Source organism: Dromiciops gliroides, chromosome 4 (assembly GCF_019393635.1).
Source record: "Dromiciops gliroides isolate mDroGli1 chromosome 4, mDroGli1.pri, whole genome shotgun sequence".
Lineage (NCBI taxonomy): Eukaryota > Metazoa > Chordata > Mammalia > Microbiotheria > Microbiotheriidae > Dromiciops > Dromiciops gliroides.
Genome location: NC_057864.1, coordinates 214,393,961 through 214,464,979, shown reverse-complemented (window position 1 = coordinate 214,464,979; position 71,019 = coordinate 214,393,961). Strand labels below are relative to the sequence as shown.

The 71,019-nt window shown below is 41.5% G+C and overlaps 3 protein-coding genes across 7 annotated transcripts in view; 2 read left to right on the top strand and 1 right to left on the bottom strand.

Annotated features, from left to right (window-relative positions):
• The window catches only part of CCDC137 (coiled-coil domain containing 137), a 10,950-nt gene extending 8,279 nt beyond the window's left edge, over positions 1-2,671 (top strand). The window contains exons 5-6 of the mRNA XM_043999653.1: positions 521-600; positions 952-2,671. Coding sequence (XP_043855588.1) covers positions 521-600; positions 952-1,164 — 293 coding nt within the window. The 3' untranslated portion in view covers positions 1,165-2,671. The remainder of the gene's footprint in view (positions 1-520; positions 601-951) is intronic.
• Positions 2,672-34,591: 31,920 nt separating this feature from the next.
• ARL16 (ADP ribosylation factor like GTPase 16) lies at positions 34,592-41,914 on the bottom strand. Of its 2 annotated transcripts, XM_043999444.1 has the most exons (5): positions 41,800-41,914; positions 41,537-41,595; positions 38,304-38,417; positions 37,013-37,128; positions 34,592-36,884 (listed from the first exon to the last, which is right to left on the bottom strand). In XM_043999444.1, exons 1-5 carry the CDS (start codon positions 41,858-41,860, stop codon positions 36,713-36,715), a joined length of 522 nt encoding a protein of 173 aa, XP_043855379.1. In that variant the 5' UTR covers positions 41,861-41,914; the 3' UTR covers positions 34,592-36,712. The 2 variants fall into 2 exon arrangements, with proteins under 2 accessions (XP_043855379.1, XP_043855380.1); XM_043999445.1 differs by lacking the exons at positions 41,537-41,595; positions 41,800-41,914 and adding an exon at positions 39,713-39,828.
• A 125-nt stretch (positions 41,915-42,039) lies between these two features.
• HGS (hepatocyte growth factor-regulated tyrosine kinase substrate) lies at positions 42,040-69,086 on the top strand. Of its 4 annotated transcripts, none has more exons than XM_043962954.1 (22): positions 42,040-42,286; positions 44,609-44,693; positions 49,848-49,923; positions 50,462-50,554; positions 52,867-52,990; positions 54,003-54,055; positions 54,676-54,744; positions 54,848-54,972; positions 60,819-60,897; positions 61,065-61,163; positions 61,404-61,499; positions 62,527-62,565; positions 62,651-62,794; positions 62,903-62,962; positions 63,642-63,855; positions 64,484-64,656; positions 65,564-65,704; positions 65,795-65,972; positions 66,065-66,198; positions 66,312-66,431; positions 67,513-67,599; positions 68,246-69,086. In XM_043962954.1, the coding sequence occupies exons 1-22, from the start codon at positions 42,250-42,252 to the stop codon at positions 68,360-68,362; spliced, it is 2,343 nt and encodes a 780-aa protein (XP_043818889.1). In that variant the 5' UTR covers positions 42,040-42,249; the 3' UTR covers positions 68,363-69,086. The 4 variants fall into 4 exon arrangements, with proteins under 4 accessions (XP_043818889.1, XP_043818892.1, XP_043818891.1 ...); XM_043962955.1 differs by having other exon boundaries at positions 42,041-42,286; positions 63,645-63,855; XM_043962957.1 differs by lacking the exon at positions 62,903-62,962 and having other exon boundaries at positions 63,645-63,855.
• The last annotated feature ends 1,933 nt before the right edge of the window (positions 69,087-71,019 follow it).

Here is a 71,019-nt window from a genome sequence, read left to right as displayed (position 1 = left end):
GGGGAATGGGCTGGAAGCAATAGCTGCAGTTTAAGGTTTTCTGAGCACTTGTAGATCAGAGAGTAGGTTAGCCAGCATCCAGTGATTTCAGCCATGCCACTTGTGGAAACTTTTAATAGTAAATATAATCACACTTGACATGTATATCATGCTGTGATGTTTGCAGAGCCCTTTATATACATTATCTCATTTGATCTATAGCCCTTTACTTCTTCCTATGGGTGGGGGCTCAGATTGGGTCACATGGTAAGGGTCAGGGGTGAAATTCAAGCTCAGGTTTCACCTGACTCCAAGGGCAGCTATTTGTGTCTGGTTCTCCAACTGTAGTACTAGCTGTGTGTGGTAGAATCTGAACCAGAAATTGAATTCTGTCTCTGGGGTTGTTTTTGTCAGGGAAGGTAGACCAGGTTTGTGGGTGGTTCTTGATTAAAGGGGGTAGGAGAGGTGAAATGTGAGTGGTTTGACTATGTAGCCAGCATCCTATAATAAGTCATTCTCAAACCTCCTCTTCTTGTTGTAGACTCTGTGAAATTTGGTGAAGTTGTCCTTCAGCCCCCAGAATTAACAGCTAAACCAAGGAAGAGTATAAACAGTGACAAGGTAATATGGGGCTCGGGTCAGTGTGTCTGGTCAGATAACTGATGTGTTTATGAGGGTAAATGTGTCAAATTAATGGGCCATAAGCATTTGAAATGACCTTCTCTACCTTTCTAATGAAGGTTGATTTGGTGGGGCTTCTGGGTAACAGCTGGGATATGTGTCTGGGAGCAGAGCGGCCTTGCTCTCCCTGTCCTGGTCTGGGTGGGAGGTAGATCTCAGCCCTGATGGGGCTGGGAGCTGTTCACACAAACCCTGGTACTGATCTTAGTACTAAGAACAGGCCCCAGGGGAGCCCTCTCTCACCCTCTCCTGGGTCCTGACCTTCCGTCCTTATTGCCCTGTTTTCTTCAGCTTGGCAAGAAGTCCCTGTTGCTGACGAGCCTCCTGGCCCCTGGCAGTGACTCCCAGCCCCCAGCTGTCTCGATGGCTCGACAGAGGATTGTGGCAGAGGAGAGAGAGCGTGTTGTACAGGCCTACAGGGAGTTCAAGAAGCTCAAGCAGCAGCAGCTGGAGCAAAGACAGCCCTTTAGTCGATCTGAGGGGAAGCCAGAGAAACCAGCATGAGAAAGAATCCCAGGGATTTGTGGGACTTCCTAGTAGAGACAGAACTTAAGCCTACTTGGCCGCCCCTTTCCTCCTAGAAACGACATCTCAGGCTACAAAATTACTTCTGTATGGAATGAAGTGACTTAATGACGGCACAGTGATAGCACACATAGAATCGGGGTGCCAAACCTGAACCTCTCCTGGGACCAAAAACTCATGAGTGGTCCCTGGCTTCATCCCACAGTTTATGCTATGGCTTTGCCTGCCTGGTACCAAGAGACCTGATAGGCTCTTGGGGCTTTGACCTGCAGACAGAGCGTCATGTGCATTCACCTGCCAAGATGTTTTCTAGAAACTGCAGGGGGCAGCTAGGTGGCACAGTGGATAGAGCACCAGCCCTGGAGTCAGGAGAACCTGAGTTCAAATCCGGCCTCAGAACATTGACACTTACTAGCTGTGTGACCCTGGGCAAGTCACTTAACCCCAATTGCCTCACCAAAAAAAAAGAAAAGAAACTGCAGGGGTCTAACCCTAAAACACTGATTAGACAGGGGGGCATTGATCCTAGACTTTTGTATCACATTGATACTGGACCTGCAGAAGGTAAATTGAATGGCTGCTTGATTTGATTGACTATTTGTAATTTTTATCTGTAACTCTGAACAATGAAACTTGGCAACATTACATTCTGACTTGGTTTTTGTTTTTATCATGGTGCTGGAAATAGTATGTGTGTAGATGACAAGGGCTGAAGGACCACATCCTGTCCATTTGGGACTTGATTGGTACCGGACCACATGTATACTCTGTACAACTCTGGGCAAGTCACTTCACCCTGTTTGCCTCAGTTTCCTCATCTGTCAAATGAGCTGGAGAAGGAAATGGCAAACCACACTAGTGGCTTTGCTAAGAAAACCCCCAAATGGGGTCACAAAAAGTCAGAAACAATCAAACAACACCACGTGTATGGCACGAGCTGTGGCAGCTGGAATCCAGTCACAAGCCCAAAATTCTGGGCTGAGGCTGCTTATTTGTCTTAGGTTATGTATCCTTCCAGAATTCCCACAACATGCTTAATATGCTGCAAATTAGGGGATAACAGGGGCTTAGAGCCTGAAGGGACTCTAGTACACCTTCTATCAGGGCAGCTTTCTCAGTTTACCGATGAGGAAATTGAGACCCAGAGATGATCAGAGATTTCATCGTGGTCATACAAGTGGCAGAACCAAGATTCAACACAAGGGGCCGCTGCCCCCTATGCTTTGTCTCCCTGTCTGTTTCTTGGGACTGTAACCAAAAAGAGACAGAAGTTAATGGCTGTTAATTCTCATCAACACAGTTCCAGAGGATTTTTGATGAAATAGGCTGCCCACCTCCTGAGAGACATGATAGACCCAGAGTGCAGATTGAGAGATACTTTTTTTGCATGTGGCCAATGCTGGAATTTGTTTTCTTTGTCTATGTATTTGTAACCAGGGATTTGGTTTTCTACTCGATGTGTGTTGTGGGGAGGGGAGGGAGGGGAAGGAAGGAAAGGCAAAATTTCATTTGAGAATAAAATAAAATTTAATGCTAAAAATACATAAAAATAATTAATGGTTATTCTGTCTTAGGTAAGGGCCTGATCACCAAAATGGAAAACAGATAGGAGGGACCCCTATTTTTAGATAGATCTTCCATTGTGACTCTTATTCTAAACTTTTGTTTCTATACCTGATTACACTAGAACTACTTAGTCTGCTAGAGTTTCCTTCTAGATTTCCTTTAATTGCTTCCCTGACAGTCAAGGCTAACACAAGGGGGAGAGGGACCTTTCAGAAAGTCTCCCGAAGGTTACATCATTCCCTTGCTCCCCTTTGAATAGGTCCCTAACTCTCACTCCCACCTAAATGTCTTGACACCTGCTTCAAAAATTAATGGTAGACACATGTACAAAAATATTTATAGCTGCTCTTTACGTGGTAGCAAGGAATTGGAAGTTGAGGGGGTGCCCATCAATTGGGGAATGGCTGGACAAGTTGTGGTATATGAATACAATGGAATACTATTGTGCTGTAAGAAATGATGAGCAGGAGGAGTTCAGAGAAACCTGGAGGGTCTTGTGTGAGCTGATGATGAGTGAGATGAGCAGAACCAGAAGAACATTGTACACAGTATCATCAACATTGAGTGTTGACCTACTGTGATGGACTATATTCTTCTCACCAATGCAATGGTACAGAAGAGTTCCAGGGAACTCATGATAGAAGAGGATCTCCAAACCCAAGGAAAAAAAAAAAAAGAACTGTGGAGTATAGATACTGAATGAACCATACTATTTCTTTTGTTTTTGGTGATGTTGTTTTTTTTCTATTTTGAGGTTTTTAATCATTGCTCTGATTTTTTCTCTTATAACAGGACTAATGCAGAAATAGGATTAATGTTATTATGTGTATATATATATGTGTGTATGTGTGTGTATAGATATATATCTATATGTAGATATATGTAGATATATAGATATAACCTATATCAGATTACCTGCTGTCTAGGGGAGGGGGGAAGGAGGGAGAAAAATCTGAAATTGTAAAGCTTGTATAAACAAAAGTTGAGAACTATCTTTACATGTAACGGAAAAAATAAAATACCTTATACATTAAAAAAAAAATTAATGGTAGAGGGGCAGCTAGGTGGCACAGTGGATAAAGTACTGGTCTTGGATTCAGGAGGATCTGAGTTCAAATGTGACCTCAGACACTTGATACTTAACTAGCTGTGTGACCTTGGACAAGTCACTTAACCCCAGTTGCCTCACCAAAAAAAAAAAATTAATGGTAGAGGGGGGCAGCTAGGTGGTGCAGTGGATAAAGCACTAGTCCTGGAGTCAGGAGGACCTAGTTCAAATCCAGCCTCAAACACTTGACACTTACTAGCTGCGTGACCCTGGGCAAGTCATTTAACCCTCATTGACCTGCCCCCCACCAAAAAAAATGAATGGTAGAAGTAGCTCATTCTCAATCTAAAATTGATGCATTCGAGGATTTACCTTAAAAGTGTGTTTTTCAGAAAGCTGGTTGTCAAACATTTACTAGGAAAAAATAAAATAAAAATAAATAAATAAATAAAACATTAAAATTGATGCATTCCCAGCTTCCTTGTCTCAATTTGTAAGACCTCTGTGCTTCTGACACCCAAATTACACATTTGGGTTGATTATTAATGCTTCCTTTTCCCCTTTCTCAGCCAGCCCCAGCACCAAACCCTTCTATTTTCTCCATGTTTCAGATCTTCCCCCAAAAGCCTTCCAACTGAGGCAGATTAGTCAATGCCCAGGAGTCACAGAATTCCCTGTCTCTTGTCTCTTTTCCTGTGGTTATTGCACAGTGATCTCCTTCTGTCTTACTTGATGATGAGTTGTCTACAGATCAGCTGTAAGTTTTTGTTAGTGTTTCCTGTTTTTATTCCCCACTTTACTCTAACAGATGTTCACTTCGGTCAAAAACACTCAAGGATTAGGGCAAAGGAGAGATTCTCAAGTACCTGTAGTGGTTCTAATAAGGAATACATTCAAGAAGCCTTTTTAGTTTGTGTCCCCCAGCACTCTCTCCTAGACAATCTCTCTTCATTTTATGCTAACTTTGTGATCTCGTCAGATCCCATGGATTTGATTTTCATCTCAATACAGATGATTCCCATGTCTATGTATTCAGGCCTACTCTCCTAAACTACAGCCCAGCATCACCAATTGACATCTTGAACTGCAAGTCCCATGGAGGCATTTCAAACTCAACATATCCTGAAACAACTCACTTTTTTTCCCTAAATCTTCTCCTTTCCCAAACTTCCCTATTGCTGCCAAGGGTACCTCTGTCCTCCCAGTCACTCAGGCTTCAGTCAGCTTCAGAGCCATCTTGACTCCTCACTGTTACTCCACATAGTTGGTCCTTTGCTAAATCTTTTTTCCAACTTTCCAACGTATCTCATACACATCTCTTCCCCATTCACCCAGCCACCACCCTAATTCAAGCCTTCATCACTCAAACTATTGCAATAGCTTCCTATTTCATCTCCCTGCCTCAAGTCTTTCCTCACTCCATCTACCACTCATTGCCAAAGTGATTTATCCTAAGGCATAGGTCTGCCCACGTTTACCCTGCTAGTCAATTCCACTGACTATTACCTCCAGAGTCACATGTAAAAATCTTTTGACATTTAAAGCTTTTTGCAATCTGGCCCTCTCCACCTTTCTAGTCTAACTACATTTTACTCTCCTTCATGTACTCTTATGATCCAGCCATATTGGTCTCCTTGCTGTTTCTTGTACATGATAATTCATCTTCCTTCTCCATGTATTTGTACAACTGGTTGTTCCCCATACCTGGAATATTCTCCCACCTCACTTTTACCTCTTAGTTTTGTTAAGGGCTAAAATTCTAGCTAGTCTGTCTAAAATACCTAATGAGTAGTCGCCAATAAATTATAAGCTTTAGGAAGAGTTAGACTTTTAAGCATTTATTAAGGAGAATAAGAATTTGGTAAAGAGAGAGAGAAAGGCCTATATTTATCTATCTATTAAAGGGAGAGCACATTTCTCGCTCCCTTCTCCACCAGTGTCCCCAGGAAAAAAGCAAGACAGAGCCCCAGTCTCTTCCCTCTTCCTCCCACTAGCCAACGTCACTTCCTGACACCAAAGAAAAGACTACTGGTCTTGCCCTCAAAGACCTTCGCTTCATGGGCAGAACTCTTCTACAGTAAGTCTCCAGCAGGTGGCGTCATTCCAATCATTACAGTTTCCCTGGGTTATATCAAGTCTCAGCTCAAATCCTTCTTTTGGGAGGAGATCTTTCCAATTTTTCCTGTCACCACCACCCCCTCCCCACCGCTATCATCTTCCCTCTGAGATTACCTTCAATTCGGAGGGACCTAACCCTTCTCAGGATTCTAGGGATAATTCAGTGGATGGCTACTCTAACACTAGTTCCGGAGCCCCCATTGGTATGCTTCCCAGTAGTAAAAATTACTTGCCTTGGATAGGAATAGGGACTGAACTTGTAATTTAATAGGTATAGGCAACTCCCAAGTAAGAAAACTGTACTAGTTAGGACAACATCTTCAATTTATAGTCCTAGAACAGAGATGTCAACTCCTGAGTGACCTGAACCAGATTAAAGTGTAATTGGGAGGGGGCAGCTAGGTGGCACAGTGGATAGAGCACCGACCCTGGATTCAGGAGGACCTGAGTTCAAATTCAGCCTCAGACACTTAACACTTACTAGCTGTGTGACTCTAGCCAAGTCACTTAACTCTCATTGCCCTGCCATAAAACAAAACAAACAAACAAACAAAAACAGAAAGTGTAATAGGGAAATATTTAACACAATAAATAAAAATACAGTAGGACACAGATAATGTTAATTTGTGGTTTTCTAAGTTAATATGCAACCTGTAGTGATATGTTTCTATTTGATTGAGAAATCAATCATAGAGCATTGAGAAATTAAGTGACTTGCCTAGGGCCACACAGTCTGTCAGAGGTGACTCTCAGCCTGGTTTCCAGACCAGCTCTCTACCTATGGCTTCTTTATATTGACCTATATTTGAATTTTAAAATTTGTAACTATTTATTAAATGAGAGCAATAACAAACATAGCTATTTACATAAACGGGCTATTACCCATATCACCACCAAAGTCAACTGAAACACTTAAAAAATCAGTGCTTGACTCAACTTTTCAGGAAACTAAATATTACTCCAATCAGTGTTCCTCAAGATACTGCGTAAAGTCTTCTCTTAAACCCTCTTCAATGATAAAATTGAAAACTGTTTCCTCAGAAAAGATCTTTTCATTTCTTTCCATGTCTTCTTTGATGATAAGAAAAGTCTTTAGCTTTTCTTGAGCTAATATGATTAAAACTATCTCTCCACAGTCTGGGAAACTAGCTAAGTAGTTCCTAACAGCTTAAACCAAAAAAACCCCCAAAACCTAAAAAATAAAAACAAAAAACCCTACACCCTCTCCCTGGTCCTATTGGGAAAGGCACACATAGTTCAAATTCTTCATAGATTCTCATGGCTTACTAATAAACACATCCTTCCCCCAGCCCCATTGAGTCTTCCTGACTCTATATGGGTAGATCCTTCACAATAATCCATTGCTCAACTGTCCTTCCCAGCTGCCCACACCAACAGTTTTCCCCAATATTCAATTTTTTCTTAAAGCTATAGGAATAATATCTGTAATCCAATTCCAGAGGACTGAGGAGACTTGCTTGCCTCTTAACAGAGAAGCAATAGACCCAAGATGTAGAATAGGACAAATATTTGTGGGCACAGCCAATGTGGGAATTAGCTTTGCTTGACTATGCATATTTGTTACAAGGGCTTTCTTTTTCTTTTTTCCCTAGTGTGGTAGATTGGGAGAACAAGGGGATGGGGGGAGGAAAAAGAGAGGGGGGAGAGAGAGAGAGAGAGAGAGAGAGAGAGAGAGAGAGAATATCATTGAGGGATCCTTTTCTTTTTTAAAGTATTTACTCTAATAGTATTTATTAGATATTTACTCTTACAAATAGAAAAGCAAAGGGAGTCTTTGCCCTCAAGCTTAGATTTTTTTAAAAATGTCTTTTTTATTGCTGTCTTCTGTATTGTACATCATCATAATTTCCCCACGAAATTCTCCCCACAATATTCTCTCCACAAGAAGGAAATGGCAAATCAATCCAAGAAAACCCCAAATGGAGTCCCCAAGAGTTATACATGACTGAACAGATGATTTTATCTTCTTTCTCCTCTCCTTTTCCCAGAGAGCCATGATATATATAACAAAAAGCATTTTTTTAGAGAGGGATACTTTTTTTTTTAATGCAGAGAAAATAACAGAAGGAAATCCAGAAAGAAGGAAAATCACGCTTTTACACTTAAAAAGAGAAGCAAGCTGTACACAATAGAGATCTGCAGTTTCATGTACAAACTCCGTTTTTCATTCTATTATGGATGTGGAAATGCCCATTTTATTCTTAAGTTTAGGATAAAAATAAATTCCTTACTGTTCTCCTATCTCATTCCCCTGTGGGGAATTCTCTCCTGTCAGTCTTGGCTCTGTAGCCACTCATTTCAACAAGGTTCTATGCTCTACACTTTAAATTAATTACTCCATTATCCTTTTAGCCTTTCTAGCCCTACTAATCTCCATGCCAATCAATCAATCAATCAGTCAATCCCAAACAAAGGTTGGATCCCTCTGTAAGCTCATCAAGTTATTCAAAGAACTCCCCTGTTTTACCTTTTATATAAATGTGTGTGCGGATTGCAAGCATGTAATGTACATACTACATATCCATATATGCATGTATGTGTATAGTGATTTTTTCTTGCTTTTTATTTACTTATGTGTATAAGCAAGCAAACAAAAATGTCCCCATACACATGGGTGTATATGCAGTCATACTTTGCTTGTCATATTCCTAAATTTTGTCAGGGGCCTAACTTTTGTGGAAACACATAGAACTAATGCATTCAGGTGTTGTGAGACTCGATTTGGGTTTCTCCCCTGGGCTAGAAGTGGAGTAGTCAAGCCATGCACTAGCAGGGTCAATTAGTATAGAAGTTTTCATCTGCTCCATTTCCAACCTGAGGATAGTTTGCCTCTCCTTAAGCAAACCTGGTTCTCCTACACTCTCCCAGGGACTCATCATATTGATGCCAAATTTAGTATAGTTCTCTTTAGTCCCACTTGTTTGGGACAAAATTGCCTCAGTTTACCCAAATAATTTGAGGAGACCACCAAGTCAAGCAGAGACAGATTTATTATATTCTCGTGAGAATGGGCGACCCCATGCAAGGGATGAGGAGCACCCTAATGGGCTCATGAGTTGGGTTTTTATGGAAGTTTTTTGGGGGGGTCCCCTTGTGCACAGGGTAAGCTCACAATCTAACATCCAATCCTGTCTCACCCAGTATGCATGTTCAGCTCATAATCATGGTATGGATACATGTTCCAAGAGCAAGGGGGAAAAGGTGAAACCACAGGATGGGGAAAGGGTGAAACCACTCCACCCATGTAAAGAGGGGGCAAGGGGGAAGAAGGGAGCCATGGTACCAGGAACTGGTACCGGAGCTAGGGCTTAGGAATGCAAGTATCTGGGTGGGGTCTGCACTAGCAGGAGAAAGCTTCTCCTGCCTGGTCATAGAACAAGAGGGAATATGAGGTGTATTGTAGCAACAGCATAACTAACCCCTAACAAGGACTGGGGGGGGGGGTTGGAATTGTGAGGGAAAATCAATCCTCTTCTCAATGATCCTCAGGAACTCAGCAGCGATGTGACAAAGGCTCTTTTATTTCCTTCTTGTGAGGAGGATCGCAGGCCCCATTTTATCCCCTAGTCCCTAGTGCGAATAGATCCTCCCCCTTTTCATCACTAATTGATCATTCAAGTGTTACAATCTACCAGCAAAGACTAGCTATTAGGAATGCAGTATTCCCAACCCTAATTATTGACCTAATTGAGACGAGCTAGAACCATGTGATTTTGTTTGCCTGAGGGGGAGGAAAGGATATGAGACTTTTGTCCTACAAGCAGGTCGGAAGGGGTATGATTGACTGCTATATCCTCATTGAGAGGAGACAACTACTCATTTTCTCACAGGAATGTAGGCAAGGGGGTTGGTGCCAGGTCAGCAAAGCAAAATACATGATTTCTGTTATTAGCAATGGAATGAAACATGAACAGAATAATCTTTTTTTTTAATTTAGCAACAAACATTTATTTTATTTTTTCCAGTTACATGTAAGGGTAGTTTTCAACATTCGTTTTCATAAGATTTAGAGTTCCAAATTTTTCTCCCTCCCTCCGTCCCTTTCCTCCCCCCTCCACAAGATTGCAACCAGGTTATATATGTACAATCCACAAGTGTTCTTTTCATCAGTTCTTTCTATGGGGGTGAATAGTAAGCTTCTTCATTAGTTCCTTGGGATTGTCTTGGATCATTGCATTGCTGAGAGTAGTTGTCATTCACATCTGCTCATTGAACAATACTGCTATCCCTATGCACCATGTCCTCCCGACTCTGCTCACTTCACTATACATCAATGTTCATTTGTCTTTCCAGGTTTTTCAGGGATCATCCTGTTTATAATTTCCTATAGCACATGACCATTCCACCACAATCAAATAGCACAGCTTTTTCCATCATTCCTGAATTGATGGACATTCCCTTGATTCTCAATTCTTAGCCTCCACCAAGAGTTGCTATAAATATCTTTTATACAATTTTCCCCCTTTTATCTTTTTTATTATTACTATTGTTAACTGTTTCCCTTCCATCCTATTCCCTTCCCCATGATATTTATTCTATTATCCATCTTCTTTCATTCTATCACTCTTCAAAAAGATTTGCTTCTGTCTGTCCCCTCCCCCACTCTGCCCTTCCTTCTTTTGCCCCTCTCTTTTTTTTTTTTTAATTTTATTTATTTATTTTGCGGGGCAATGGGGGTTAAGTGACTTGCCCAGGGTCACACAGCTAGTAAGTGTTAAGTGTCTGAGGCCAGATTTGAACTCAGGTACTCCTGAGTCCAGGGCCGGTGCTTTATCCACTGTGCCACCTAGCCGCCCCCGCCCCTCTCTCTTTATCCCCTTCCCCTCCTATTTTCCTGCAGGGTTAGAGAGATTACTCCACCCAATTGAGTGTGTACATTATTCCTTCCTTGAGCCAATTCTAATGAGATTGAGGTCTTTGAGCCAATGAGTGTTAGGCTCATTTACTGCCCAGATTAAATAGATTACACCACCCAGTTGGGTGTGTGTGTTAGTCCCTCCTTGAGCCAACTCTGATGAGTTTAAGGTCTTTGAGCCTTTTCTGATGAGTGTAAAATTCATTTACTGCCCTGTTCCTCTTCCATCTCTTCCCCCACTCCATAAGCCTTTTCCTGTTTCTCTCATGTAGGATTTTACCTCTGCCCTTCCCCCTCCCCCAGAGCATTCCCCTCACCCCTCAATTTAACCCTATGGATGTCATCATGGGGGAGCTAGGTGACACAGTGGACAAAGCACCACCCCTGGACCCAGGGGGATCCCAGCCAAAACCCAGCCTCAGACACAAGTCACCCACTGTATGACCCCAGGTATGTCCCCCAATTCCAATTTTTTATAGTTCTCCAGGGTCTTGTATTTGAAAGTCAAATATGCCATTCAGTTCAGGTCTTTTCATCACAAGTATCTGAAAGTCTTCTTTTTCATTAAAGTCCCATTTTTTCCTCTGAAAGATTATGCTGAGTTTTGCTGGGTAGGTGATTCTTGGTTGTAATCCCATTTCCTTTGCCCTCTGGAATATCATATTCCATGCCCTCCAGTCCTTTAATGTAGAAGCTGCTAGATCCTGTGCTATCCTGACTGGGGCTCCACAGTACTTGAATTCTTTCTTTTTGGCAGCTTGCAATATTTTCTCCTTGACCTGAGAACTCTGGAATTTGGCTAAAATTTCCAAAAGGAAAACTCCTAGGAATATTATAGCCAAATTCCAGAATAATCTAACAATAACAGGGCCTGGGGGCTGGGTACTTTCCAGACCCCATCCTCAGAATCTGAACTGACTCAAGGCACCTATCCCACACACACTATGAAGCTTACAACTCCCAAACTCAAGTGATCTTCCATGGAGCTTCAGCTTTCCCAGTAGATGGGACAAGCCCATGCCATCACACTCAGCATCAGCTGTGTTATAAAAATATTAATAAATAAAGTGTCTCAGTAACAGTAACATTGTTTGATGAAGAACTATGAATGATTTAGCTATTCTCAGCAATACAATGATCCAAGACAATCCCAAAGAACTAATGATGAAGCGTGCTATCCACCTCCCAAGAAAGAACTGATATTGATTGAACACAGAAGCATGCTGTTTTTCACCTTTATTTTTTCTTTTATCTGAGTCTTCTTATACAAAATGGCTAATATGGAAATGTTTTACATAATTGCACATGTATAACCTATATTTGATTGCTTACTGCTTCAGGGAGGGGAGAGAAGGAGGGAAGAAGAGATAGAATTTGAAATTCAAAAGTTTATTAAAAAAATAAAAGAGGGGGCAGCTAGGTGGCACAGTGGATAGAGCACCAGCCCTGGAGTCAGGAGTACCTGAGTTCAAATCCGGCCTCAGACACTTAACACTTACTAGCTGTGTGACCCTGGGCAAGTCACTTAACCCCAATTGCCTCGATAAAAAAGAAAAGAAAAGAAATAAAGTGCCCCTCGTGTATAATTGATATCACATTATTTGTCTTCTCATTGGGTTCGTTGGGAGGGAGGGAGGGAGGGAGGGAAACAACTTGGAATTCAAAATTTTTTTAAATTTAAAATTTTTAAATTTTTTAAAATATAAAATTTTTAAATTTTAAAAAAATTAAAAATTATATATTTTTTAAAAAAGAATGTTTATATATATATATATATTTGGGGGGGACAGGGCAATGAGGGTTAAGTGACTTGCCCAGGGTCACACAGCTAGTAAGGCTCAAGTGTCTGAGGTCACATTTGAACTCAGGTCCTCCTGAATCCAGGGCCAGTGCTTTATCCACTGTGCCACCTAGCTGCCTCTATATATATTTTTTTTAAAAAAGAAGGAAGTATACTGGTCTGAAGTCCTTGGTCTCAAATGAATCAAAGACCTAATCAGTTTTTCTTGAATAGAAGACTTACTCAATTTTCAGAGAAGGTTGTTAATTCCCTGAAACTAAGATTAGAGAGAATTTGTCCTTTTTCTGGCCAGCAAGCTAAGTCTTCTTATTTAATGCAATTAAGAGAGCTATATCTTTTTTCGCCTTTGATCAGATTAAAAAGGAATCCTTAGAGGGAGTGGTTAAAGAGAAAGAAATTGGTTTGGGGGAGATATTTCTCCAAGGGTACACTAGCATTAACATGACTAATTAAACTGGTCTGTTTTAAATACATTTTTTTAAAAATCCTCTCTAAATTTAAACTACATACCTTCATTTTACTCTGCTGTGGAATTTTGTCCACTTTTCCCCAATCACTATAAAACAGAAATGGAAAATGCTTGAATTAGAAAGAATTCTAGTCATCAGGAGAAATCCAAAGCCTTCATAACCTAGCCTCATCCACTTTTCTAGTTTTCTTTCACCTCTTTCCACTCCATATACTCTTTGATTCAGTGACACTGGCCTCTTTGCTGTTCCTTGAAAAGACAATCCATCTCTTGCCTTATGTTTTTTTTTTCCCCTCTAGCTGTTCCTTTTCTTTTTTTTAAGTGAGGCAATTGGGGTTAAGTGACTTGCCCAGGGTCACACAGCTAGTAAGTGTTAAGTTTCTGAGGCCGGATTTGAACTCAGGTACTCCTGAATCCAGGGCTGGTGCTCTATCCACTGTGCCACCTAGCTGCCCTCCCTCTAGCTGTTCCTTAAGCCTGGTATGCTGCCCTTCTTTATCTCCCACCTCTTTGCTGCCCTGTCTTCCTTCAAGTCCTGTCTGAAATCCTGTCTTCTTCAAGGAGCCTTTCTGGATCCCCCTTAATGCCAATGTCCTCTCTGTTCATCTCTGGTTTATCCTGTATTAACTTGTTTAACAATTTTGGTTTTTAAGTTGTCTCCCCCATTAGATTGTAAACTCCTGGAGAGCAAGGATTGTCTTTTGTCTTTCTTTGTATTCCCATTGCTTAGCACAGTGCAGAGGCTTAATAAAGGCTTATTGACTGACTTACTGACAGTAGGCCCTCTCTGCAAACAGAAACAGTTCATTTCTTTTATTTTCCGTTGTTTTTTTTTTCCAGGGCAATAAGGGTTAAGTGACTTGCCCAGGGTCACACAGCTACAGTTCATTTCTAGTGAGCAACTAGGTGGCACAATGGGTAAAGTTCCAGTCCTGGTAGCAAGATCTGAGTTCAAATCTGGCCTCAGATACTTACGTAGCTGGGTGACCCCAGGCAAGTCACTTAACCCTGTTTGTCTCAGTTTCCTCATCTGTAAAAATGAGCTGGAGAAGGAAATGGCACCCCAGGATCCTTGCCCAGAAAATCCCCAAATGGGGTCACAGAGAGTCTGGCATGACTGAAAATGACTGAACAACACTGCCTATTCCAACCCTATATTGCCTTTAGCAGTCAGTCTGCTAGCAGTTATCTGTCTGTTTAGCAGTCTGTTTGCTTTTTGGGTTCCTTTCCATTTACTTGTTGCAGCAATTAATTTACATTGGTTAAGCTTCTGGATAAGATTATTATCATGTGTCAATGAAATTCCTGTTGCCAATTTCACATTTTTCAATTCCCATTTACAGTTATTTCCATTGTATATATCATTTTCTTCTTATTCTTTCTTATTCTTTTTTAAGTAGCTATATGGCACAGTTCTGGCTGCAGAATCAGGCAAACCTGAATATGAATTCTGCTTCAGAGACTAATAGCTGTGTTACTCTGGGCAAATCACTTAACCTTTCTCAGATTCAGTTTCCTCATTTGTAAAATGGGGATAATAATAGTAGCAACCGGGGGTAGCTAGGTGGCACAAGTGGATAAAGCACCAGCCCTGGATTCAGGAGGACCTGAGTTCAAATCTGGCTGCAGATACTTGCTAGCTATGTGACCCTGGGCAAGTCACTTAACCCTCATTGCTCCACAAAAAACAATTAATTAAAATTTGTTAAAGTCTATGTGACCTTGGGCAAGTCACTTAACTCCCATTGCCCTGCCCCCCAAAATTTTAAAAGTAATAATAATAGTAGCAACCTCCCAGTGTTGTTGTAAGAATCAAATGAGATAATACAGTCTTTTGCCAACTTTAAAGCCTTATGTAAATGTTACCTATTTTACTTTCTGCAGACTCAGTAGACTTATCATTATTATTGTTAATTTTTTACCCTGGAATCTGTCTGGCCCACTTACAACTTATTCTTTGTATAGACCTGGGATTTGCTTGCTGATGTTTTTGTCTTAGCATGCTATTTTGTCTCATTTATATGACATATAAATAGATTTTCTAGTAACAGGCAAGAAAAATATGTGGGAGTTATCTCTGAGTCAGGGTTCCCTATACAGTCAGATCACTGACTCGTCAGAGCTGAGCTCAGGATTACATGCAATCAGAGTTTAAGAGATAAAATATCAGAACTTCAAAAAGCTTACTGCCCCATTAAGAGGTGAGTTCATAATAGCACTTTTGCCCAAGGAATAGCTGTACCACATCAATACTATGGTCTGAACCCTTCTTTTCCCTTCTTCCTCTGTATTTGGCAAGCTCTAAATCAGGAGTACCTGAATTATTTATTTGGGCTGGGCTCCCAGTGCCCCTGAAACTGATGCAGGAGGCAAAAAAGGGTTAATAGAAAAATATAAGACCCAAGCTCTAGTACAGATATTAGCTCTAAAAGGGAGTCAGATCCCAGTTAATGGATAACTTATGTTAGATTCTCTTACCCATAGTGATCAACATCCATAAGGGACCAGAATGGGTCAGGTCAAAATAACAATAAAGGAAAAAGACAACCTATAGAAATTCTAATGAAAAATGATTATATTTTGAAACTAGCCATGGGAATCAGAAAGAGACATGCGCAGAAAAGGCCAAATTTGTCCTCAGATTCACCTTGTGATGTGTAAACCCCCAAAACACACCTCCACTGAAAAAGGTACCCGCCTCGGGGGTTGGTTTAAGACCCCTAGGAACTCCAAATTAGGATGAGCCCTCCCCTGTAACACCCCAAGGTGGAGAATATTATAATGAGGACAGGTCCTCCCTTGTACCTCCCCAAGGTGGAGATTATTATAATGAGACTGATAATCAATTTATCTATACTATAAATACAACTGTCTTTCCTTTCCTTATTTGAGAGATACCTTTCCAATATTCTGGTTCTCTCCCTGTGGTCACCCACAGTATTGCAATAAAACTTGGGAAACTGAGTCACTGAGTCTTGTAATTCTTTTGGGATGACTCACAATCAATTGGACCCCAAATTCCAGCCCACATCAAAACCATAGTGTGGGATGTGATGAACTCATGATAGCTCTGCATCATCTCAGGCAGTCTCCCTTTCAGGTTACCCTAGCTTCACTCTGTTGCCAGAAGCTTCCAAGAAAATGTATATATGGAGAATGAGCAGGGCATCCTTTTCCCACAAGTACTGTGCTGCCCAAGTGCTCTCTCTCCACAGTGGCTCTCTAACCCAGCTGTTTTTGCAATAATGGCCAGACATACCTCTCTGGTAATGCTCCCAAGCAGGTTTTTGGCATAACAATTTTATGACTGTCCTGGTACTTTTATAGTTGTTTTTGTTCCCCACAGGGCGCTGTCAGGGTGAAAATAAAGGGTGGATCTGCCTGAAGATGCAGGTTCTATAAAGGAAAATCAAAAGACAAGTAAATGTGAGTTGTGGTTATTTCTTATGCTGTTTTTTGTTTGTTTTCAAGTGTAGGGTATGGGTTGCCTTTGAGGGTTATGTAGCTCAAATGAATTAAAATTCAATTTAAAAAACATTTTGCAAACCTTTTTACTATATAAGTGTTAGTTATTACTATATCTATGTCCACATGGGTTTGTCTGAATTTGATTCATAGGGAAATTTGGTAAATATCTTGGGAATCTTGCCTACCTCTCTCCAAGGGAGACTATAATTCCTGTTTGGAAGGAAGCAGGAGCACATGACTAGCCTCTCTGCTCTCCTAAGAAAGATGATACTAGACTAGAATTATACCTATACTTATCTGCTTACTTTCTAAATATCATTAGTCTAGAGGAAGTGATTTTTTTCCTTAGGTTCAAACTTCATGCCTGATAAGTATCCCTTAAAGAGGAATAGGTACCCTCAAACATATCTAAAGGCTTGACTTCTTCCCAATAAATGTTAGTTTACACAAAAACCCGTCATGAATAGTGAATAGAAAATAAACCCATTTATCCACACAGATAACAAACAGACATCAGGGACTTTTTACACATTAGAAGATACTAAATGATGAAGTAAATAAACTCTATTACTGAGAGGGAGATAGCTCAGCTCAGCTTGATGAGAGATACTGTCATCTCATCCAAAGGGAAATTCCTCAAAGTCTCTAGAGAGGCAAGCTGAAAATCAGAGACATATTGGGAAACCATCTTTCCCCTACATGTCTGTCTTTCAAAGTCTGTCCTATTTTTCCTAAGTTTTCTCTCCGAAAAGGGTCTGGAACTGCATGTCCTCTCTTGAAGCAGGAAAAAGAAAGTCTCTGTTCTTACAGGCTCTTATACCAGTTTCCCTCATACAAACAAGAAACTATGAGTCATAATTCTCTCCATCAAATGCTCTAGGTCTGAACATAGGGTTACATAAATTTTATAGATGTATAGGGAGACAAAGGCTTTTTGATGACCAATATATAGCAGCAAAATAATCTAGGTTTTCTTATTGACAGATATTTCTAATAAAGACAAGAATGAGGACAGAACACTGACCTTGTCTCCTTAGGTTATCTTTTCTCCTGGCTCAAATTAATTTGCAGCTAAGTCAGATAGGATCTTGGAATCATACAACAGTGACAAACCATAAATGATATGTTGTTATTTGGTTATTTCAGTTATGTCCGACTCTTCATGACCCCATTTAGGATTTTCTTGGCAAACATACTGCAGAGGTTTGGCATTTCCTTCTCCAGCTCATTTTACAGATGAGGAAACTGAGTTAAGTGACTTGCCCAGGGTCACCCAGCTAGTAAGTGTCTGAGGCCAGATTTGAATTCAGGAAGCTGGGTCTTCTTGACTCCAGGCCCAGCCCTTTATCCATTGTACCATCTAGCTGCCCATATAAGTATAGTAGTTATCTGTAACAGAAGACTGGGATCTCCAGCCTACATAAAGATTTGGCAAAGGAAAAGTCCCTCACTGCTAGAGTCTTCCCCTCCGAGGTTTCCTTCCATTTATTCTGTATGTAGTAGCTTCTATATACCTATTTATTTACAGGTTGTTTCTCCTATTAGAATGTAAATTCCCTGAGGGCAGGAACTTTTTGCCTATCTTTGTAATCTTCAGAATTTAACACAGTGTCTGATACACAAGGAAAGACCGAAAACCTAAGCTTAGCCTAGGGGTACTCTTCCAGGAGTCCATAAGAGAAAGCTGAATATTGAGCTACAGTGGATGGTTCCTTCCCAAAGGGCAAAATAGTTTCTCTCGAACCTCTACCCCAAACAGGTTGTTCTATAAATAATATCTGCACTTAAAGATTTGAGACCTATTCAAGAGCGAGGTCTTTGTGTCACTCTCGTAGAATGTGTAGATCTTGTCTCTGAGTGGGCAGAGTTACCAATTCTCTTGGGGGATCTTTCATCCTTGCTGGGTTAAAGGTAAAATATTCTCGCCCAAAAGACTACACCCTTGCTCTCCAAGGACTGATTTCAACAAGAGGTCCTCATTTTCATATTATCTACAAGAATCTCCAGCAAAAGTAAAATGAAAAAAAGCAAAAAGAGAAAGAAAAAAGTTTAGACTGGGGGGCAGCTAGGTGGCACAGTGGACAAAGCACCAGTCCTGTATTCAGGAGGACCTGAGTTCAAATTCAGCCTCAGACACTTGACACTTACTAGCTGTGTAACCCTGGGCCAGTCACTTAACCCTCGTTGCCCCGCAAAAAAGAAAAGAAAAGAAGAGAAAAGAAAAGAAAAGAAGAGAAAAGAAGAGAAAAGAAAAGAAAAGAAAAGAAGAGAAGAGAAGAGAAGAGAAGAGAAGAGAAGAGAAGAGAAGAGAAGAGAAGAGAAGAGAAGAGAAGAGAAAAGAAAAGAAAAGAAAAGAAAAGAAAAGAAAAGAAAAAAGCTTAGGGGGCGGCTAGGTGGCGCAGTGGATAAAGCACCGGCCCTGGATTCAGGAGTACCTGAGTTCAAATCCGGCCTCAGACACTTGACACTTACTAGCTGTGTGACCCTGGGCAAGTCACTTAACCCCCACTGCCCCGCAAAAAAAAAAAAAAAAAAAAAGCTTAGACTGAAGAAAGCTACAGTACAAACCTGAAGAAGGGATTTGGGAAAATAACTGAGATATTATAAAGAAACCTTTAGAACTGAGCCATTTAAAATGTGAATTTAAATTGGGTTTGAAAAGTTAATTGGGGACAATTATTATTCATGGCATAGTTAATTTGTGTTGTGAATAGTAATTGATGGTGTCATACCTTTGTAGCTATGAGAACAGAAATAATAATTACTCCATACTTGTTTTGGAATTCAACCCTTACCAGATGCCAAAATTGAGAGATATGTGTATAGAATGTTTTACATATAGATGATTTATATATTAATTCAATTGGATTAATGTTGTTGGATTGGTCATGTTTCATTTTACATTTATATTTCATTCATAAGATTGTTTCATATTGGTAATCTAATTTTCCTACATTATGCTATTGGAAAATATTATAAAGAAGTGCTATTAATGTTTGGGAATGATACCTAGGATTTGATCATATATAACATTAGGTTAGATCCTCTTTAATCTGACTGTAATGATTGGTTTGTGAATAAGAGCTATCATGTAGTAGAAAGAAACCTGTCTGGAAGGCATCATAGAGAGATTCCATTTCATACTTGTCAAATTGGCAAAGAAGAAGAAGAAGAAAGTAACATGTTGGAGAGGTTGTGGAAAAGCAGGCACATTCATACATTGTTGGTAGAACTGTGAGTTGGGCCAAGAATTCTAGAAAACAATTTGGAACTGTGCCCCCAAAGTCTATATATACCTTTTTTTTTTAAGTGAGGCAATTGGGGTTAAGTGACTTGCCCAGGGTCACACAGCTAGTAAGTGTTAAGTGTCTGAGGCCAGATTTGAACTCAGGTACTCCTGACTCCAGGGCCGGTGCTGTATCCACTGCACCACCTAGCTGCCCCTATATATATATATATATATATATATATATATATATATATACCCTTGATTCAGTGATACTCCTTCCAGGTCCCATACCCTGAAGAGATCAAAGAAAGGAATAGGACTCATATATGCGAAACTATTTATGGAAGCTCTTTTTGTGGTGGCAAAGAATTGGAAACTTAAAAGGTACCATCTAATGGGGAATGCCTGAACAAATTATAGCATATGCATATAATGGAATAGTATCGCACATCAAGAAATGATGAAAAGAGGGGAAAGGAAGGGGGAATGAAATAAATATATGGTGTCTGCTCTATGCCAGTCACTATGCTAAACACTTTTTACAAATATCTCATTTGATCTCATTTTTGATGAAAGGGATGGTTTCAGATAAGTCTGTGAATATGTGTACAAATTAATAAAGAATAAAGTGAACAGAACCAAGAGAGCAATTTATGCCGTTAACAAGGTAAAGAAAAGCACCTTTGAAAGACTTAATTTTGATCAATGTAATGAGCAACCATGATTCCAGAGGGCTAAAGATGAAGAATTGCTACTGTCTCCTGGCAGATAGGTGAGGGATTCAAGGTGCAGAAAGAGATACCCATTTTGGACATAACCAACGTCAAAATTTGTTTTATTTGACTATGCATATTTGTTACAAAGATTTTCCTTTCCTTTGCTTTTTCTTTGAGCAGCAGGGGGAATTAAGGTTCCCCAAAAGAGAAATAAAGAATTACTTATCTTACTTTTTCCTCAGTTTTTATTAGTCTCGAAGACCTTGTTCTTCTACAAGACTAGCTCATTTTTGACCTGCTGTGGTTATTCTTTTACTATTGGATTTGAAATTGTACTTTAGGCAACACAGTGATGACTTTCAGGAACGATGTAATTGATTTCAGGCCAATGCCAGATAAGGGAATGTTTTTCTTTGTAGAAATCAAATGGATATGGGGTGAGAGTGAGGGAAGGGTGCAAAGGGCATACATACTGTACCTAGTGTTGTGCATCAATTCCACAAAAACATGGCAGTAGATTAAAGGGGTCAGTTAATTCTAGAGCAACAAGGTTAAAAATATGTAACCCCCAAATGAGGTTATGGCAGGTTACACGATTTTATGGTAGGGTTAATATCATTATCGATTTTTCTGCAAAATGTTGTTAGGTGGGACAACATTATCCAGGGCATACCCTGAATATGGGTAATCCTCAAATTGTTTCCCTTATTTTTGTTGTGTCCCCCCGCCCCTTCTTTTCAAATATGTTTCTTGTCAAGGACGTTTTCTAGACTAGAGCGTTCTGGTTTCCTACCAATGATACTAATAGCTAGGACTTATATAGTATGGTGCCTTAGGGTTTGCAAATGCCTTCTTAAATATTGTATCATTTTATCCTCACAACAACTCTGCGGGATGGGGGCTATTATCCCCATTTTACAGATGAGGAAAACTGAGGCAGGGCTTAAGTAACTTGCCTAGTGTTCCACAGCTAGTAAGTGTTTGAGGATGGGTTTGAATCTAGGTCTTCTTGACTCCAGGCTCAGCAGTCCATTCACTGTGTCACCTAGCTTCATCATTAGCATTTTCATCTTCCTCTTCCCTGTTTCAATGACCCCTCTACCCCCTTAGATTAATAATGCCCTACTCCCATACCTAGTAAGCTCCCTGAAACTAGGTCTGTGTCTTATCTATCCTTGTATTTCTAGCACCTAGATGTGAACATTGTGGGCGTTTAATAAATGTTTGTCAAATTCAGTTGGATTAGTCTCTTCTATCTACCTCTTCTTATTTCCAGAGTTAACACTGTCATCTACGTTTTCATCTAATGACAGGGTGATTGCAATAGCCTTCCATCTAGGTTCCCCATCAACAGTCTATTCCTTTTTGCACACAGCTGCCAAAACCATCTTACTCAAATGTTTTCCTTATGTGATGCATCTCCTCAAGAATTTAGTGACCTGGGGCAGCTAGGTGGCGCAGTGGATAAAGCACCGGCCCTGGATTCAGGAGGACCTGAGTTCAAATTTGGCCTCAGACACTTGACACTTACTAGCTGTATGACCCTGGGCAAGTCACTTAACCCAATTGCCTCACCAAAAAAAAAGAAGAAAGAATTTAGTGACCTTAAAGACCCTACTAGAGAGTGTGTACATTTATGTATAATGTAAACTCAACTCAGATCAGCATTAAAGACCCTCCAACAACTACCCCCCTCTATGATTCTTTACCCTTCTTCTCATCACTCCTAAATTAATCCACTACTTTTTTAGGGAGGGGGGAGGGACAATGAGGGTTAAGTGACTTGCCCAGTGTCACACAGCTAGTAAGTGTTAAGTGTCTGAGGCTGGATTTGAACTCAGGTACTCCTGACTCCAGGGCCAGTGCTCTATCCACTGCGCCATCTAGCTGCCCTCAAGAGTTAATTAGATTTGTTTCAACAAATAATTGTTGAGTATTTGGGGTCTTAGCACATCAGACTGCCAGTATTTGTGTATTTCTTATACAGAAGATATTTGGTCAAAAGTATGATTTGGAAGAATAGAGGAAATTATCTTTAAAAGGAAATGAAATTACTTTTCTCAATAATACAATGATCCAAGATATTCCCAAAGGACTATTGATGAAATATACTATCCACCTCCAAAGAAAGAAATCATATTGATGGAACAGACTGAAGCATACTATTTTTCACTATCTTTCATTTTTTTTCTTTTAATCAAGTTTTTTTGTACAAAATGACAAATATATACTTTACATAATCATACATGTATAACCCATATCTGATTGCTTGCCACCTCAGGGAGGGAGATGGGGAGGGAGGGAAGGAGGGATAAAAATTGGAACCCAAAACTATAAATAAAAATGTTTATTACATTCAAAAAATACTATATAAATGCTAAAAAAAAAAAAGGAAGTGAAAGTACTCCTACCATAGCAATCGTGAATCCTTTGAAGTATTAAGATTTATTATAAAATATCTAATAAGAAACCTGGAGCTACTGAACAAGATTTCTATATATTTGAGGAAAATTACGGTAAGGTGGTGTTAAGGGCTAAAATTCTAGCTAAACTGTCTAAAATATCTAATGAGTGGTCGCCAATAAATTATAAGCTTTAGCAAGAGTTAGACTTTTAAGCATTTATTAAGGAGAATAAGAATTTGGCAAAGAGAGAGAAAGGCCTAGATTCCTATCTATTAAAGGGAGAGCACATTTCTACCTCCGCTCTCCACCAGAGTCCCAAGGAAAGAGAGCGAGAGTGAGCGCCCGTCTCTTCCTTCCTCCTCCCACTAGTCCGCGTCACTTCCTGATGCCAAAGAAAAGACTCCTGGTCTTGCCCTCAAAGACCTTCGCTTCATGGGCAGAACTCTTCTACAGTAAGTATCCAGCAGGTGGCGTTATTCCAATCGTTACAGTGGCAAAGAATTGGAAATCAAGGGGATGCCCATTAATTGGGAAATGGCTGAATGAGTTGTGTTATATGATTGTGATGGAGCACTTTTGTGCTATAAGAAGTAATGAGGTGAATGGTTTCAGAAAAACCTGTGAAGACTTAAATGAACTGATGCAAAGTAAAGTGAGCAGAACAAGGAGAACACTGTATACAATAACAGCAATATTGTAAGGAAGTTCAACTGTGAAAGACTTAGCTACTCTGATCAAGACAAGGATCGAAGACAATTTCAAAGGACCCATGATGGAAATGCTATCCACCTCCAGAAAGAGAACTGGTGAACTGAATGCTGAATGAAGCACACTTTTTTAAACTTTATTTTTCTTAGGGTATTTTATATGTTTCCTTTTGTAACATGGCTAATATGGAAATATATTTTGCATGACTTCACATACATAATTGACATCATATTGCTTATCTTCTCAAGGGGGTAGGGAAGGGATGAAGAAAGAGATAATTTGGAGCTCAAAATTTTTAAGATGAATTAAATTTTTTTACATGTGATTGGGAAACGTTTTAATAATTTTCTATTTTTCCCAATTGCATGTAAGAAGAATTTTTTAACATTCATTCTTTATAAAATTTTGAGATCCAAATTCTCTTTCCTCTCTCTCCTCTCCCCTTTCTGAGATGCCAAATAATTTGATATGGGTTAAACATGTGCAATCTTAGGGGGCAGCTAGGTGGCACAGTGGATAAAGCACCAGCCCTGGATTCAGGAGGACCTGAGTTCAAATCTGGATTCAGACACTTGATACTTAATAGCTGTGTGACCCTGGGCAAGTCACTTAACCCTCATTGCCCTGCAAAAAAATAAAAATAAAAAATAAAAAGGTATCATATAATTTACATACTGTTTCTACTTTTGGACTGATTTCTTCCCTTCTTTTTTGAGGTTTTTCCCTTGTGCTCTGATTCTTCTTTCACAAGATGACTAATGTAGAAATATGTTTAATGTGATTGTACATATATAACCTAAAAGAAAACCATGTGTAATCTTATGCAACATATTTCCATATTAGTCATGTTGTGAAAGAAAACACAGACAATCCACACACACACCAAAAAAATGAAGAAAGTGAAAAATAGTATGCTTTGATTTATATTCAGATTCTGTTAGTTCTTCTTCTTTTTTTTTTTTTAAGTGAGGCAATTGGGGTTAAGTGATTTGCCCAGGGTCACACAGCTAGTAAGTGTCTGAGGCCAGATTTGAACTCAGGTCATCCTGACTCCAGGGCCGGTGCTCTATCCATGAGCCACCTAGCTGCACCTCTCTTAGTTCTTTTTCTGGAGATGAATAGCATTTTTCATTATGAGTCCCTTGGAATTTTTTTTTTATCCTGGATCAGTATTGCTGAAATAGCTAAGTCATTTACAATTGATCATCATACAATATTGCTGTTACTATGTATACTGTTCTGGTTCTACTTACTTTACTCTGCATGAGTTCATGTAAGTCTTTCCAGGTTTTTCTGAAATCATACTGCTTGTCATTTCTTATAGCACAATAATATTCCATTACAGTCATATACCGCAACTTTTTTAACCATTCCCCAGTTGATGGGCATCCTCTCAACTTCCAATTCTTTGCTACCACAAAAAAAGCTGCTATAAGTGTTTTTGTACAAACAGGTCCTTACCCCACCCCTTTAAAAAAAATCTCTTTGGGATACAGAACTAGTAGTGATATTGCTGGGTCAAAGAGTATGCCCTTTGGGTATAATTCTAAATTGCTCTCCAGAATGGTTGGACCAATTCGCAACTCTACCAATTGTGTATTAGTGTCTCATTAGGAAATATTTAATGGAATAAAACATATTGGGGGCAGCTAGGTGGCACAGTGGATAAAGCACCAGCCTTGGATACAGGAGAACCTGAGTTCAAATCCAGCCTCAGACACTTGACACTTACTAGCTGTGTGACCCTGGGCAAGTCACTTAACCCCCATTGCTCTGCCCCCCCCCCAGGAAAAAAAAATCTTAAAATATTGTAATGATGATCAACTGTGAAAAATAACTACTCTGATCAATACCATGATCCAAGACAATTCCAAAGGAACTCATGATGGAAAATGTTACCTACTCCAGAGAGAGAACTAATGAACTCAGTGCAGAGTGAAGCTTATTTTATTCACTTTGTGTATTTTCTTGCCTTTTTTTGCAGCATAGCTAATCTAGAAATATGTTTTGAATGACTTCACATTATTAATGGATATCATTTTGATTGCCTTTTTTTTTTTTTGGCAGGGCAATGAGGGTTAAGTGACTTGCCCAGGGTCACACAGCTAGTAAATATCAAGTGTCTGAGGCCAGATTTGAACTCAGGTCCTCCTGAATCCAGGGCTGGTGCCTTATCCACTGCGCCACCTAGCTGCCCTTGATTGCCTTTTTGATGGGTAGTGGAGAGGGCAGAAGGGAAACAGAATTTGGAACTCAAAATTTAAAAATGAATGTTAAAAAAAAGTGAATACTTGGGGAAAATGTTTTAATTAATTTTTTGGGGGGGTGAGGAAATTGGGATTAAGTGACTTGCCCAGGGTCACACAGCTAGTGTTAAGTGTCTGAGGCCAGATTTGAACTCAGGTCCTCCTGACTCCAGGGCTGGTACTCTATCCATTGTGTCACCTACCTGCCCCTAATTTTTTTTTTAAAGAAGAAAACAAGACTAAAAGGAATCTACAAATACTGCAATGACTTCATACCGTAGGCCAGAGCTGACCAGGCCAGTCTGGTAACTCAAGTTAATATTGGAATGAAATAAGGAGCAGCTAGGTGGCGCAATCAATAGAGCACCGGCAAGTCACTTAACCCCAATTGCCTCACTAAAAAAATAAAAAAATAAATAATAAATAAAAATATTGGAATGAAATGAAACACATCTAGAAGATTTGTTAATAAAAGGTGATTTGCTTATCCATAGCATGGAAAGGATATTCATCAAAAACACTGTCTTGATTCAGTTGAGTACAGCTCCCCTGCTTCTGAGTTGCTCATAGTGGTCTGTGGGTCAAGTATCAGGGCCTAGCTGGAGCTCCTTGTGACTTTTTGTACTCAGGCAATTAGGAAGCTGCATCAGCAACTTGAGCCTTAGTTACCAGAGCCAATTAAATCTTAAAGACAGTTTTACTGCCTAATTAAGGTTAGTGTTTCTACTACATTTGTGACTAGTGGCATCCTAGGTAAGGCTATGAAGTAATCAGTGCTTAGTGTTGCAGAAGCTTGTGGGTTTTTCAGGCTGTAGGTATAATTACTGCTGCAATATCCCCTTAAATGCATGAGTCTGGAAACCAGAACAGGTACCCAATAATAGGTCCAGTGGAGTATGTTTCTGTGACTTCCTGCCACACTAGAAATTCAGTAAAACCTATAAGTGGGACCACTTAACTATCATTGTTATGGTAAATCTCTTTTGTATACTCTCTCTCAGTACCCTCATACTTACAAATCCCAGCAGGATGATTCACCAATCGGTGGACACTACAATTCGACTATAAAATTATGAGTCTACTTTTCCTTAAACAAACCAGATGTGCTTGAAAAGTCATTTCTGAAAGCTAAACACTTATTCCAATGATGTTGTCATTTATCAAAATGTTTATTGGAGCTCCTTTTTTAGAATTGCTTTCAGAACTTTTAATTTAAGAGCTACTCAAAAAAAAAAAATGCCGTACCATTACTTGTCTTAACCAGCTTGGTCACTTACCTTATTTACCAGATTTGGCTACAAATGACTTTTGGCTTCTTCAAAAAATCAAATCCATTCTTATGTATGTAAATATGTGTGTATGTACACACACGCACACTTATACTGCTACCATCGAAGTTACTACATATGTTGCTGCCTCTGAGGGTAGTTTCAAAGGAATAATTCCTAAAATGGTTTAAATGATGGAAATTTTAATTTTTTTGGTAAGGCAATTGGGGTTAAGTAACTTGCTCAGGGTCACACAGCTAGTATCAAGTGTCTGAGGGTATATTTGAACTCAGGCCTTCCTGACTCCAGGGCCAGTGCTCTCTATCCACTGCTCCACCCAGTTGCTCCAAATGATGGCAATATCAATGGAATATGTATATTATATAATATATAATGGAATATCTCAAGATGACTTTGTTTTCTAAAAATAATTTTACAAGCATTTATTATCTCTCCCTCCCTCTGAATCTCAATTGAACAATTAAAAAAAATATGCATGGCCTAGCAAAACAAATTCCCATATCAGCTCTGTTCCAAAATACATGTCTAATTATATAAGTCCATTACCTCTCTCTCTGTCAGGAAGTGTACGACACATTTCACCATTTTTGCCCTCTGAACTCATGGGTCATCATTACATTGTTCAGAATTCTAAAGTCTTTCAAAGTTATTTTTCTTCACAATTTTGTCGTATAATTGCTCTAGTTCTTCACATTTTCGTTTCTCCTCTGAGATCTTTGCAATTTCCCCTGCAATTGTTCATTTAGTCATTTCTTATGACACAATACTATTCCATTATGTTCATAGATCACCATTTGTTTAGCCATTCTCCAATAGGCGGGCACCCCTTTGGTTTCCAATTCAGGGCTACCGTGAAGAGTGGAACAGCTGGGTATGTATGCACAATTTAGTAACTTTGGGGGCATAGTTCCAAATTACTTTCCAGAATGGCTAGAACAATCCACAGCTCTATCAATAGTACACAAGTGTGCCTATTTTCCTGAAGCCCCTCCACCAGTTGTCTTTTTCCTCTTGTCATATTTGCAAATTTGATGGGTGTGAGGTGGGACCTCAAAGTTGCTTTAATCTTCATTTCTCTAATTATTAATGATTTATAGTATTTTGTTGGATAGCTTGGATTTCCTTCTTTGAAAATTGCATCTTTTGACTATTGATCTATTGGGGAATGGCTCTTTTAATGCAAGGTGATTTCTTTGAAGGGGATACGCTCATTTAAAAATTCTACATCCCAGAACATTCTGGGTTGTTTTTTATAAAGTAGTCATATGACTTTACGGCCATATTTAGTGTGCTCCTGACTTGATTAAGTAATGCCCCCAAATTTGGTTTTGCCATATTCTTACATATGCTTATACTCTTCGTATTTCAGTGACTCTGAACTCCTATTGATCATCATTCAAACCCCATTCCTCCCCCTCCAACCTCTGACTCATCATTCCCCTTCCCTCTCAATCCTACCCCCGAATTTCATCCTAATTCCTTCTACTGTGCCCTCTGGAATGCCTATTCCATAGGCAATAAATTTCCCTTCATCTTAAATCTATTCCTCTTCTAATCCTTCCACCTACTAGCTCTTACTGAAATCTGTCTTCTTCCTAATGACACAACCTCTGTGGCCACTCTTTCCAGTACTGGCTACACTATCACTCATTCTCCTCAGCTGACTGATCAAGGCAGGGGAATTGGAATACTCCTTGCCCTCCATTGCCACTTCCAAGTTCTGCTCTTTTCCTCTATCACTCAGTAACCTCTCTTCCTTTGAGGTTCATGCTATTCATATCTACCTATCAAAATCCTGGTAGCTATTGTCTATACATCCCCAGGTCACTTCCTTCCTCAATGAGTTTGATACTAGGTCCCCTCATACTAGGGGACTTCAATATATATACTGATTCTCCCTCAAATACCGTAACCATTTAGTCCCTCAACCTCCTCATCTTTCATGAACTCTTCCTCCTCTAGTCTTTCTTAGCCACACACAAAGATGGTCACATCCTTGATCTTGTCATCACCCATAAATGTACTACCTCTACTTTCTTTTTTCTTTCATTTATTTGTTTTTAGCATTATTTAAAAAAAAAAATTTGAATTCCAAATTCTCTTTCTTCCCCCACCTCTTCCTCATCCATTGAGAAGGCAATATGATATCAATTATACATATGAAGTTATGCAAAATATATTTTTATATTAGCCCTATTGCAAAAATAAAAAGAAATATAAAAAAGGGGGCAGCTAGGTGGCGCAGTGGATAAAGCACCGGCCCTGGATTCAGGAGTTCCTGAGTTCAAATCCGGTCTCAGACACTTGATACTTACTGGCTGTGTGACCCTGGGCAAGTCACTTAACCCCCATTGCCCCCCCCCACAAAAAAAATATATTAAAAAAATGAAAAAAATATGCTTCAATCTGCACTTAAAGTTCATCAGGTCTCTCTCTGGAGGTGGATAGCTTCTTTCATCATGGGTCCTTTGGAATTATCTTGGATCCCTGTCTTGACTAAAATAGCTAAGTTTTTCACAATCAATTATTGTTATAATATTGCCAGGTTCTACTCACTTTACTTTGTATCAGTTCATATAAGTTTTCCCAGTTTTTTCCTAAACCATCTCCCTCATAAATTCCTTTTTTTTTTTTTTTGTGAGGCAATTGGGGTTAAGTGACTTGCCCAGGGTCACACAGCTAGTAAATGTTAAGTGTCTGAGGCCAGATTTGAACTCAGGTACTCCTGAATCCAGGGCCAGTGCTTTATCCACTTCGCCAGCTAGCTGCCCCTCCCTCATAACTTCTTATAGCACAATAGTAATCCATTATAGTCATATATCACAACTTGTTTGACCATTCCTCAATTGATGGATATCCCTTCAATTTCCAATTCTTTGCCACCACAAAAAGAACTGCTATAAATATTTTTATACATGTAGGTTCTTTTTTCTTTTCTTTGATCTCTTTGAGATACAGATCTAGTAGTGGTATTGCTGGGTCAGAGGCAATGCAATTTGTTTGTTTGAGGCAGTTCAGATTAAGTGGGTCACACAGCTAATAAGTGTCAAGTGTCTGAGGCTGGATTTGAACTTAGGTCCTCCTGACTCCAGGGCCTTTGTTCTATGAACTGCATCATTTTACTGTCCTATATGCACAATTTTTTTTTTTTTTAGTGAGGCAATTGGGGTTAAGTGACTTGCCCAGGGTCACACAGCTAGTGTTAAGTGTCTGAGGCCGGATTTGAACTCAGGTACTCCTGACTCCAGGACCAGTGCTCTATCCCTAGTAGACATTTTAAAACAATTACAGAACTCATTATATATCCTCATTAACTCTCCCCCCACATCCCCAACTTCTTTATTACTGTCAAAGGCAACACCATCCTCCCAGTCCCTTAGGCTCACTACATAAGCATCATTCTTGACTCCTATCTCTCACTTTCCATATTCAGTCTGTTGCTATCCTATTGATTTAACTTTTGCAACATCTCCCAAATATGTCCCTTTCTTTCCTCTGTCACTGACACCACCAGCTTCACCACCTCACACCTGGACTATTGTAATAGCCTGCTGGTGGATCTGCCTGCCTCAGTTCTCACTCCACTCCTATGCATTCTCCATTCAGCCATTCCTAAAATACAGGTCTGATCATGTCACCCCCTACTCAGTAAACTCTGATGGTTTCCTATCATGTGCAAGATCAGATACAAAATGCTATGTTTGGTGTTCAAAGTCCTTCATTACCTACCCTCTTCCTACCTTTCTAGTTCCTTTACTTCCCAGCAATTACTCTGATTCAGTGACACTGGCCTCCCTGCTGTTCAGGAAAAGAGATAGTCCATCTCTTGGCTCCAGACATTTTCTTTGCCTGTTTCCCATGCCTGAACTCTCTCCTCTGCTCCAATTATCGACTTCCCTTTCTTCCTTTAAATACCAACTAATATCCTCTATTCCAGGTAACTAGGTGGTGCAGTGGATACAGTGCCAAGCCTGGAGTCAGGAAAACTCATCTTTGTGAGTTCAAATCTGGTCTCAGATACTTACTTTTTTTTTTTTAATCTGTGAAGTACAGCTTGCTTTTATTTTGAAATATATCATATATTCAACATGTAACTTTCAAAACTGTACAACTTGTCTCTGCTTCTGGCATTCTGTGCATTTTTTTTTTTAGTGTATATCTTAAGGTGGATTTTATTTTATTTATTCATTTATTTTATTTTTTGTTTGTTTTTTGTTTTTTGGTGAGGCAGTTGGAGTTAAGTGACTTGCCCAGGGTCACACAATGTATATATACACACGTAATAACATTAAACATATTTCTGCATTAGTCATGTTATAAGAGAAAAATCAGAGCAATGACAAAAAACCTCAAAATAGAAAAACATCAGCACCAAAAACAAAAGAAATAGTATGGTTCATTCAGCATCTATACTCCACAGTTCTTTTTTTTTTTCCTGGATTTGGAGATCCTCTTCTATCATGAGTTCCCTGGAACTCTTCTGTACCATTGCATTGGTGAGAAGAATATAGTCCATCACAGTAGATCAACACTCAATGTTGATAATACTGTGTACAATGTTCTTCTGGTTCTGCTCATCTCACTCATCATCAGCCCACGCAAGACCCTCCAGGTTTCTCTGAACTCCTCCTGCTCACTCAGATACTTACTTAACTGTGTGACCCTGGCAAGTCACTTAACTCTGTTTACCTTAGTTCCTCATCTGGAAATAGCAAACCACTCCAGTATCTTTGCCAAAAAAAAACCCAAATGGGATCATGAAGAGTTGGACATGACAAACAGCTAAACAATAAAATCCCACCTTCTACAGGAAGATTAATTCATTCTAGTGACTTCCTTCTATTAATTATTTCTTATTTATCCTATACATAGTTTGCATCTTATTTCCCTCATTAGATAAGTAATCTCCTTGAGGGCAAGGACTATCTTTTGCCTCTTTTTGTACCCCTAGTCCTTAGCACAGAGCCTAATAAATATTATTAATTGATTGAATCAAATTTTTTTTTCTCGTCCTCTTCCTGCCTTAGATTTATTTACACTATCAAAAATCCTCTGACAAGGAACACGTTTTATTACATGATTTACATTAAACCTAACGTGTACTGTATGCCCAGGAATTATTAAATCACACAATTAAATTATTCAATGACCCTGAGGTTTAGGAACAGTTTCGAAATTACTACACAAAGTAGGACAGTCAAATTTCTATGCTTTTTGTTTTCAGGGCTGGTTGATCACTGCTGCTTCTTTCTCCACCTCACTTGACAACATACAAAAACATTTCTTCAAATTCCCTGGTGGGCCATCCATTCCTGACTTAGGGTTTAGAAGGTGTTGTGAATCAGAGCTTCTTACCAGGAAGGGACTCTTGCAGATTTAAGCCCTTGGAATATAGTTAGCACTACAGGACAAGAGAGATAATTATTTAATTTCTTGGGGTAAGAGTACTTTGTAAAAATATTCATGGACTGTCTTAGGTTGTCTGTGAGACAATAATGGTCAGGAATTGAGAATCATAAGAATCCAGAATTGCTGATCTGACCTTATGAAATTAAAAACCTTTAGTATCTTAGACCTTGGCCCTCTCTGACCCTATCAAACACTTCCATAGGCTTTGATACAGAATAATTATAATGAAATACCAAAAAATGATCAAATCAGGCCAGACCATGAAATAGAAGCAGGGGTAGTGTGAGAACTATGCTTGCTGAAGATTGGTTGAGCTCTCAGATTGGCTAACTTTTCATTTACTTTGATGCTTAGCTTGGAGGGAAGGGCCATATATCTGATGTTTCTCTAGTATTTCCTCTGCTCTCTGACACTATATTCTATTTTTTTAATCATAAAAGTGTTTTATTATTTTCCAGTTACATGGAACATTTGTTTTCATAGGATTTTTAGTTCCAAATTTTTCTCTCCCTTCCCCAAGACAGAAAGCAATCTGATATAGGTTATATATGTACAACCACATTAAATATATTTCTGCATTAATCATATGATGAAAAAAGAATCAGAACACAAAGGAAAAACCTCAAAAAAGAAAAAAACAGCTAAAAAGTAGAAACGGTATGGTTCAATCTTCATTCAGAATCCACAGTTCTTTTTTCTGGATGTGGAGAACATTTTCTATCATGAGCTCTTTGAAATTGATTTGAATCATTGCACTGCTGAGAAGAGCCAAGTCTATAACAGTTGATCAGCATACAATATTGTTGTTACTGTGTACAATGTTCTCCTGGTTTTGCTCATCTCACTCAGCATCAGTTCATGTAAGTCCTTCCAGGTTTCTCTGAAATCTTCCTGATCATCGTTAGTATTCCATTACATTCATATATCACAACTTGTTTAGCCATTCCCCAGTTGATGGACATTCTTTCAATTTCCAATTCTTTGCCACTAGAAAGAGAGCTGCTATAAATATTTTTGTACATGTGGGTCCTTTTCCCTTTTCTATGATCTCTTTGGGATACAGACCTAGTAGTGGTATTACTGGGTCAAAGGGAATGAACAGTCGCATGGCCCTTTGGGCATAGTTCCAAATTGGCCACTATATTCTAGAACTGGAAACTTCTTGAAAAGTACTTTGCTGCTTTTGCTATCCATGAGAGTTTCTTGTTGTTTTCTAGCATCCCACTTGGGGTTTTCCTGGCAGAGATACTGCAGTGGTTTGGCTTTTCCTTCTTCAGCTCATTTTACAGATGAGGAACTGAAGCAAACAGGGTTAAGTGACTTGCCCAGGGTCACACAGCTAGTAAGTATCTGAGGCCAGACTTGAACTCAGGAAGTCTTCCTGACTCCAGGCCTGGCACTCTATCCATGTGCCTCCTAGCTGCCCTTTGGGAGTTTCTACAAAGCCCCTGTTATCAAGCCTGAGAACTAGTACTTCCATGTTGACAAGTAAGGGATGTGATTGATTCTTTTATTTTGGGGGGGGGGTGAGGCAATTGGGCTTAAATGACTTGCCCAGGGTCACACAGCTAGTAAGTGTTGTGTCTGAGGCTGGATTTGAACTCAGGTCTTCCTGAATCCAGGGCCAGTGCTCTATCCACTGTGCCACCTAGCTGCCCCTGCCACCTAGCTGCCCCAATTGATTCTTTTTTTTTTAAGTGAGGCAGTTGGGGTTAAGTGATTTGCCCAGGGTCACACAGCTAGTAAGTGTTAAGTGTCTGAGGCCGGATTTGAACTCAGGTCCTCCTGACTCCAGGGCTGGTGCTCTATCCACTGCGCCACCTAGCTACCCCGATTGATTCTTTTATGAAGACAAACTAGGTCATCTTTTGCCTTACTTCTTACTTAATTACTGCATGGGCATTGCCTCAGACAAACTGAAACCTAGGAAAGCCTTTAATTTAATGGGGTTTTTTTGTTTGTTGTTTTTTTATTTTTTATTTTTGAGGCAATTGGGGTAAAGTGATTTGCCCAGGGTCACACAGCTAGTTAAGTGTTAAGTGTCTGAGGCCGAATTTGAACTCAGGTCCTCCTGAATCCAGAGCCGTTGCTCTATCCACTCTGCCACCTAGCTGCCCCGGAAAGCCTTTAGTTTAAAAAAGTCAAGGTCTCCCACTACATCCCACAGCATACCCAGTCTGACGACTCTGGAGGAGAGTGAGGCTGATGACTTTGCCCAGCTCTGCCTCATTTAAATCCAATTCACTTGCAAGTCAAGACATCACCCTCCTGAAGTCATTGGTCCTCTTTGAGAATGATTAACAACAAACAAGGAACATGAATTATGATGAGCATTGCTTGTTCATATGAGTGACACCCAATAGTGTCATACCATGAGCCTTCCAATTTGGACCCTTCCTGATAGGGTGTGCAGCAAGACTTAATCATTCCAACTGGATGACTGTGCAATCTAAGTATAACAATGTAAGGAATGCCTGGAAATATCCCCTAGTGTCATTTATCATCTGCCATTTTGATAAAGATTATCTCCAGTGGAATGGAATGGACACATGGAAATGATGCAGAGGCAATGTCCTTAAGTAAATTCCGTCAGAGCAAACTGGGGCAGGAACAGATCTAAGGAATGCCTTGAATCCTTTCACTGCCTGAAGAGTCTGACTCTTCCAACAGATGGTGGGGGAAACTCAGAGAAAGTTTGTTACCAGACTCAGGTTCATAAAATTTGACATACAAAAAGGATTCTGCTTCTAAACTAAGAAGTCTCCAGGAAGGCTCAAGTCACAAGAAAAGACCTGAGGGATAGGTAACCTTGAAAGTAACTTACTTAGCTCAGTGTTTGGCACATAGTAGGTGCTTCAATGTTTATTAATGTATTTTTATTGATAGCTAACTTTAAGATGAGAAGACTAGGTGGAAAGGAAGGATGAGGAAGTGGCAGGAATGTTATAGTGCTTCAAAAATTTTCAAGTGCTGTTATGTGGGAGAGGATATAGCTATCTTATAGAGCTCCAGAGAGCAGTCTGGGGAAATTCTAATGAGGAAGAAAGTTCAAATGAGGCAGATGCTGGTTCCACTTAAGTACTAGTATTTAACAGAACCATCCAACAACTGAATAAATGGACTGCCTCATGAGATCAGAAATTCTCTAACACTGAACTACGGGGATTTTAAAATATAGGGAATATAGAATTTTTATGAGTTTTTTCAATTTTAAGAATCAGATTTTAATATTTCCAAAAAAGAGGAAATTTGTATATGTGTCACACTGTAGGAGAAAGAGTAGTGGAGGTGGAATCAGTAGATTCAAATACTGACAACTGCTAGCTATGAAACCTGGACAAATCATTTAAATTTTCTGAACCTCAGTTTGCCTTATATATATATATATATATATATATATACATATAAATATATATATATAATACAGGGCTATCATTCAATTTTTAAAAACAGTTTTAAGCATCTTATGTTCGCTAACCACTTGTTGGATTGGGTATATTATAACAAAAATAATCCCATGTACCCAGATGTGTAAAGCACTATGAATATGAATTATTAAAAGTATTACTATGTGGTGATTCTCAATTGATCACGAAGTGCTAAATAAATACACCTGCTTCATTTTAAAATCTAGGCTTTATTCCCATGAAAACATGTATAGCACCTGCTAGATGGAAGACCCAGCACATATGCCTCTGGCATTTGGATAGAAAAGCAGAGCGCAAATAGTTGTTGATAAGCCACATCTGGGTGGCTCTACACTGCTTGGGCTTCTGGGAGGTGGCTGGGGCAGCACAGAGTGGAAGCTATCAGGGCCAGAGAGAGGCCAGCAAATTGCACTGGGAAATCAAAGGCTGAGATGTTGTGTAATCTTCCAAAGATGAAGCATTAGGCATACTCAGCGACTTTTCTAAGGGGGAAGCCAGCTGCCCAGGCAGCCTCTCAGTGCCAGGGTCAGCCTCTTTAGTTTGCAGCTCGGCTACCAGAGATTTTCGGACCCTTGTAAACAGCCTCCATTTGCCTTGCTAACTCAGCCAGTTGAGCTTAGGCCACCCTACTCATCTTCTAGTGGCTCAGCCTGGGCCTTTCTGTCCTGACAACAAAGCACTACAGTAGTACATGCCTTCTCCATCCTTCAGCCTCACAATGAAATGTCACCTATATTTCTTCACTCTTCAATCAGCTGTTGGCCTTGTGGGTGTCTTGGAGCCAACGCAGGACACCTGCCAGACCAGTGCCATCCCGGGCACTGATTTCTGCCGTAGTGATGCACTGCTTGGCACAAGCAATGATGTCTGGGAGTCTGATTAGGGACTTCATCTCCTCCAAGGTCATGTAACAGGGCATATCACTGTAGCCAAAACAAACAAAACCAAATACATGAGAGTAATGCATCTGGTCCACAGTGACAACCCTTACCCCACACCTTCTCAAACAGTAACCTGCCCCAACCTTCGCTCTTCACCCAGACATCCTTACATCTTATTGAAGAGGATCAGGACAGATGCATCAGCTAGTTGTTCTGCAGAAAGGAGGCCCAAGAGCTGAACACAGGATAAGGAAAGCTGGGTGGGGTCAGAAGCATCAATCATGAACTAGGGAAGACAAAGAATACCCAATTATGGGGGACCATGAGGCCTCCGCCAATTATGGAGAACCAGAGGAGGGCTTGGAACAATTCTAGGCAAAAAGCTATAGTTCAAAAAAAAGGTCAAAGGTCCCCAGGGGCTTCTTTGCAGACCTCTTTAGGTTCCAAGGAAAAGCTCCTTGGGTTTACTTCAGAGATGGTACTTCTTCAGGCTGGCTTCACTCTGTGATGTGAACACTAAACGTACACATGTATAGATAGTTGAATAAAGCAGTGTTAAAGGTTTGATGATGCTTTCCATCAGGAGTTTTAAACCTTTTTTTGTGTCATGGAACCCTGTCAGGCTGGTAGGCCTATGGAGCCTTCTGAGAATAATGAAAACATATAAAATACACAGGATTACAAAGTTAAGAAATTGTACTGAAATAGAAAATGTTTAAATGAAAACCAAGCTCACAGACTCCAGGTCAATAGAGCCAAAATATTCTACTCTGGTCACAATAAGCCTTTTTTTTTCCTTTTTTAAACAAAAAATTTAGACCTATGATTTCAACTATATGAGGCAATTTTAAGTGTACATAAACTCCTTTTACTATAAAGATGTGCAAGCTCACCTAGAACTTATTGTCTTACAGAGTCACCTGGGTACTGAGAGGCAAGGTCTGAGAATTCCTGGGGATTCCCAAGAACCTTTTAGGGGTTCCTTGAGATAAAAAATACAAAGACATTCTAATTTCTAATATGGTAAACATTGATAAATATAATCCACATAAACAAAAATTCTTTTGCCGTGGGAGGGGTGGTTGTAGAAGGTAATCCTCAATGATTTTTAATAGTATAAAAGGACCCTGAGACCAGAAAGTTTGAGAAGAGCTGTGTTAGAGGCAGGACCACCTAAGTCTTCCTTTCCTCTATGATACACAGCCTCTCACTCTCTTGGCATATTTGTATACAGACACACACAGACACAGACATAGACATATACACACATGGATAGACTGACCTCTAAATCCTTTTGAGGCACTAAAAAAATCACATTTTCCAGGCAAAGAAAAATTTAGCATAGACTTTATATCCTAAACTAGTTACCAAAGAATCTAAATTCCATTCCGTATAGGACTGAGGATGGAACCAGAATGAGGACACATATCCCTAAAGGAAGTCTAGCAGACTGTGACCCACCAGGACAGAGTGGCAATCTCCATAGTAACTGGACCAGATGGGGCCCATGCATCCTCCCAGCTCCCGAATGGTCAGCTTTTTCTGGGCTATGATGTCAGTGAGATCAGTGCCCACCTGTGGAAAACAAACAAACAAACAAATCCATGATGTAAAGCAAACGATTTGATTTTCAATTGTTTGATTCCTTGTCACATTATGTCCTCTGAGGGCTTCCATCTCCTTTGCTGGCTCATCAGTCTTATCGTGCCCCCTAAATGGGGGTGTACCCAAGTCTGTTCCACGTCCCCTACTTTTCTCTCTGTATACTTTCTCTCACAGTGACTTCATCAGCTTCCATGGGTCTAACTGTCATCTCCATTAAGACAGATGGTATAGTGGATAGAGTGCTGAACCTAGAGCCGGGAGGACCAGAGTTCAAATCTGGCTTCAAGACACTTGATCAAATGAGACAATTTTTGTCAAGTGCCCGACAAATAGTGCTATGTAAATGTTAGTTATTATTATTATTACCACTACGACTACTCCTAGATCCACGCATCCGGTCCTATTTTCTTCCCTGAGCTGGAGAGCTTACCAGCTGCCCATTTGACAGTTCAAACTAGATGTCCCAGAGACACCTCAAACTCAGGATGTCCAAATCAGAACTCATTTTCTCCCCTGCAAACCCAGCCCTACAACTTCTTTTTTTTTTTTTTTTGCAGGGCAATGAGGGTTAATTGACTTGCCCAGGGTCACACAGCTAGTAAGTGTCAAGTGTCTGAGGCTGGATTTGAACTCAGGTCCTCCTGAATCCAAGGCCAATGCTTTATCCACTGAGCCACCTAGCTGCCCCCCCTTAAGGGAAATATGGCACCATCACACTTTCAGCCTTTCAGGCTCATAAACTTGGTGTTACCCTCAACTCTTCACTTGCCCTCACACCCCATTTCCAATTAATCACCAAACCTTACCCCACCGTTTTTTATTTTCACAGCATTTCTCACATCTAACTGCTTTTCTTTACTCACACATAGTATCACCTCTTGCCTAGATTTTTGCAATAGCCCCTTAATTGGTGTTCTTTCTCCAAGCCCCCTCCCCATTTCACTCCATCCTCTGCACTGCTAACGAAGTGATTTTCCTTAAGTACTAGATCTGACCTTGTCGTTCTCCTACTCAATGGACTATAATGGCTCCCTATTGTTTTTGGATAAAATATAAAGTCCTCTTCGTGCCTTTTTAAAACAATTATTTTATTTTTTCAATGAACAAAAATCAATAATCTTTTCTATCTACTCCCCTTACTGAAAAAAAATAATATAAACAAAACCTTTGTAATAAAACTTTGACTTCTGCATAATCAAGCAAAACAAATTCCTACATTGGTCATATTCATAAAATATCTCATTCTAAACCTTGAATCCATTTACCTGTCAGGAGGTAGGTAGATTGTTTCATCATCTTTCCTCCAGAATCAAGGTTGGTCATTGTGCTGATCAGTTTACTTTTTTTTTGCGTGGGGCAATGGGGGTTAAGTGACTTGGGGGGGGTGGGGAAGCTAGGTGGCGCAGTGGATAAAGCACCGGCCCTGGAGTCAGGAGTACCTGAGTTCAAATCCGGCCTCAGACACTTGACACTTACTAGCTGTGTGACCCTGGGCAAGTCACTTTTTTTTTTTAAGTGAGGCAATTGGGGTTAAGTGACTGCTTACACTGCTTCCTCACCTCCACCTCATGGAATCCTTCAATACTCAGCTCAAATACCATCTTCTCAAACTACCTGGTATTGACATACTTTATTTGTGTTTATTCTTTTTTTTTTTTTTTTTTTTTTTTTTTTTAGTGAGGCAATTGGGGTTAAGTGACTTGCCCAGGGTCACACAGCTAGTAAGTGTTAAGTGTCTGAGGCCAGATTTGAACTCAGGTACTCCTGAATTCAGGGCCGGTGCTCTATCCACTGCGCCACCTAGCTGCCCCTTATATTTATTCTGCATATGCCTATACATATAAATGTATGTATAGGTACAAGTACATGTATGTGTATATAAGGACAGCTAGGTGGTGCAATGGATAGAGCACTGGACCTGAAGTTGGGAAAACTTCAAATTTGACCTCAGACACTTACAAGCTGTGTGACCCTGGGCAAGTCTCTTAACCCCAATTGCTTTAAACATCCAGGGTCATCTCCAGTAATCCTGATAATATATCTTGCCACTGGATCCAGATGCCTCTAGAGGAGAGAGTGAGGCTGGTGAATTTGCACAGCCTTTCTTCACTTAAATCCAATTCACTGCAAGTCATGACATCTGTCATGGTCCTCTACCAGAACAAAGGACAAACAACAATGTATAAGTATATACAATACACACTCATAAACATATATGCATGCATATACATATAGTACAAGTTGTTTATGTATACAATTTCATAAGTGCATGCATACACTTTATATACACATGTACATGTATACATAATACACAATCCACATGCATGTATAAGTATGGGTATACATGTGTTCATAAACATGTGCATGCACGTGTATAGATATATATGTATAACACATCCTCATAAACATGTTGTACACATACACATATCCATAAACATATGTGTATACACCTAGGTACAGGTGGTTGTTGCTTATCTTTCCTTCTGGGGATGTGACTTGCAATGAATCAGATTTAAGTGAGACAGGGCTGTGCAGTCACCAGCCTCACTCTCTCTTCCAGTTATGTGTATGTATATATAATATACATCCATAAATGTGTATGCCCATACACATGTATGTATGTGTATCTGTGGGGTTTGATATCTATATCTATATATCCTTATTATGTTTCCTGCTAGGTGAGCTTCTTGTTAATAGGTATTGTTTCACTCCTTGTGGTTTTATGACCATTGTCGAGCAAAGGGATTGGTAAATAGTAGCTGCTTAATAAATGCTTACTGACTAGCAAATGATAACTCCATAATAAATACTTGTTAATTGATGATTTATAATAATAACATCGGGCATTTAGAAGTGTGCAAAGTACCTCACAACCATCTTGGGAAGTAGCTGCTGTTATCGTTCCCATTTTACAAATGAGGAAACTGAGGCAGACAGGTTTGGTGTTTTTTTAAGTCATTTTCCCGTGGGTCACAAAGCTCATCAGTGCCTGAGGTCACATTTTACTTTAGGTCTGTTTTCCACTGTTTTAGGTCTCTTTCCACCTCGCCACCCAAGTAAGGTCCCTTCCAGACGGGCTGACCACCTACCGTGGGCTGGGTGGGGGGTGGGTCACCAAGGTCACTTTTCCCCTCCCGGGAGCTCAGCTGTGCGGGTCGGACTAAGGAAGAATAAGAGGGGGCGGTGCTGGGAGCGGGGAGCAGCGGCGAAGCCCTAAGGCCCCCGGGGCCCAGTTTATTATCCCGGCCCCGAGGCCCCACGAATGCCCCTGGGGAGTCCGGGGCATCGCCCGCGCCCTGGGATCATCTTTTGCTCCTTCCCTCCCTCCGTCCCTGCCGCTCGATAAGGATATTCTGCAGCCGTTTCACCAGCAGAGACTTGCCGACTCCAGTGGCACCCAAAAGGAGACACATCTTTAGAGCCGACGCTTCGGCTCACCCGGGTCGCCGTAGTGACCAAATCTCCGGCCCCGCCCCAACACGCTCATTGGACGGACGTCTCTCCCTTCCGACTGCTAATTGGTCCCCACCACCGACCATCGCGGCAGAGTGACCAATCGGAGGGTTTTTCGTTTCGCTTAGGTAGAACGTCTCCGTTCGCTCCTCGATCCCCGGAAGCTCCTGTTCCTGAGATTCCAGCGCCTTCTCCGCTGTCCAGTCGCCGTCGGTCTGTCTGTCGGTCGCTCTCTCCGTGACGTGCGCGCTCCTGTGGAAACAGCCGAAGGCGGAAGCGGAAGCCGGGGGGCGCGCCTGCTCCGAGCTGGGAGAGCGTCTGTGGCTGCGGGGTTGGGTCTGAGGTCGCCATGGGGAGAGGTAGCGGCACCTTCGAGCGTCTCCTAGGTAACGTGCCCCCAGACGGACAGCTTCCCCCCACCCCCGTCACCTACAGCGCCGATCTGGGGTCGGCCGGGCCTGTCTCGTACGGTCTAGGGGGCCTTGCTGTCCCGGCTCGTCTTCCTGGCTGTTCTTCGACCCCGGGGCGCTGAGTCAATCAGGCCCCTGGGGGGAGATGGAGACACCAGAGGGTGGGGTCACGCATTGGTGGGGAGGGGGTCTCCCCTCCTCGCCTTCAGTGTTGTTCTTTATCATTCCTCACCCCACTCCCCCACCCCACACTCCTATCCGCTGCCTACCTCTACCCTCCGCCTTTCTTCCCACTGTCCCATGGGCTGGTCCCTGAGATGTTTAGGGGTGGGATGGGGGGCGCCGCCATCAGGTCTGCCAGGCAGTGTTAGGAATTGGCATGGAAGGATCGACGACCCCTCGTTTTCTGTTGGGATTTTAGCCCCTTCCCTAATTTTCCTCTGGAATTTGGTAAGGCTTGTACGTGTCCTTTAGTTTTACATGGGGAGCTTTAAAGCATCAGTTATTCTTAGGAGTCTTGTAAGAATTAATTGCCAGAAACTTGGGGAAATGTGGATAGAATTAAGTGCCCTTCTTAGGAAGTAGTAGTATTGATGCTTTAGAGATTCTGCATCCTCACTCTTCCGTAGCTTACACACGTCCCTCAGGAAAAACAGCCCCCTTCCTTAAAGAACTAGCATCTGACAGGTTGGACCGGTCAGAAGCCCTTCGTCACAAGGGTCGGTGACTAAGTCAGATATGAAGAATATCATTCCTCAGGAAAGTATAGTTTGCACTAGAGGTCTAGCTAGATTCTGGTGAAATTCTTAGTTCTGGTTCCCTCAAGCCGTGGAACCAGTTTTGTTGCTGGGATCTGCCAGGGCTCTCTAGTGCCGCCATCTTCGGAAAACAAAATAACCTTTTTAGTCTGAGCCCTTCCTAACCTTTGCATAACAGATTGGGAGTGCACGCCCAGGAAACCTTCCTGACTTCTCACCTAAATGGAGAAGGGAAGAGATATTTCCTCCCTTTGAATAAGAGGAATTCAGCTCTTGCATTTGCTTTATAACTTTGGAGCACACAGTCTTGAAGTTTTCAGGGGCAAGAATGGTCGGGTTGTATGGGTATATTTGTGTGTGTGGATGTATTTTCTTAGAAAATAGCTCATATGTGATACAGTAGAAAACAATGGATTTGGAGAATTAGAGGACCTGGGTTCAAATCCCAGTTCTGATAGTACTTGTGTGACCTTGGACAAGTTATTTAACTTCTCTGGCCTCACTTTTCCTCATCTGTAAAAATGAAGCGGTGGGACTTTATAATCTCTGAGCGTAAAATAACAGTTCAAAAAAATGTGTTCTTTTGACTATAGAAAACAATGCGATATATCCTACTTAGACAGAATTGGGGGTCTTTTTTGGGTAGAGTTCATTGCTTCTAACCAACAGCCACATGACTTTTATTTTACATACCATTTATGGGGATATTATACATCTTTTTTAGTACTCACATATATAAGGAGCTAGCAAGTTAAGTGAATGATTTAAAGTGATTCTCCTCTTAGCTGCTTCATCAACATTTTCAGTCTTTCAAAACATACCTTATGTTTTAACTACCTGATCAATATTGAAAATGAAAAAGGTTTACTATATCACTTTGTGTATCCCCAGAGAAAATGATACTCTCAAAAGCAACAAGCTATTATTGTTTCTCCTCGAACTAATTTTTTTGGAGGGCGGGGATGAGGATTAAGTGATTTGCCCAGGGTCACACAGCTAGTGTCAAGTGTCTGAGACTGGATTTGACAGGTCCTCCTGAATTCAGGGTCGGTGCTTCATCCACTGGGCCACCTAGCTGCCTGAACCAATATTTTAAATAGAATAGAAATATTAGCTTATGAATCACATAATGTGAGATTAATGTCTATGCCATTCACACAGGCTGCTTTAGATTAAACAACCAGAAATTTGTCATATCATTTCTTATGGTCTTAAATCTACTTATATTCTAATTGAATAAATTAGACATCAGAATAAGTGGATAGCCCAAAGGGTTAAGATTACTAAATTTATTTCTTTGTTCTTTGTACATTTTTTTCTCTGTGAAATGGGGATAATACTTTCTCCATTTTTTAAGAACTACTTAATCTTACTGTAGTAGGATTCAGACCTGTGTTGAAATTGTTAAAAGTTATTAAAATAAGTCAGTGAATTTTCTGATCTTGTAACTAGTTTTTGCTGAGATAAATGATTCGGTACTTGCTTAAGTCCCAGTAAATTAGTGTGAATACATTAAGTGGGTGCATTTTTTTCCTTGCAGACAAAGCTACCAGTCAGCTCCTGCTAGAGACAGATTGGGAGTCTATTCTTCAGATCTGTGATATGATCCGTCAGGGAGATACTCAGTAAGTGAGCAATGTTTACTTTTATTATGGTTATTTCTTTTCTAAATTCCATCATTTTTAGGGTGCTGCTTTTTAACATGATGTGTGTCAGCCTAGCCTGGCACAGGTTGCTTTTCCCAGTCTAAGGTTCTGTAATCTTCTGACTAAATTGAATTGACCTGTAGTCTAGGACCCTGTATCCAGATCTCTATCTATGAAGCGCTGCCTAATATATTTAAGTGATGTGAATCAGGGGCTTTGGTCATAAAAGACATAAAATTTTGATTACATAAAATTAAAGAGATTTTGCCCGTAATCAAAAAATCAAGAGTTTTTGTGGGCTATTAGAATAAAAAGAGAAAATAAGATTAAAAAGAAAGGGAAAAAATGCTTGTATGAAATATCACTGATAAGCCAGATATCTAATCACTAGTCAGTTGACACAAGACCAAGAGCCATTCCCCAATTAAGTAGTCAGAATATATGAAAGAATGAAACAACATTTTATTAAGTGCTTACTTTGTGCCAAGAACTATGATAAGGGTTGAGGATATAATTTTTTTTTAATAGAGACAAAGGGGGGGGAATTTTAAAATAGAGACAAAGTCCCTGCCCTCAAGGTGCTTACATTCTTGTAGAGGATGACAACTGTTGTTTTGAGGAAGTAGAAAGTTGGAAGTAGGGCAGATGGTGAAATAGTTTGGTGGGAGTTAGCTGCATGGGCTATGAAACTTAAGTATGCCCTGTTACATAGGGCCAGCCTGTAGAGAAGACGACTTAATTTCCAATGAGTGGGCTAACTTCCCCAGGTGTTGGTCTATATATTCTGAATGACCTAGTCCAGGTCTTAGGTCCAGAGTTGGGATGTTGGTCCAGGTAGGGGAGTGGCAGGCAGATGGTGAGATGGCTTAGGTAGTTGGCTGGATGGGATATAAAATTAAAAAACAATTTTCAAAAGAAAAATGTCAAGCTCTCAACTATGATGAAAATGTACTCCAAATCATTATAGAGAAATGCAAATTAAAGTGCTTCTGAGGTTTTGTGTCACACCTGATAAATTGACAGAGATGAAAAGGGAAACGGTCCATGTTGGAGGACTGTGGGAAGAACTGTAATGAATTAATGCAGCCATTCTGTAAAACAATTTGGAATGTATCAAGGATATCATTGATGCAGAAATTCTATTACTGGACATATACCCCAAGAAGGTCAAAGACTAAAAGGTCCAATATGTTCCAAAATACTTAGAGCAACACTTTTTTTATGACAGCACAGAACCACATATAAGGTGAGTGCCTGTCCACTGGACAATAGTGGAACAAATTATGGTATTTGAATATAATGAAATATTATGCAATAAAAATGACAAACATTTATTTAGTGTGTACTGTGCTAGGTGCTGGGTATACAAGGCAAAAGTGAAACAACCCCCGTCCTGAAGGAGCTCGCATTGTAGGGGAGGGCAGCATGTACGTAAAGAAGTATAAACAGAAATGTCGAAGGTAGTTTTGGAAAGGAATGGCACTAGCAGTTGGGGAATTGAGAAAGGTTCCTTCTAGAGGTAGCCCTTGATCTGAGTCTTAAAAAAGATAAGGGATTTCTGCCAAGTGAATCTGAGGAGAGAGTACATTCCAGGCATGGTGAATGGCCAGTGCATCATCACAGGGGTGGGAGGCGGAAGGTCATGTGGAAAACAGCAAGAAGTCTAGTTTGGCTAAACTGGTTAATGAAGTTGGTAAGGTAGGTCAGGCCAGCTTGTGAAAGGCTTTAAAAGCCAAACTGAAGAGTTAATATTTTATCCTAAAGGTGATAGGGAGCCACTGGAATTTTTGAGGAGGGTAGAGACAGGATAAGACCTATACTTACACAAGATCACTTTGGCAGGGCAGCTAGGTAGTGCAGTGGATAAAGCACCAGCCCTGGATTCAGAAGGACCTGAGTTAAAATCTGGCCTCAGACACTTGACACTTACTAGCTGTGTGACCCTGGGCAAGTCACTTAACCCTCATTGCCCAGCCAAAAAAAAAAAAAATCACTTTGGTAGCTCTGTGGGGAATGTTTTGGAGTAGGGAAGAGACTTGGGTTTGCGAGACTAATTAGGGGGCTTTTGCACATACTGCAAGTAAGAGGTGATGAGAGCCTGAATTTAGGTGGTGACTATGAGTAATGAGCAAGGCACAGTTTCAAGAGGTGTTACAAAGGTAGAAATAGCAAGATTTTTGATAGGTGATTAGGGTGAGGGAAAGTGAGGAGTTGAGATTTCAAACATGAAAGCCTGGAAGGAGGTCACTGCCCTTAAAAGAAATAAGGAAGTTCAGAAGAGGAATGGCTTTTTGTCAGATATGCTAAGTTGGAGATGCGTATAGACATCCCATTTAGGATGTCCAAAAAGCAGTTGATGATATGGGACTTGCACTCAGGAGAGTGACTGGAACTAGATGTATAAATTTGGGAGTCATTTTCATCGAGATGATAATTAAACCCTTGAGAGCTGATGAAGTCACCAAATAAAAGTGCAGAGAAAAAAGAAGATGGCCTAGTGCAGTATACCTACACTTAGAAGAATGAAACAGATGAATCATCCAGAAACACTAAAGGAAACCCAGGGAAGAAAGAGTATTCAGGAGCAGAAGATGGTCCCTAGTGTCAGATGAAACAGACAAGTCAACACTATTAGATTGTACACTTAAGAGGTCACTGGTAAATTTGGAGAGAATAGTTTCATTTCAGTGATGAGGGCAGAAACCAGGTGGGTAATGGGTTGAGGTGTGACAAAGAGCACAAGTGGAGGCAGTGAATGTAGATGACTTTTTTTTGTGTGTGTGTAGGGGGGCAATGGGGGTTAAGTGACTTGCCCAGGGCCAGTGCTTTATCCACTGCGCCACCTAGCCACCCCCTAGATGACGTTTTTAAGATGAGGAATTCAGAGCAGAATAGGGAGACTTACGAATTGGAGCAGAGTGAAATGAGCAGAACTATGTTTAACTACAACAAGATCTCCGCAGCAGCTCTTCCAAACTTCTTCATCCTTCCTCACACCATCGATGACTCCTTATCCCCCTACTGTCTCAGCTGAGAACTTTGCCTCACATTTTACAGAAAAAATCGGGAACATTTTCCATGAACTCCCTCTTCTCTCTTTCTCATCTATCACTCAGATACCTTCTGCCACTATTCCTTTACTCCTGTCTCATATGATAGAGTGGCCCTACTCCTTGCCAGGGCTAATCCCTCTACCTATACAAGTGATACCATTCCATCTTCTCCAAAAAATTACCTCCTCTGTCATGTCCCTTCTTTCACTTATTTTCAATGTCTCTCTCTCTCTCCTGGTTCATTTCCTACTGCTTACAAATGTGCCCATGTCTCCCCCATACTCACTTGACCTTTTCATCCCCACTGTATCCTGCCCTTTGTAGCTTAACTCCTCAAAAAAATTATCTATAATAGGTGCCTCCTCTTTCCCCAGTTGCCTTTCAGGCATATGGAACTGGATATCCAGTAGCTCAGCATGTCCAAAACTCAACTCATCTTTTCCTCTAAACTCTCTCTCTCTCTCTCTCTCTCCCTCCTTCCCCATGATGGCAGAGGACAACAGTGTCCTTCCAGGCCATCATGCTTGAAGCCTAGAAGTTATCCTGGATTCCTCACTAACACACGCTTGCATGCATACACGGACACATGCATGCACTCATAGAAGCTTCTCAATTTCCCACTCCTCTACTCTGATTCTGTTGCCACTTTAGTGTAGGTCCTTATCACCTCTTGCCTGGTTTATTACAATAGCCTGCTAATGGATCTGCTTGCCTCAACTCTCTCTCCTTTCTGGTCCATCTTCCATTCAGCTACCAAAGTGATTTTCCTAGAGCACAGGTCTGATCATGTCATGGTCATACTCAGTAAGCTCCAGGATCAAAGATAAAATGCTCTGATTGGCATACAAAGCTCTTCATAACCTAGCCCCTTCCTACTTTTCCCTTATATCCTGCCATGTAGCCTTCGATTTAATGACACTGGTCTCCTGGCTGTTCCATGAACAAGACATTTTGTCAGCGCTAGATATTTTCTCCGTCTATGCCTGGAATGTTTTCCTGAATTCTGCCTACTGACAACCCTAGCTTCCTTAAAATCCCATCTTTTTTATTTATTTATTTATTTTTCGGGGCAAATGAGGATTAAGTGACTTGCCCAGCATCACACCGCTAGTAAGTGTCAAGTGTCTGAGGCCGGGTTTGAACTCAGGTCCTCCTGAATCCAGGGCCAGTGGTTTATCCACTGCGCCACCTAGCTGCCCCCAAATCACATCTTCTATAGGAATACTTTCCCACCCCCTCTTAATTCCAGTGCCTTTTCTGTTAATTATTTCCTATTTATACTATAGGTAGCTCACTTTGTATATATTTGTTTATATGTTGTCTCTCCATTATAGCATAAACTCCTTGAGGGCAGGAACTGTCTTCTGCCTCTTTGTATCCCCAGTGCTTAACATAAATGTTTATTGACTGACTAACTACAGTAACTTAAAAGAAAATATCACTAAAAGGAATCTGGGTTCCTTCTAATTTTAATAACCACTTTTGGTCCCAAAAATGGATAGTGAAACATTCATAAGGGACTATAGGGACAGGATATTACATACATTTTCAGATACAATGCCTGTTTTAGTTATTTTTGCTTAACTATTTTTCTTTGTTTCAAAGGAAAGTCCAGTTCTAAAGTTGGGCAAGGAGTTGTCAGTTATATCCAGAAATGAAAGATATCAATACAATTTTAAAAATTTAATAGTATACTTTTTTCCAATTACATGCAAAGACAATTTTTAACATTCATTTTTTGAAAAATTTTGAATTCTAAAATTTTTTTCCTTCATCCTTCTTCCTCCTCTCCAAGAGGACAAGCAATATGATATAGGTTCTGCATGTGCAATCATGCAGTACAGTTTATTTTAAAATAATTGCATGCTTTGCTGTGCTGGTACAATTAAAATCTTGGGTCAGTTACAACTAATTCTTCTGATTTTTATCAATACTGGTAAAAACTGTAGTTGCTGAATTCTTTGCCACTCATAAGAAACATGTGGATAAATGTGCCTAGATTTGTGTTGCAGTTTCTTTAGTTGCTAAGGATGTGTTTTTCTCATTCCTGTCCTACTCACTTAATGCTCTTTCCTTTCAGAGCAAAATATGCAGTAAGTTCCATCAAGAAAAAAGTCAATGACAAGAATCCGCACGTGGCTCTCTATGCCCTAGAGGTAATTAGAAAAGAGTATATTCCCAGTGAGGTCTGACCTAGGCTTTTGCTACATACATCAAGGTTTCTCCCTATTTTTTAGAAGGCACAGAGATGAGGAAAGCTTTTCATCTGCTTCCTTGTCTCTGGGAGGCACCCAGCAGAGAGCAGTTTTCTCTGAGCACTGAGAGGAGCAGACCAGAACTCCTGAGTTCCAATTTTTAGCAATGCCACTTACTTTGTGACCTGCAGGGAGGGGGAATTATTTTCCTGCCTTGTTTTCTGCAGATGTAACTTGTAAATAACAGACCTACTTCTAGTAATAAATACCTATGAGTTGATTCATGTGGGTTTTCTTGTTAGTACTGTAGGGAATCAGTGGGAACCCTTGTAGACATTGTATGGCTGCCTAATCCAAAGGAATAAAATTACTATTTTGGCCTCTCGCAGACCTAAGGAGAAAGGGAGTTTACCTTCCAAGCCACTGGGTCTGCAGGGGAGGAATTTTTGTCTTAATAAAATAGTTCCTTCCCATCTTTGGGGTTTCTTTCCCATGACAGGTTATGGAATCTGTTGTCAAGAACTGTGGTCAGACAGTCCATGATGAGGTAGCCAACAAACAGACGATGGAAGAGCTAAAAGAGTTGCTCAAGGTAAGAAATCTTTGTAAAATGGATGTCCGGTTGGAGAGACCTGAAGGGTGTTCCCTTTTTTTAAGGTCTTTATGGCTGTTTCTAGCAGGCCAACCTGATAGATGTTCTCTGTAGTACATGCTCTCCTTCTGGTAATACTTACTGTCTGGGTTGAAGGAGAGAGAGAGAGGACTAGACGTTGTGTGAGTAGCAGGTCCATACTGTGCACACATAGTGACCTAGGTAATCTGTTTGCTATTTGCAGTATGTCTCACTTTTCTCCGCTGATTAGAAACCTCCAACGTAGAGCTGGGCCCCAGAAGTGTTTTAAGCATGCTAATGTAAACTGGTGGCTGCTGAACTCTTGCTTCAAAGTTTAATGAACATTTAGTGAGTGCCTCTTGTTTACACTTGGGTCACAAAGACAAAAATAGCAGTTTCAGGGAGCTTATGGTCCCTGGGGGAGAAATGACATGTACACAAAAGAATCCATTCAAAGTAATTCCAGGAGGGAGAGGCTACTAGTAGCTGGATATGAGAAAAGGCCATATGGATGGAGGAGGTGTAGTGGTTCTTAAGCTCTCCTTTGGAAGAAGCCAAGTTTGGTTTTTTGGTGGTTTTTTTTTTTTTGTCAGTGTTAGTGAAGAAGAAGTGTATTGCAGGGCTGGGGACCATCTGTGCAGAACCACAGAGATGGGAGATGGCATGCACACAGAACAGCTGGTAGGGCAGTTTGACTAGTACAGAGTCATATAAAATAAGACAGGAAAAGTAGAAGAGTTCTTAGGCTGGTTCTTAACAAACTTTTAAACTATTTCGATCTTTGTATTTCAGTGTAGTCAGTTTCTTTTGTAATCCTCTATATTTTATGCATTTAAGAACATTCTGATAAGGGGTCCATGACACAAAAAAGGATAAGAGCCCTTGTCCTAGCGGTGATGGGAAGACACTGAAGACTTTTCATTAGAATTACATAGTCATATATGTATTTTAGGACTATCAGTTTAGTAGCTATGTAGAGGATGGATAGGAAAGTGGAGAGACTTGAAGCAGGGAGACAAGTTAGAAGCCTGTTGCCCAGACCTGAGCATTTATAATTACAGGCTTCGAATGATAATGTTTTGGGCATTTTTACTGTTACCAGGTTCTGATTTGGCTTTAGGAACTGAAGGAGTTACTGACTTGACTCTTCCAGCTAAGTGTCTGTGTATTCCATTTGCATCATGAGTTGTCACTAAAAGCTGGTATGTTACATAGTAAGTTTGTGTGTGGAGGGTTTTCTTAACTGACATAAGATTTTTTTTTTTTCGGGGCAATGAGGGTTGAGTGACTTGCCCAGGGTCACACAGCTAGTAAGTGTCAAGTGTCTGAGGCCAGATTTGAACTCAGGTCTTCCTGAATCCAGGGCTGGTGCTTTATCCACTGTGCCATCTAGCCGCCCCCTGACATAAGATTTTGAGAGAGACTGAAGCCCAGGTTAAGGTTTCTTGTAGTCGCTCCCTGAAACCATTTCCTCTGCTTCTTCAGTGCTCTAGAATCTAGAGCTAGAGGCATCTCCTTAATAGATATGATATATAGACTGAAGAGTTGGCTGTGTTGTGACCTGGTTGAAATTGGAGCTCTCAGCACTTGGCAATTGCTCTGTTTCCCGAGGGAGTTTCCAGAACAGCTGGTCATGTGGTATGCATTGATGATGCCAAGATCAGCTGATGATGGCAGAACTTCTGTCTAAGACTGACTGTGACTAGAGGGAAGTAGAAGAAAGCACTCTCCAGCTTCCTAAGCACCCCATGATGTGGAAGTCTGTTGTTCCTCTCTCCTTGTAGCTGGCAGCTCAACCTTGGAGGGTCAGAGTTTCACTGATGGAAAATTTGGTTGGGTTGGAGAATTGTGTGTTAGAAGACTGAAGTGGTGAAAAACTGTGGTGATGCTGATGAATTGAGAGAAATCTTAGTGGCTGGGCAGGGTCCCATAGGAAATTTCATGATTGACTTTAATGACTATGAGTGCTGAGATCCAAAGAATTGAAGCAATTTGGGAATTGTCCTACTGTTTGAGTAGGATTTGGTTACTTGCCTCCTTTTTATATATTCATAAGACAAGCCCTCAGGAAAGTGCCTAAAACAGCTGGACATTTCCTGTGGTAACTATCTATCCCACAATTTCTTAGACATGTAGGAAATCTCTCTTCCCCTTTCCTCATTTGTAAAGTCCCATTCCTTTGGAGTGGTGGATTTCTCATCTGCTTTGCTTTCCTACCCTGAAACTTCTTCCCCTGGCATGCTACATCTCCAGTTGGTTTTACTGATCTCTGCCTCCTCTTTTCTCTGCAGAGGCAAGTGGAAGTAAATGTCCGTAACAAAATTCTCTACCTGATCCAGGCTTGGGCTCATGCATTCCGAAATGAACCCAAGTATAAGGTAGTGCAGGACACCTACCAGATCATGAAGGTGGAAGGTAAATTATAGCAGGAGATGTGTGAAAATTTAGATTAGAGGATTTAAATTTGGGAGGATTCAGAGAGATTGGGGTACAATCTAGGTGAAGGCCACTGGAAGGAGAAGGAAGTTTGGGAATTAATATGATATATTTGTGGGGAGGGGTGCACAGTAAAAGTAAAGGAGGATCTATGTTAGGGAGTAGTGGGAAATCAGATAGGGAGAGCCAGTTTATGAAAGGCCTTGAATTTAGGTGGAGTTCAAATATGATAATGGTAATTGAGGATCTGTTATAAGTCTGAGTCACTGGCAGTTCTGATATGACACTTGTGTTAGAAAAAATAGTCTGGTAAGTGATTTGCAAGATGAATTAAAGGAGTAAGACCCTGGAAGAAGGAAGAAAAGTTTATTATAAGGGGAAGGAAGGGTAGAAGCATTTTACAATGCTAAGTGCTTTTACAAATATCTCATTTGATCCTCACATCAACCTGGTGAAGTAGGTACTATTATTTCCCCCCATCATACAGTTGAAGAAACTAGACAAACAGAGGTGTTTGGGGGTTTTTTTTGTTTGTTTTTTAAAGTAAGTTGCCCTGGGTCACATAGGAGTAGTAAGTATATGAGGCTAGATTTGAACTCAGGTCTTCCTGACTCCAAGCCCAGTGCTCTATTTATAGCACCAATCATTAAAAAAATAGGCAACTTCAAAAGCCTAATTAGTGCCCATAGATGACTCTTTGGGCATCTATATCTTATATGTCTTCTGGAATGTGATAGTAGGTGATCCTGGTCTAATTAAGAAAAACTTATGCTTTGTATGCTAAGAGCAGGAACAGAAGGAAGAACCACTAGCACCCTCTCATTATGATCATGCTGGAGGCCAAGATTGGGAAATGACTTGCTAGAGGTCACATATAATATAGTAGGTCAGATGGCAAATCTAGGACTTTTAATTCTAGCCTTTGCCTCATAAATGATTGTTGGGGTATTTTTTTTTTTGATGTGCACAATGTAAATTCTCATTTCTACAGGTCACGTTTTCCCAGAATTCAAGGAGAGTGATGCCATGTTTGCTGCAGAAAGGGTGAGTTCTCAGATCTAGGACTTGGGCTGTATTGAGAAGGAGAGAAGTGATGACACTTGAAGACTGGTAGTGGTGGTATTTCTTAACAGTTGTGTGTGTGTGGTATTTCCTTTGAAGATTTAAATTTCTAATCATGCAGAAATCATTGCTGTGGCTAACTCATAGGTAGAATGTGTAGCTGTTTGGTTGATAGGATATCATCCAGAATCATGGATCTTTGGAAATTGTGGCTAGTGGTAGTGTGGTCTGGACCCTAAATTAAAATTTACTCAGAGCCCTACAGTGTCTTGAATTTCCAATCCCTGCAAAAAGAAGTGATCTCTTGGATTTGGGATCCTTTTTTCCCCCCTCTGAAACATAATCTTTTAGGCCTCAGTGACTCTACCTTTTTCCTAGGCTGCTGGTTTGAGTTGACAGGAGTCAACTTTGCTCATTTAACTGCCTCTTCTTCCTACATCTTGAATTTTCCATGCATTCTTTCTTACCTTTACTGGGATTTGAGAGTTTTCACCCAGTACTGTTATTTCAGCACTGGGTGCTGAATTTGGCAGAGCAGGAAGAGGGATGGGGCCGTCTACCTTTGTCACCCATGGAATATCTGGTTCTGTCTTCTTTCCCAGGCTCCAGATTGGGTTGATGCTGAAGAATGTCACAGATGCAGAGTGCAATTTGGGGTGATGACACGTAAAGTAAGTATGTTCTCAGCTGAGGGAGATAGCCAATTTGTGTTTTTGTGTTGGGGAAGATGGGGAGTAAAACATGTCTGATATCCTCCTCACCTCTTATTTGCAGCATCACTGTCGGGCATGTGGACAAATCTTTTGTGGGAAATGTTCCTCTAAGTGTTCTACCATTCCCAAATTTGGCATTGAGAAAGAAGTACGTGTGTGTGAACCCTGCTATGAACTGCTGAACAAGTGAGTCTCCCATGTTCCCATGTGTTGTCTTTTTATGGATGCCTTCCGTCGGTAAATTGTAATAGCTCTGCCTTTGAGAGTTGGTGTTTGCCTGGAACTTGGCTTTCCTACATGACTAAATCATAGAATATTAGCATTGGAATACACCTTAGGCATTATCTAGTTATAATCCAATCTACTTATTTTTTTTATAAGGTGAGGAAACTAAGAACAGAGAGATTGCTACTTGCCCAAGGAAGATGTTTTCATTCTGGCTCCTAGGAACTCCCCATAATTCAAGAAGAGATTGGCTGTTTTTACTGTAGTTGTGAAACATGAGGTGTATGGTGGGGAAGACTCTCTGGAGCAGAATTCCAATTCTTAAGTCACTGTTTACCAGACATTGGCTTGATTTTATCCCTCTAGATCTGTTTGGCTGGATGTAGCTTAGACTTGCAGACTGTCTTTGTGTAGCATACCTAGAGGGCTTCTGTCCTCCTTCAGCAATGTTACAGTCTCAGAAAGAGCCCTGGGGTGCAAATCAGAAGACTTAGATGAAGGAAGTGTGGTAGAGTAGAAATAGCACTAGACTGCAAATTAGGAGACCTGAAATTTTGTTCCAATTCTGCCCCTAACCGGTGATGCTGATGAATTGAGGGAAATCTTAGTGGCTGTGCAGGGTTCCATGGGGAATTTAATGATCAACTCTGATGATTACGAGTGCTGTTAGTATGTCCTGAGACACATTACCTCTGCCTGTTTCCTCATCAACAATCTATATATCAACTACCCAAATGCAAATTGAGAGGGTTGAACTTCATCTCTAAGGTCTGGATCTTATGATCCTTCACCCCAAATTGTTTTTTAATTCTCTAACAGGTGTTTTAAAAAATTATTACTCTGTCCCTCCTAATGCTACCAACATCCCCACCCCCACCTGAGCAAACTTTTTTAAAAAGAAAAAAAATAAATCCTTCAATACGCATCTGTCTAATTTGGCAAAACAAATTCCCACATTGGTCACAAAGATGTATTGTTTCTTCCTTTAAAAATTTTTTTTTAACAATAGTATTTTTGGGGGATCCAGTTACATGTAAAGATAGTTTTCAACATTCATTTTTATAAAATTTTGAGTTCCAAATTTTTCTCCCTCTCTCCCTACACTCCCATAGACAGCAAGCAATCTGATACAGGTCATACATGTATAATCATGTTAAATAAATTTCCACATTAGTCATGTTGTGAGAGAAGAATCAGAACAAAAAGGGATAATCATGAGAAAAAAGTGAAAATAGTATGCTTTGACCTGCATTCAGACTCCATAGTTCTTTCTCTAGATGTGGATAGCATTTTTCCATCATGAGTCTTTTGGAATTGTCTTGGATCATTGTATCACTGAGAAGAGCTAAGTCTATCATAGTTGATCATAGAACAATGTTGCTGTTACTGTACAGTGTTCTCCTGATTCCGTTTACTTCACTCAGCATCAGTTCATGCAGATCTTTCCAGGTTTTTCTGAAATCTGCCTGCTCGTTGTTTCTTTTTATTATTATTAAGAAAAAATGTTAACAGCATTTTATTTTATTTTTTCCAATTACATGTAAAGATAGTTTTCAACAATCATTTTTGTAAGATTTTGAGTTCTACATTTTTCTCCCTCTTTTCCTTTCCTTCCCCCTCTCGAAGCCAGCAAGCAATCTGATATAGATAGGTTATACATTACAATCATGTTAAACATTTCCACATTAGTCATGTTGTGAGAGAAGAATCAAAACGAAAGGGAAAAACCACAAGAAAAAAAACAACAAAAAAGTGAAAACAGTATGCTTCAATCTGCATTCAGACTCTTCCATAGTTCTTTTCCTGGATGTGGAGAACATTTTCCATCATGAGTCTTTTGGAATTATTTTGGATCTTTGCATGGCTGAGAAGAGCTATGTCCTTCTTGGTTCATCATTGCACAGTGTTGCTGTTATTGTGTACAATGTTCTCCTGGTTCTGGTCACTTCACTCAGCATCAGTTCATGTAAATATTTCCAGGTTTTTCTTTTTTCTTTTTTTCTTTTTTTGTGGGGCATTGAGGGTTAAGTGACTTGCGTAGGGTCACACAGCTAGTAAGTGTCAAGTGTCTGAGGCTGGATTTGAACTCAGGTTGTCCTGAATCCAGGGCCAGTGCATTATCCACTGTTCCACCTAGCTGCTCCTTTCCAGGTTTTTCTGCTCATCGTTTCTTAAAGCACAATAGTATTCCATTACATTCACATACCACAAATTGTTCAGCCATTCCCCAATTGATGGGCATCCCTTCAATTTCCCAATCTTTTCCTTCACAAAAAGAGCTACTATAAATATTTTTGTACATCTGGGTCTTTTTCCATTTTTAAGATTTCTTTGTGATATAGACCTAGTAGTAGTATTGCTGGATCAAAGAGTATGCACAGTTTTTTAACCTTTGGGGCATAATTCCAAATTGTTCTCCAAAATGGTTGGATCAGTTCACAACTCCACCAACAGTGCATTAGTGTTCCAGTTTTCCTGCATCTTCTCCAACATTTATCATTTTCTTTTTCTGTCATATTGGCCAATTTGCTAGGTGTGAGTTGGTATCTCAGAGTTTTTTTATTTGCATTTCTCTAATCAATAGTGATTTCAAGCACAAAAATGCATTTCTTATTCTGTATATTAGTCCATCATTTCTGACATTAGGTGAGAGGCATTCTTTATCAATTTGACTGGAATTATGATTGATCATTAGGCGATGAACTTTTTTTTTTTCTTTTCTTTTTTTGGTGAGGCAGTTGGGGTTAAGTGACTTGCCCAGGGTCACACAGCTAGTAAGTGTCAAGTGTCTGAGGCCAGATTTGAACTCAGGTCCTCCTGAATCCAGGGCCAGTGCTCTACCTACTGTGCCCCTCGAGGAACATTCTTAAGTCTTTGAAAATTGTCTGTTTTGGGGCATTGACTGCACTCCTCAGTTCATCAGTTCTCTATGGAAGTGGATAGCATTTTTATTTTTATCATGGGTCCTTTGGAATTGTCTTGGATCATTGTCTTGATCAGAGTAGCTAAGTCTTTCACAGTTGTTCATTTTTGCAATATTGCTGTCACCATATACAAGTTCTTCTGCTTCTGTTCATTTCACTCTGCATCAGTTCACCTAAATCTTCCCAGGTTTTACTGAAACTCCACCCCCCTCGTCATTTCTTATAGCACAATAGCACATCATCGCAATCATATACCACAGCTTGTTCAGCCATTCCCCAGTTTGATGGACATCCCCTCGATTTCCAAGTCTTTGAATGACTCTTAATTTAATTCATTTCCTAATATATCCTGAAAATGAGACCTTTTTCAAAGAGATTTGCTTGTAGAGATTTTTCTCCAGTTAACTATTTCCCTTCCAGTCTTAGCTTTGTTGGATTTGTTCTAATTGTATAAATTATTCTTCTAATAAAGTTCACTCTGCATCAGTTCATAAAGATCTCCCCAGTTCTTTCTGAGAATGTTCATTTCATCATTTCTTTTTTTTAAATAAAAGTATTTTATTATTTTCCAGTTACATGTAGAAATAGTTTTTTTGTTTTGTTTTTTGTTGGAAATAGTTTTCAACATTTGTTTATATAAGATTTCCAATTTCAAATTTTTCTCCCTCCCCCCTCCCCTAGACAGCAGGCAATCTGATATAGGTTATATGTACATAATAACATTAAACATATTTCTGCATTTGTCATGTTATACGAGGAGAATCAGAGCACAAAGGAAAAACCTCAGATCAGAAAACCAACAGCACCAAAACCAAAAGAAATAGTATGGTCCAATCAGCATCCATATTCCACAGTTCCTTTTTTTTTTTCCCCTGGATTTGGAGAGTCTTTTCCATCATGAGTCCTTTGGAACTTTCTTGTTCTGTAGGATTGGTGAGAAGAATCTAGTCTATCACAGTTGATCAACACATAATGTTGATGATACTGTATATAATGTTCTTCTGGTTCTGCTCATCTCACTCATCATCAGTTCATGCAAATCCTTCCAGGTTTCTCTGAACTCCACCTGCTCATTATTTCTTACAGCACAATAGAATTCCATTACATTCCTATACCATGACTTATTCAGACAATTGATGGACATCCCCTCATTTTCCAATTCCTTGCCACCACAAAAAGAGCAGCTGTAAATATTTTTGTACATGTGGGTCCTTTTCCCTTTTTTACATTTCATCATTTCTGATGGCACAATAATCATTCCCTTCACATACCAGAGTTTATTTAGGAACAAGAGTAAAATGCTATACATGTGTAAGCTACACAATATAAGATAGTGGTATTGTTCTAGTTATTCCTTCATATACAACTTGTTCCTCCCAATAGGACAGCCTCTTTAGTTTCAATTTTTTTGCTGACCACAGGAGGTACTGTAGATGTTTTTCTTAAGATGCTTGCTTTCTTTCTTTGATTTCTTTGAAGATATAGGCCTAGTGGTATAGTTGGGTCGAAGAACAGGTCAGCAGACAGCTAGGTAGCACAGTGGATAACTCACTGGCCCTGCATTCAGGAGGACCTGAGTTCAAATTCAGCCTCAGACACTTACTAGCTGTGTAACCCTGGGCAAGTCACTTAATCCTTATTGCCCCCCCCACCACCAAAAAAAGAGGTCAACACTTTGTGGTAATTTTGTGGGCATAGTTCAGAATTGCTTTCCAGAATGGCTGGATCAATTAATTCACACCTCCACTAGCAGCAGCATCATATAGTTGTGTTTTCATGGCCCGCCAGCGTTTGTCCTTGGAAACACAAAGGTGCTTAAATTTGCATTTCTCTAATTTTTTCATATAATTATTGATAGCCTTCATTTCTTTCTTAGCAAATTGCCTATTCATATTGACCATTTTTCTTTTGGGGAGTAGTTCTTAATCTGATAAAGTTGAATCAGGTCCTTATATATCTTGGAAATGAGATCCTTATCAAACATTTCTTTTGAAAAGATTTTTCATAGTTATCTCTTTAGCTTCTAATTTTTTCTATTTTTCAATTTTATATAATCAACATTTGCCATTTAACTTGTGTTATACTCACTATTACTTGTTTATTCATGAACTATTCCCTGACCAATGGATCTGAAAGGTTATTTCCTCCTCCTTCCTCTAATTTAAGTCACGTATCCATTTGGAGCTTATCTTCATTTCTGCCAGGCTGTCATCCTGTTTTAACAGCAGTTTTTGTCAAGTAATGAGTCCTTTCCTCAGTAATTTAGATCTCAGGTTTATTGAACACTAGGCTACTGTGTTTATTTGCTTTGTTATTTTATGTATCTTAGCTCTTTAACTGACTTTGTCTTTTTTACTTTTTTTTTTAAACCAGAACCAAATTGTTTTAATGATTACTGTTTCATAGTTTGAAATCTGGTACTGTTACCCCAAATTGTTAAAAGCAATGAAAATAAAGGTACTTTTAAAAGTTTACTGCCACATAGTGGCAGCAAATCTCTTATTCTTTTTGAGTTTTAGATTTGAGAATACTTGTTCTCTGTGCCTTATAGGGTTGTTGTCAACAAATAAGATAAAAATGCATATAAAAGCATGTGAACAGAGATAAACTGCTATACAAGTGTAAGGTATGCAATACAAAGAAGTGCTATTTTTCTAATTATTTCTCTATGATTATCAAATAACAAGACCAATTGTGTCTTGTGGAGTCTGTTTCACTCCTTTCTAATCTTATGTAATATAACTGGAAAGCCCCTAGGAAATACATTGTTGGGGATTTGGTTTTAGGGGTGACCCCATGTTAAAAGTTAGGGAATTGCTATTTTGAAGAGTGTCATCTATGATTTTTAGTCCTCAATAACATTTCATGTTATTTTCTACTTAGGAAGGCTGAAGGTAAAGCTAGCTCCACCACAGAGCTTCCTCCAGAGTACCTGACCAGCCCTCTGTCCCAACAGTCTCAGGTACAAGGGTTCCCTAGTAGTAGCCTCTCCCCATAACCTGAACTTGGGAAGCAACAGAGTTCCCTCTTCCCTTCTCCCCTGTCCCTCCCTCCACGTTCCCAGGGGTCTTGTATGGTTTGTGTTCCCTGGACATTATTAGCCTCTTACCTAGTTCTCTGTGTGCTTAGTTGCCTCCCAAGAGGGATGAGACAGCTCTGCAAGAGGAAGAAGAGCTGCAGCTGGCCATCGCCCTGTCCCAGTCAGAGGCAGAGGAAAAGGAGAGGATGGTGAGTGGGCCGGCAGGGGGCCCCCTAGATTCAGGACCCTGCTTTGACATAGGAAAGAGGAGGCATTGTTAATCCAGCCCCGACTTTATAAAGTCCTCAGGTTTTCATTTGATACGTCAGCGTGAAGTTAAGGGGCCAAGGTTTCTCTTGATCAGAAGTGTTAGGTCGAAAGAAGGTACTGACCACTTGTGTTATGTTTCCTATTTACTTTGAAAAACCATGCTTTCCATTTTATTTCAGAGGCAAAAGACAACATATACCATGTATCCAAAGGCAGAGCCCACACCTGTAACTTCATCTGCACCCCCTGCTAGCACCTTGTATTCTTCTCCTGTGGTAAGGTCCCCTTTGCATAATTCTACTACAACCAGACCCCCTGGAAACTTTTTCTTCAGGGTCAGGAGGGTAGTATATCTTATTTACATTTTCAAGATGAAGTTGCTGTCTTCCTTAAAGAACGGTCTCCAAAAGGACAATCATTTTAGTACTTGACAAAATGAACTCAGTCATTTTAAAGCCTCCAGGGTGTCCAGGCTCTCATCCTTACTGAACCTGATGGCTCTTTTTTGTCATTCATAGGAGATTTAGTGCACCATGATATGAAGGATATTGTGCTAGGATTCATGGGTAGATGCAAAGATGAATAAGCCATGGTTCCTACGCTTGTTTTCCACAGTTTAGTAGAAGACATAAGAAGTCCACACAAAAAATACAAGTCAGGTAAAATACCATAAGATAGGGTAGGAACGAAAAGGAAGAAAACATCGCTTCTAACTGGGGCAAGTGAGGAACAGAGTCCAAGAAATATTCATGAAGAATATATTTTAGCTGGATCTTGAAGGATATGTGGATTCTGGCAAGAGGGTCAAGAGGGTATTCTAGGAACAGGAATGTCATGAACATATGCAGGTGGCGGGATGGGAAAGTGTAGTGTCTGTTTAGGGGATGAAAAGTAGTTCCATTGACTGTAAAATAGAGTGCTTGAAGGAACCTAGTTGGAGAAGAGACTGAGATGGAGAAAAGTTGGGAGCTGTGAACTTTGAATACTGAATAATGGGGGGTTGGGCTTTACTCAGTGTCAGCCCTTGGAGGTTTTTGAGCAAAGGAGTGAGGTCAGAGCTGTGCGCTAGCTAAATAATCTGTAATTCACTGTTTGAATCTGTCACCTTGTAAGAATGCTCCCCAGGGATCTGTGGGGGTAAATAAGGGAGCAGGAGGAGTAGTGTATGCTAAGCCCTGGGCTTGCCCTCTGTGTCCCCTCTGTTCTCAGTCTTCTTCCACTGTGGGTGTTTAATTAGGACGGGGTGCTCGTTTTCTTTGTAGGGAGTGACTCTGTCTCAAAATATCCTCATTTTATCCCCAGAACTCATCCGCACCCTTGGCTGAGGATATTGACCCTGAGGTAGGGGCACAACTACTTGTTCTGTACTTTCTCCTCTCCTTTTCTCTGGCCCACAGAAGTGACTTTTTCCTCCTGTTCCTTGCAGCTGGCTCGGTACCTCAATCGGAACTACTGGGAGAAAAAGCAAGAGGAAGTTCAAAAGAGTCCCACGCCGTCAGCCCCTGCTCCTCTGACTGACTCTGCTCCCCAGCCTGCAGAGGGACATACTACCCCAGTAAACATGCTAGAGGTAGCAGAGTGGCCCCTACAACTTGTCCATGTGTCCTGCCCTTGGGGGGAGGCTCTGGGGAAAAGATTTAAGGTGACAGGCCCCTACTGAACCTCTGGTCTCTTCCAGACTCACCTCCTGGAAACAGACTCTCAGCCCATAACTCCCTCCGGTGGCCCCTTTAGTGAGGTAAGCTGTTGCTTGGCCCAGTCCATAGGCTTAATAATGTTGTTCATCTCAGCAAGCAATCCTCAAGGGGCTGGTCAGTCCAGTCTCAGGCACCCTGGAAAATGGCCCCAAAGCTAACAAGCAAGAGGGAAGTGTCACATTTGAGGGGAATGCCTCCTGATCAGGACTGAGTTATTCCAGCTCTAAGAGATGGAATCACCTAGTGACTTTACATTTCTAAGAAACCTTAACCCTGAGGACCTGAGGGTGGTGGGTCTGGTATGAAAGGTGAGCTGATGGTTAGAGTGGATGGATCTGGAATGTCACTTGTGGACTTGAGGCCCTAGCATTAGCTTGAGCCTACCCTGGGATGAGGCCCAGTGTCCAGATTGTGTCTGGAGCCATCCCAAGGGAAGTGGAATATCAGTCTCAGGATAGTTATCCCCTGGCATTCTGGGTTTGTTAGACAACAGAACAAGAACTAGGGCCTTGTAGAGGTAAAAGAGGCCTTCTCCCTCCCACAGTGGGGAGAAGAAAAGATCTATCACAAAACCTTAAGAGGAATGAACTTCTCTTTAGTATTCCAGTGCTCTGAAGGCCTATTAGGTAGAATGGCCCCCTGCCCTGGAGGTCTGTGACTTAAGTCTTAGCTTAGGAGGCTGTAAGTGGTACTTGGCAATCTCCTCCACTTTGTCTCCAGCAGCAGTACCAGAATGGGGAGTCTGAGGAGAACCACGAGCAGTTCCTGAAGGCCCTCCAGAATGCCGTCACCACCTTTGTCAACCGCATGAAGAGCAACCATATGAGGGGACGGAGCATCACCAATGACTCGGCCGTGCTCTCCCTCTTCCAGTCTATTAATAACATGCACCCTCAGCTGCTGGAGCTGCTCAACCAGCTGGATGAACGAAGGCGTACGTGATTTCTGGTCTCTTGAGCCCCATTTCAACAATACCCAACTATCTACTATCACCTAAAGCCCCTAGTTATTCTTATTTATTACTACCTGCGCACACTAGACCATGGCTATTCTGCTAGGTACTGTGCTGCTTACAAAGGGGCCAAAGACACAATCCCTGTGACTGGGAGCTTATTGCCTCTTGGAAGTGTGCTCCTGTGCACTGTGAGGATCATTAGAGCCTGTTAGACACTCTCACAGCTTGAAACCGCACTGAGACTTTTGGAACCCCCAGTGTTGGATGCTGCCTCTTCAGCAGAGACTTCACGCAAGGGTTCAGCACCACAGAGCGTGTTGGCCAATGACCTGCAAGGTCAGCTTGTACTTTGTGGAGAGAAGCAGTGCCCGCCAGGTGTTGGCTGTGCCCTTCTTTTCCTCCAACTGTGACCTTAGTGACAGTATAGAGGAAGGCAGTCCAGACCTATGTCTGCTTAGGGAAGGATCCACTTAGCATCGCTGGGGATGGGAACTATTCCAGTATGTGCAGGGTGGATGACCCAACAGCACCCTGAAGGATTGAGCCACAGTGGTGTGGGGGGCATTCACATGGAGGAGAGTTCATTTTTTTGCCCCTCCCCCTACAGTCTATTATGAGGGACTCCAGGATAAGCTGGCCCAAATCCGAGATGCCCGGGGAGCACTCAATGCCCTCCGAGAGGAGCACAGGGAGAAACTACGCCGGGCAGCTGAAGAGGCAGAACGTCAGCGCCAGATCCAGCTGGCCCAGAAACTGGAAATCATGAGGCAGAAGAAACAGGTGAGCAAGGCCTCTTTCCCTAGTAGGAGTGTATAGGTGGTGAGGGCCTGTCCCTTCTAAAAACTGGGTGTGTTTAGCTTAAAGAAAAGACAGCTTACTAATGATTGACAGATGGATGTGAGAGCGCTTCACGTGTTTAGTTACCATGGAGAAGAGGCAGTGGCTCTGTTCTGCTTTGCCCTGAGGGCTCATGAGCAGTGAGGCCTTTGTATGCAGAAGCAGGATGAGCTCCCTTAGGAAAGGCAGCCCAGCAGAAATTTGATGAACTCCCCCTATACCATAGTAGATCTGCTGTATGACCTGAATGTTGCAGAGGGCATCTTCCAATAGACATTCAGCTCTAGTCAGGCTTTAAGTCAAAGGCCTTGGGTCTCTTTCAGCGTCTGGATCCCACGATTCAAGGTGCCCTCTTGTGTTGCTAGGGAGTCACAGTTTGCACTCATACAACCCTTGCAGGTTTACCAGGTACTTTCCTCAAAAAGACCATGTAAGGTGGCTATTCTAAGTATTTTCCCCATTTTATCAATGAAGAAAATAAAGCTGAGAGATAATAAAGTGACTTATCTAAGGTTTCACAGCCTATGAGTTGTCTGAGTCAAAACTCAAACCTAAAAAAAAGGGGAGGGGGGCAGCTAGGTGGCGCAGTGGATAGAGCACCGGCCCTGGATTCAGGAGGACCTGAGTTCAAATCTGGCCTCAGACACTTAACACTTACTAGCTGTGTGACCCTGGGCAAGTCACTTAACCCCAATTGCCTCACCAAAACAAAAAACTCAAACCTGAGCCTTCTGGTTCCAAGTGTTCTTTCCATTAGTAGTTCCCTATAGGTCATCAGTGTTTGTGCTGACTCCTCATTCCTGGGGAAGGTATGATAGGGTGTCTTGTCAATCCTGCCCTTCCCCTCCAGGAGTACCTGGAGATGCAAAGGCAGTTGGCCATTCAGCGCCTACAGGAGCAGGAAAAGGAGCGCCAGATGCGCCTGGAACAGCAGAAGCAGACGATTCAGATGCGAGCACAGATGCCAGCGTTCTCCTTGCCTTATGCCCAGGTATCCGTTTGTCTGCTCATCCTGTCTCCACTCAGACATTTTTTGCTAACCCTCTTATCTCCAGTAACCTCTGGTTTTTCTTTTTACCAGCTACAGGCCATGCCCCCAGCAGGTGGGGTGATGTACCAGCCCTCTGGCCCCACAAATTTCCCTGGTACCTTTAGCCCAGCAGGCTCAGTGGAGGGCTCCCCTATGCACACAGTATACATGAACCAGCCAGCACAGGCAGGCAGTGGACCCTACCCTAGCATGCCAGTGGCTGGAACAGGTAAAAGAATATGGGCGTCACAGGGTCATTGGGCTAATGATCCATAACAGGAAAGCTGAACTTGGAAATCCTCCATTTTCTCCCTGCCACAGATCCTAATATGGTGAGCGCCTACATGTACCAAACAGGGGCAGGTGGTGGTCAGGCAACTCAGCAGGGGCAGCCAGTGCCCACCACAAATCCAGCCTATTCTTCCTACCAGCCAACCCCGACACAAGGCTATCAGGTAAGCAGGTAGAAGGTGACTGACTGTCAAGCAATCAGAAGAGTCAGGGTAACTGTCTCACACACAGAGATTGATGACTGGGAACCTTGCCTCACTTTACCTTCTCTTTGCAGAATGTTGCCTCTCAGGCCCCACAGAGCCTCCCACCCATTTCTCAGACTCCACAGTCCAGCACAATGGGCTATATGGGGAACCAGTCCGTCTCCATGGGATATCAGCCATACAGCATGCAGGTGAGAAGAGGTTCACTAAGTCTAGAGGTCATGGTTTATAGTTTAGGAAGGGGGACTCCACAAAATCCAGGAGAGCTGAGGACTCAAATAGGCAGAAAACACTTTCAGGAACTAGGAAGGGGGGGGATGGCTTCAGTGACTGAGGGATGTTTGTGCCTCTGTGCTTCAAGGGCCTCATTTCTTGTAGAAATGTGCTGAGGGGCAGCTAGGTGGTGCAGTGGATAGAGCACCGGCCCTGGATTCAGGAGGACCTGAGTTCAAATCCGGCCTCCGACCCTTGACACTTACTAGCTGTGTGACCCTGGGCAAGTCACTTAACCCCAATTGCCTCACCAAAAGAAAAAAGAAATGTGTGAGGTGAGCTAAGCAAAGGTTGGAACACCTTTTTCCATCTGATCTTTTTCCTACCATCTAACATTTTCCCCTTCATACTTTTGATTCTGCCTAATCAGATACTCCAAAACTTCAAGCATCTTACTTCATTAATATAGCTGTTCTCCCTCCACTGAGATAGTTCAGAACACTTTGTAGACATCTTTGAGAGGTGTGCTGGTCAAAAAATTCATCTTGAGTTCTGAGGCTTGAATCGCGGACCAGTGAGGAGGTTCGGTGGTTGCCTGGGGTGAAGTGGCTGCAGTCTCTGCCGGAGTTGGGGTGAAGCGCCCTGATTCTGAACCAATGGGCTGAATTGAGTGGTGGCGGCCCAGTGAGGGGAGGGCGCAGGCACGCCAAGCTTCCAACCATAGAGAATCAGAGTTCAATCAGACATTTGCTTCCAGGCTGAGATGAGTAGGCAAAAAAGACAGCGGACAATAGACCAGAATACACCCTCACAAGAACATAATAACAAAGTCAAAGCTTCCAAGAAAAATATGAACTGGTCTCAGGCTATGGAAGCTCACCAACAAATTAATCTTGAAGAGCCTCTTCGAACAAAGCTGGGCTAGTGCTCAGCTGACAAAGCTACAACCCATTTCCCCTGGGCCCGTCCTTAAAGCCCTTCTAGTCCCATGGGCCTTGGTAAGGTATTGGGGTAAGGTGCTTCCATATCACTCAGTATTTCCTTTGTTCATCTCTCTAGAATCTTATGACTACCCTCCCTGGCCAGGATCCAGCAATGCCACCCCAGCAACCCTACCTCTCGGGACAGCAGCCCATGTACCAGCAGGTGAGGTTTTTCCACACATCTGCTCCATTGTTGTTTGACTGGCTTCATAACCTTGAAAAACACTGTCCTAAGAATGACCTCAGGGGCAGCTGGGTGGCGCAGTGTCCTTGGATTCAGGAGGACCTGAGTTCAAATTTGGCCTCAGACACTTGACACTTACTAGCTGTATGACCCTGGGCAAGTCACTTAACCCCAATTGCCTCACCAAAAAAAAAAAAAAGAATGACCTCAATACCTCCTTGGACTTTGGGTCCAAGTCAAGAAGAATATTCAGGCTATCAAATGATAACAAAGCCAGTCTCCTTGGAAATCTGTCAGCAGTAGGGTTTGGGCTGGTCCTTCACCAGACAAGGAAATGTCCTGGACCCCCAAAGTTTATGAAGCTATATCCTAGTGGGCAAAAGAGGACTGACCAGGGGCAGCTAGGTGGCGCAGTGGATAGAGCACCAGCCCTGGAGTCAGGAGGACCTGAGTTCATATCTGGCCTCAGACACTTAATACTTACTAGCTGTGTGACCCTGGGCAAGTCACTTAACCCCAATTGCCTCACCAAAAAAAAAAAAAAAAAAGAGGACTGACCAAAATCTGCTTTGTCAGATAACAGCCTTACTATCTTACTATCAAAGTCTGCTTTTCTTCCCTCTAGTTGGCACCTCCAGGAGGCCCGATGCAGCCGCCACCACCGCCCGTGCCTCAGCAGCCCCCAGCACAGGGTCAGCCGGCCCCAGGAAGTGGCGAGGCACAGCTCATCTCCTTTGACTGATCTTTGACTGATTGGGGAAGGGTTGGTAGGGTTGGGGTATCACCATACCAGTATGACACTATGGTTCATCAGAAATGACTTCTGTACTTAACTAGCCATTACTCTGTCACCTCATTCTCTGCCTGTTGCTGTGTAGTCCTTTCTCTGTACAGGATGGGAGAGGGGGAATCCCAAGAACCAAGGTGGGATTGTCGCATTCAGTCGTGGTTTCAGCAACATGGTTTCTGGACATCTCCCTTTCACCAGGCCACCTCCCTTTCTGTCTTCCTGCAGTTTCTTAATTTCCCAGGCCCCCATCACCATCATTCATCTCATTGGTGCCATGTTTCTGGAAACGGACTCCTTTTCCCAGGCCTGGCCCCTGAGAAAGGAGAGGGGTGGGGGATAGGAGGAGTAGGAGCACCTTCCAGGGGAATTCTGGCCCTGATAATCCCCTCTAAGAGCCCCTCAGGGGGTTGGGTTGGAATGTGGCTTCTTCTCCACCCTCAGATGCAGAGTGTAGCTGCTGTGGAGACCATAAAGGGCACATTACAAATCTGCATAGTGTAGACCAAAGCTGGCTCCCTTCTCTGAGAAGCCGGCTCCCAGGGGTTGTGTGCCCCTCTCCATAGGACCTGGCCAAAGGTTGGGGGTCCGGACACCCCTGCTTCTAAGCACTCATCTCTCATATTTAGTGTCTTTAGTAAACTGACTGGAAACGATAATAAAATGCATTTTAAACGTGTGAATGAGTGGGCCGTTGTTCTCATACCAGGGGAGAGGCTGTTTTTGTTAGCGGGCCCATTGAAGTACTAGATGCTAGAGGGCACCTTTCCCCACCCCCTGAGCAGAAAGTCGTGCCCAGGAGTGACCCAGTTACCACCAGATGCCACAGCCTGGGCCCCAACTCGAGCTTTTCCAGGACTCCCGCGGCCTTTGTTAGAATCAGCTGGAAAAGATGGCGACGAGGAGGGTGTCATGGGGTCCCGCTAGCCCCATCAAGAATTACCTTTACTCAATAGTCAGCCATCAAGCATTTAGTAAACACATCTGGCAGAACCGGGATGCAAAGAAAGGTGTGTGTTGTCCCCACCCACTATCGCGGACAATCATCACATTTCCTCGTAGAGATCTCTGGCCATTGGTGGTCCACCACCACTCCACCGCGAACTCTGATTGGAAGGTTTTCTTGCTACTTACTGCCAACCATTAAGTGCTTACTATGTGCCGAGGCCCCTCGCCTCAGCCTTCTGCAAACTTAGAGGGCAGAACCTAACCGAAGATGTGGCTTGTGGGGGGAGGGGAACGGGGCGAATCCTCCCTCCCCCCCTTAAGCCTTCGGGCCCTCCACGTTCCAGGCACGTGGGCGGGGTGGGGGTGGGGAGTTCAGGGCGAGGTCGTTGGCTGGCAGCTTCCCCTTCCCCCTTTTCCGCCCTCTTACTGGGGGGGGGGGGCGCTCTCCCACCAGTCCTGGGCACCGCGTGAGGGCCGGGGGTAGGGAGGAGGGGCTGGTGGGCGCTAGCGTCCTGCTCGGCCTCCTCGGGCTGACCTTTCACCCTCCTTTTTAATAATTTTCACCGCAACTTAACTCTTGCTTTAAAGTGATCCCCTCAGACGTACAGGTAAGCAAACTGAGGCTCCGGGAGTCTTTCCTTTCGGCTTTCCAAGTCCTGAGGTGCGGCCTGGCAGGAATAATAATCCTCAATTCATTAATAAAGGAGCCCCTGCTCTACAACCTTCCTGACTGGGTGGGGTGGGGCGGGGCGGGGAGCTCCCTGTGTCTGCCTGGAGGTCTGGGAGAAAGGAGGACACCCCCCGCCCCTTCCAGGCTGAATCCCTTTAGCTCAGCCTTAATCAGCCTGTGCTGCAGCTTCCTTTCTCATACCCAGGGAGGAGGATGGACATATGCCCCACCCCCGAAAGAAAACCGTTTTTTGTAACTTATTTTGCCGTTTCTGCTGCCTTGTGCCTTTTAATTTTATTTCATCAGGCTAAAGATGGAGTAGGGGGAATAGTCAGAAGAGGGAATCCTAGGTATAATTTGCCCAAGACCACCCAACGTCTAGGGAAGTCTGGGGAACATTTCCTTCCTCCTCTGCCCCACCCACCCATCCCCCATCTGACTAATTCAATTAAGACTCATGGACTCCAGTGAGATGATCATGTCATAGTATATCCAGATGGGATCTTCCCTCCTTTACTGTGACCCTAATCAAACACCCTGTGTTTTAAATTCTCTGATGTGGGCAGCTAGGTGGTGCAGTGGATAGAGCACCGGCCCTGGATTCAGGAGGACCTGAGTTCAAATGAGACCCCAGACTAGCTGTGGGCAAGTCACTTAACCCCAATTACCTCAACCCCTCCCCCCCAAAAAATCACACCTAACTGCTCTGATGACAAGGGACCAAGAGTGTAAAAACCTCATGCTGTGTGCTATATCAATATCTATATATAGAGAGATTTAGATATAGATCAAGCTATAGATTTAAATTTTTAAAAATTATTGGTTGCGGGGGCAGTTAGGTGGCGCAGTGGATAGTTCACCGGCCCTGGAGTCAGGAGTACCTGAGTTCAAATCCGACATCAGACATTTAACACTTACTAGCTGTGTGACCCTGGGTAAGTCACTTAACCCCAATTGCCTCACTAAAAAAAAAAATTCTTGGTTGCCCACAACC

Bases quoted from the DNA above. Each gene is read 5' to 3' on its own strand.
- HGS (XM_043962954.1), top strand. From the start codon at position 42,250: ATGGGGAGAGGTAGCGGCACCTTCGAGCGTCTCCTAG. The intron at 60,898-61,064 runs GTACAAGGGTTC...CTGTGTGCTTAG, and splicing joins CTCTGTCCCAACAGTCTCAG to TTGCCTCCCAAGAGGGATGA. The intron at 67,600-68,245 runs GTGAGGTTTTTC...TCTTCCCTCTAG, and splicing joins AGCAGCCCATGTACCAGCAG to TTGGCACCTCCAGGAGGCCC.
- ARL16 (XM_043999444.1), bottom strand. From the start codon at position 41,860: ATGTGTCTCCTTTTGGGTGCCACTGGAGTCGGCAAGTCTCTGCTGGTG. The intron at 37,129-38,303 runs GTGGGTCACAGT...TGTCTTCCCTAG, and splicing joins GAGATTGCCACTCTGTCCTG to TTCATGATTGATGCTTCTGA. The intron at 36,885-37,012 runs GTAAGGATGTCT...TTTTGGCTACAG, and splicing joins CTGATCCTCTTCAATAAGAT to TGATATGCCCTGTTACATGA.